The sequence below is a fragment of the Hyaena hyaena genome, unplaced genomic scaffold (genome assembly GCF_003009895.1).
Source record: "Hyaena hyaena isolate Hyena2069 unplaced genomic scaffold, ASM300989v1 scaffold_55, whole genome shotgun sequence".
In the NCBI taxonomy this organism is placed as follows: domain Eukaryota; kingdom Metazoa; phylum Chordata; class Mammalia; order Carnivora; family Hyaenidae; genus Hyaena; species Hyaena hyaena.
This window is the reverse complement of record NW_024080687.1, coordinates 4,311,983-4,380,347: the sequence shown is the minus strand read 5'-3', so window position 1 is coordinate 4,380,347 and position 68,365 is coordinate 4,311,983. Positions and strand designations below refer to the sequence as shown.

The 68,365-nt window shown below is 51.2% G+C and overlaps 4 protein-coding genes across 5 annotated transcripts in view; 3 read left to right on the top strand and 1 right to left on the bottom strand.

Moving 5' to 3' along the window:
• The window catches only part of PTK7 (protein tyrosine kinase 7 (inactive)), a 65,825-nt gene extending 59,997 nt beyond the window's left edge, over positions 1–5,828 (top strand). The window contains exons 18-20 of the mRNA XM_039231104.1: positions 2,949–3,100; positions 4,162–4,340; positions 4,832–5,828. Coding sequence (XP_039087035.1) covers positions 2,949–3,100; positions 4,162–4,340; positions 4,832–4,992 — 492 coding nt within the window. The 3' untranslated portion in view covers positions 4,993–5,828. The remainder of the gene's footprint in view (positions 1–2,948; positions 3,101–4,161; positions 4,341–4,831) is intronic.
• A 5,456-nt stretch (positions 5,829–11,284) lies between these two features.
• SRF (serum response factor) lies at positions 11,285–19,540 on the top strand. The gene is made up of 7 exons (XM_039231247.1): positions 11,285–12,184; positions 13,816–14,082; positions 15,888–16,149; positions 16,696–16,815; positions 17,831–18,022; positions 18,423–18,499; positions 18,713–19,540. The coding sequence occupies exons 1-7, from the start codon at positions 11,651–11,653 to the stop codon at positions 18,806–18,808; spliced, it is 1,548 nt and encodes a 515-aa protein (XP_039087178.1). The 5' UTR covers positions 11,285–11,650; the 3' UTR covers positions 18,809–19,540.
• Positions 19,541–23,684: 4,144 nt separating this feature from the next.
• Positions 23,685–60,645, top strand: CUL9 (cullin 9). Of its 2 annotated transcripts, none has more exons than XM_039231133.1 (40): positions 23,685–24,358; positions 24,923–25,077; positions 25,395–25,904; positions 26,623–26,758; positions 26,907–27,100; positions 27,391–27,796; positions 28,199–28,391; positions 31,218–31,425; positions 33,173–33,369; positions 33,745–33,962; positions 35,075–35,324; positions 35,412–35,517; positions 36,055–36,282; positions 36,556–36,646; positions 36,744–36,915; positions 39,031–39,136; positions 39,367–39,462; positions 39,713–39,888; positions 40,172–40,305; positions 40,665–40,844; positions 41,033–41,142; positions 41,239–41,421; positions 41,553–41,713; positions 41,923–42,151; positions 42,247–42,436; positions 49,736–49,881; positions 50,019–50,148; positions 50,292–50,491; positions 50,947–51,197; positions 52,199–52,544; positions 56,412–56,552; positions 56,706–56,870; positions 57,110–57,273; positions 58,031–58,124; positions 58,346–58,420; positions 58,575–58,685; positions 58,803–58,920; positions 59,335–59,468; positions 60,132–60,205; positions 60,291–60,645. In XM_039231133.1, the coding sequence occupies exons 1-40, from the start codon at positions 23,764–23,766 to the stop codon at positions 60,490–60,492; spliced, it is 7,575 nt and encodes a 2,524-aa protein (XP_039087064.1). In that variant the 5' UTR covers positions 23,685–23,763; the 3' UTR covers positions 60,493–60,645. The 2 variants fall into 2 exon arrangements, with proteins under 2 accessions (XP_039087064.1, XP_039087063.1); XM_039231132.1 differs by having other exon boundaries at positions 23,755–24,358; positions 35,078–35,324.
• Positions 60,646–61,097: 452 nt separating this feature from the next.
• DNPH1 (2'-deoxynucleoside 5'-phosphate N-hydrolase 1) lies at positions 61,098–63,621 on the bottom strand. Its single transcript, XM_039231235.1, has 4 exons — positions 63,409–63,621; positions 61,825–61,893; positions 61,532–61,642; positions 61,098–61,351 (listed from the first exon to the last, which is right to left on the bottom strand). Exons 1-4 carry the CDS (start codon positions 63,608–63,610, stop codon positions 61,215–61,217), a joined length of 519 nt encoding a protein of 172 aa, XP_039087166.1. The 5' UTR covers positions 63,611–63,621; the 3' UTR covers positions 61,098–61,214.
• Between the last annotated feature and the right edge of the window lie 4,744 nt (positions 63,622–68,365).

The following is a 68,365-nucleotide window of genomic DNA, read 5'->3' as shown; positions in this document are numbered from 1 at the left end:
GTTTTGATATTTCAGACTTAAAAGAGGGTAAGAATAGTTCAAGGAACTATTTGCAAACTATTTGCCAAGGTTCAGTTGTTTGCATTTCGCTCCATTTGCTTTATCAATCTCTTACTATAGGTACATGGGTATTACTTTTTTTTAGTTTTTTAATGTTTATTTATTTTTGAGAGAGAGAGACCGCGGGAGAGGGAAAAAGAGAGACACAGAATCCAAAGCAGGCTCCAGACCAAAGCTCCAGTGCTGACAGCTCAGAACCCAATGTGGGGCTCGAACCCACGAACCATGAGATCATGACCTGAGCCAAAGTCGGACGCTTAACCGACTGAGCCACCCAGGTGCCCCGTACATGGATATTACTTTTATATATTTTTTCCTGAATGATTTGAAATAAAGTAGTGGCAGACTTTTGACCTTTTGCAATGAGATATGTGTAAAACGGTATCACCGGGCCGTGATTTTTATTTCCTTGAGGAGATTGGTTACTAGCAGCATTCTCGTCTTCATTTCTCCATGATTGCATTACATGGTAGGTCACTCCTCCCTTATGAACCCTGAGAGTGAGCCTGTATGCCAAGAGAAACACACAGCTGGCCAGTAACTTGTTAAATAAGCGCCCTCAGGGACCTCTTTTTCATTCGTTTGCTTTGTTTTTATATACAAGGAAATACTACAGGTCACACGTGTCCCCAGTGGGTGCTCCCAGGGTTTGGATATAAGGTGACAGAGGTGAAGGCGCCATGGGTCTTTACAAGCACTCCCCTGGTGCTCTGCTTCTTCCTGCTTGGCATGGGCCACCCTCCCCCTGGTGGCAGTGTCCTGTGGATACACTTCTCTTCTTTCTAGACTGCCCTCTCACCGGGACCCTTCCCCTGCTGTGCCTGTTCTGTTCCACCAGCGCCCAGCTGTGTGTGGTGGTCAGGAGATGCTCCATAGTTGTCCAGTCCATCGATACATACTTTTAAAATGTTAATATAATTTCATCATAATTCCATTTAACATGTTAAATAATGTATACAATAATAATAGTAATAGCAATAGTAATACACATGACTTGACGTTTTATTTATTTTAAATTTCTTTTTAATGTTTATTTTTAAGAGAGAGAGAGAGAGAAAGTCAGCGGGGGAGGGGCAGAGAGAGAGGGAGTCACAGAATCCAAAGTAGACTGCAGGCTCTGAGCTGTCAGCACAGAGCCCGATGTGGGACTCGAACCCACCAACCGTGAAATCATGACCTGAGCTGAAGTCAGATGCTCAGCTGATTGAGCCACCCAGGCACCCCATGGCTCGACATTTTAAAAAGGAGATCAGTGAAAAATATCCCCAACTCTCTTACACTTTGGAAAATAGTTTGGCATTATTTTGTAGAGCTAGAGATACTCCTAATCCATGGTCTCAGTATTTTAAAGAAACTCATGAATGTATACCCATCAGAACAATTATAGCAGCACTGTTGCTTTTTCTTAAACTTAAAAAAAATTTTTTAATGTTTATTTTTGAGAGAGAGAGACGCAAAGTATGAGTGAGGGAGGAGAAGAGAGAGAGAGGGAGACACAGAATCTGAAGCAGACTCCAGGCTCTGAGCTGTCACCACAGAGCCAGATGCGGGGCTCAGTCTCAGGACCGTGAGATCATGACCTGGGCTGAAATCGAGAGGTGGATGCTTAACCCACTGAGCCCTCCAGGTGCCCCACAGCGCTGTTTTTAATAGCCAAAAACTGGAAAAAACCAAATACCCATTGGCAGTAGAATGAATGAAGTGTAGTGTATTTATGGCGAAAAAGGACTCAATACAGTGATCGCTGCAAACAAACAAAAAGGATGACTTTCACAATGTTGAGTGAAAGAATCAAGGCACAAAAGTGCTTCCAACTCTATCTGGTTCAGCGGGACTGAATTCCGTGGTTTAGGAATGTGTGTGTAAGTGGGGAAACTATAAAGAACAGCCAAGAAATTATTACTGTAAAAGTCAGGATAGGGGTTACCTCTTGAGAGGGAGAATATATGATTAGGAAGGAGCCCTTGGGGTTTCTGGGATGTGAGCATTGTTGGGATTTGTTTTTGTTTTTTTTACTTAGTGACAGCTACCTGGGCGTCAGCTTTATAATTCTTTGTGGAAGTATATGTATATTTTATGAAGTTTTCTTTTTTTTTTTTAATTTTTTTTTATGTTTTATTTATTTCTAGGGGAGAGAGAGAGAGAGCGTGAGCAGGGGAAGGTCAGAGAGAGAGGGAGTCACAGACTCTGAAACAGGCTCCAGGCTCTGAGCTGGCAGTCAGCACAGAGCCCGACGCGGGGCTCGAACCCACGAACCGCGAGATCATGACCTAAGCAAAAGTCGGACGCTTACCTGACTAAGCCACCCAGGCACCCCTATTTTATGAAGTTTTCTTATGTGCAGTTCACAATTAAGAATATTTAGATTTCCCTGCTTTTCTCCTCTCTACTCCCCAGCTCCTCTGCTGGGAGGCAGCCAGTCACATGTGTATGTACATTCACACCCATGCGCCAACCACACACACACACACACACACAGGTTGTTTTGTTTGTTTTAAACACAACTAGCAGAAAATATGTAATTTTGAAGTAAAAAAGGAACAGCCTATGAACGTATAAACTGTGATTAGTGTCCAGTTATGTTTCACTCAACAGGTGGTTAATACTCCCTGCCCCACGTGCCACTTAATCTAATACCTGCTCCTTGTCAGAAGGGTTCCAAGAGCTTAATTTCATTGAACTCGGTTCTTCTAACAGCCCAGTGAGATAGGTGCCGTGATTATCCCCATTTTATAGAGAGGGAAATTGAGGCTGTTGTGTCTTTGCTTTGGGGCTAACTAAATGTCGCGCTGATGGCGTTGAGACCTCACCATTGATGGGGTGTGTTGGGGATGGTCGCCTTGATCTCTAGTCCTGGGCTGTTTTGACAGGCCCCTTTCTCGCTGCAGGTGTCACTGTGCACCCAGGTGGCCCTGGGCATGGAGCACCTGTCCAACAATCGCTTCGTGCACAAGGACCTGGCTGCTCGGAACTGCCTGGTCAGCGCCCAGAGACAGGTGAAGGTGTCGGCCCTGGGGCTCAGCAAGGATGTGTACAACAGGTAGAAGGACACCGGTCGGGGTGGTGAGGGCCAGAGGGCACACAGGGCTTGGGGAGGCGGTGGGAAAGGGCTTAGTGTCTGCTTGGTCCAAAGCTGAAGGGCTTGGGAGGGGGCAGAGTTTCCCCATCCTTTCTCCAAAGGTGTCACAGGCTTCCTGGCCAGTGGGCCTCAGGTCCCTGACGCTTGTAAGTTTTCTCTCTATAAAACATTATGAACCTTTTTTATAGCTTTATAACAGTTTACATGTGATTTAACTATCCGTTTGGCTCCCTCTGTAACTTCCTGAATTCAGTAATTGCTATCTTGAAGCCTAAGACTTGGAGCGCAGCAGCCACGGCCAGAGATTGCTCTGGAATGCCTGCACTCACTCTACAGCCTCTCCAGGGAACTTCCCTGCGAGTCACCCTGGCTCTGAGTCACCACGGTTCCGCCTGGCTGTTCCTTTAGTTGTGATTGGTTTATCACTAGTAATGCTCTTTAACTTTTTTTTCCATGCAGTGTGTTCTCGTTTTTCACATTTTCTTTTAAACAGGAAATACATGATTGTTAGTTTTTATTTGTTATTTTTTTTTATTTGTTATTTTTTAAAAAATGTTTATATTAGAGAGAGCAAACATGAGTGGGGGAGGGGCAGAGAGAGGGAGGGAGAGACTGAATCAGAAGCAGGTTCCAGGCTCCAGACTGTCAGCACAGAGCCCGATGTGGGGCTCAGACTCATGAACCTTGAGATCATGATCTGACCCAAAGTCAGACGCTTAACCGACTGAGCGACCCAGGCACCCCGGTTGTTAGCTTTTAAAAATGTTAACATTCAGACAAATTTTAATTCTTAACAAAATTTTTACCCCACGCAGATGCCTCCAGATTTCATCCAGCGGAGCCTCATGCTTCGCATAATGTTAATCAATTTCTCTGAGGGCCTTGATGTAGAAAAGTTGGGCTCCAGCCAGGGTGTGAGACCCAGACCTGGGCTGAGGTTGGGATCCCAGGGCATGTTCACCACCCCATCCCGTGAGCCAGGGAGGCCCCAGCCCATCCCCGTGTGTGCTTCTCTCCCACAGTGAGTACTACCACTTCCGCCAGGCCTGGGTGCCACTGCGTTGGATGTCCCCTGAGGCCGTCCTGGAGGGCGATTTCTCCACCAAGTCTGATGTTTGGGCCTTTGGCGTGCTGATGTGGGAGGTGTTCACCCACGGAGAGATGCCCCATGGTGGGCAGGCAGATGATGAGGTGCTGGCAGGTAGGTAGTTGTGTTTCCAGGGGACGATTCCAGATGTTCTCCAGGGGGGAGAGCTTGCTCAGGGTCCTAGGGCTAAGCCTGCCTCACCTCTAGGGCTGGTGTTAGCAGGTATACAGATAGGGCCACTCCAGCTGAAATATTAATTAATACTTATGTACCAGTTGGTGAATAGCCCTTGACCCCAATACCCAGTCCAGCCACTCTGACACCTGCCCACTGACCCCACCTCCGTCCTCGTGCATTGGCTGCCTCCCCTGCAGCATGGAGCCTGCCTCTCCCAGCCGGAGAGACCTGGGGCCAGCGCCAGGGGAGTCATCACCTTTGATGGCTAGATACTTCCTGCCCACTCCTTGAGTCAGTGCCCACCCACCCCTGGCAAGGGCCCCTGACCCTGAGTTGCCCTCATGTGGCTGCTTCTGGGAACTGCAGGCCCCGCAGAGTTAGGTGGTTCGGTGTTTAGACTAACGCTCCACCCACCATCTTCCCTGCAGACTTGCAGGCTGGGAAGGCGAGACTCTCGCAACCCGAGGGCTGCCCTTCCAAGCTCTACCGGCTGATGCAACGTTGCTGGGCCCTCAGCCCCAAGGACCGGCCCTCCTTCAGTGAGATCGCCAACACCTTGGGAGACAACCCGGCAGACAGCAAGCCTTGAGGAAGGAGCCCAGGCAGGCTGTGCCTCAGGATGGTGTGGGCAGGGGAGGATCTCTTGAGGGGCACCCACAGCATGATGGGCAATCCTGTCCTCCTTGGCCTTAGGGGCCCTGCCCTGGGACCACAGGCACTATTAAGGTCTGGGCAGGGCCTGGGCTTTCCTCCTCTTCCTCATCCTCAGCCCTTGGGGAGGCTGATTGAGACCCAGTCTGAGTGACCAGGGTGTTGAGCTGGGCAGCGTTGTCTGCCACCCCTTCTCCCATCAGGGACAGTGTGGGTGCCTCAGGTAACCCAAGTTTCTGGCCTGGGTCTCCTCCCCTTACCCAGGTCCAGTTCTGCCAGTCACCCGCCAACCTGGCCCAGGGAGGGCTAAGCTGGAGATGAGCTGGGTCTGAGGGGAGTTCTTCAGTATACTTACCTTCCTGGGTGGCCCTGGTCCCCGGGGCCCATCTCGGGGTCTGCGCCAGGATTGTGGAGTATGCGCCAGTGAGTCCTCAGCCCATGGACTTGTGCACGCTGACCCAGACCCATGCCTCCCCCCCACCCTTCTCTCCTTTCCTCATCCTAAGTGCCTGGCAGATGAAGGAGTTTTCAGGAGCTTTTGACACTATATAACCCGCCCTTTTTGTATGCACCATGGGCGGCTTTTGTATGTACTTGCAGCGTGGGGTGGGGGGCATGGGAGGGAGGGGGGAGCCCTGGAGGAGATGGAGAGGATGGGCCACCCCTGCCTCACACCTTTATTGTTCTTGTTGTTGTTGTTCGTTCGTTTGTTTGTTTTTTGTTGTTGTTTTTTTTTAACACTCGCTGCTTTCAATAAAGAAGCCTTTTTTACAACCTGCTTCTGATGCTCATTCCCTGCCGTTGTCCATGGATGATGTCCCTTCTTCCCTCACTTACCAGAGCGGCCATGTGCCTTCATGAATTCTAGTGGGATTTGGACTGGAATAACCAGTAGACATGGGTCTTGGTGTCTGTTTCGCGGAGCAGTTGAGAATTTGGGCTCAAGGCCACCTCTTGCCTGTGTGACCCTGTGTTGCCCTCTGACTACCAACGACTTATTCTTTGCTGGCTGGCTTAATCCTCATGCCCAGGTGGGGAGAGTAGCAGGCAGGGTGGGGGGACAAGTTAGAACAGGATTGGAGAAGGAATTAATGACGGATTCAGATTAAGACTCTCGGAGGGAGATAGAGCAGGTAGAACACAGAGCTGGTGCTTGGTGTCTCATTGATGCCCTTGTTGAGGGCCCTCAACTGGTTTGATTCTTGCCCCTTTGTTATTTAGACCTAATGTCATCAGTTATTTTATTATTATTATTATTATTATTATTCCAATAGCTTCAGCCTGGTTCTCCATCCCAAAAAATGAGTCCGTAATTCATTTTTTTAATGATTTGTTTTTTAAGTTTATTTATTTTGAGCATGCGAGAGAACAAGCGGGAGGGGCAGAGAGAGAGAGAGAATGTGGGGCTCGAACTCACAAACTCTGAGATGATGACCTGAGCCGAAACCAAAGTGAGATGCTTAACCGACTGAGCCATCCAGGCGCCCCCATAACTCATTCTTAACTACGAAATAGCTCTGATTCCTTCTGTTTCTCACCAAACTTCTCAGTAACAAAAATAACAGCTAACATTTATTGAATACCTGCCTTATACCAAGGACTTTGCTAAACACTTAACATGCATCGTCTCTAATCTCTGCGGCTATAGTTGTTGTACTCTATTATTGTTCACATTTTTGAGATTAGGAAACTGAAGCTCCGGTAGTTTCCCAAAGGTTGCACAACTAGTAGGTGGGCCACTTACTTGCTGCTATACAGTGTGTTCTACCCCTCAGGTGCGTTGCGAGTGAAAAAGCCCAAGAACAGCTTTTTTAGAAGAGTGTTTTTTAAGTGTGGTTTGCAGCCAGCATTTTAAAAAAACGAAACCATATAAAGGATCAGAGTATATCATATATACCTTAAGAGTATTCTTTTACAAAACTTTGTAATATTTGATACATGTTTCTATATAGTGGATTATGTCATGTATATATTGGATTATGTCAACCTTTGGGGTGGTGATGCTATATAATAAGCCCCAAATCTCAGTTGCTTACAACAGCTTATTTTTCTCACTCACGGAGCTGCAGGTTGGTGAGGTTTGGCTGATCTTGGCTGGACTTAGCCAACTTGAGCTGGGCTTGGCTCTGGGCTGAAGGTCTGGTCTGGGTCTCCTCTGCTGGCCCTAGAGCAGCTGCCCTGCAGTGGCTGGAGCATAAGGGTCAAGCCAGATCACGCATGCACCTATAACCACGAGTCTGTCAATATTTTATCGGTCAAACCAAGTCACCTGGCAAACCCCAACATCAATCCCGGTAGGGGGTACCGCAAAGTCACATGGCAAACGATGTCGGATGTCTAAGTCCATCACAGGGTGTGAAGAATTGGGAACAGCGCTCTAACTCATCACAGGTTATGATTTAAAAATGATTTCTTATTGTGGGCTGAGCTCAGAAGAACTAAGAAGGTACTACTCTAGAAGGTCAGTCACAAACTCTCCATTCACTCCTCGTCTTCCTTGACCACTTGGCTGTGGCTACACTGCTGGCCACGTCTGACTCTTCAACTTTGGTGATGGTACTCCATCTCCACCTTCTCTGACCAGCCTTCTCCAGCTCTGGCTGAGGCTTCCTTCTCCTGCCTGCCCTGGAGCTAGCTGTTTGGATTCCGCCCTTGGCTTTGCTGTCTTCATGTGCTTATGCTCAGGAATCTTGTCTCACTTCACGTGGCTTTAATCAGCCCCTTGGTGCAGACAGTTCACAGAGCATTAACTCCAAGTCTAGGAGGCAAATGGTATAGACATGTAGAAAGCAAAAAACACACTTCTCTCTCTCCAACCCTGCTCTCCAGTGGTCAGCACCACTGGAGTGTGGCTTTCCAGACTTTTCCTGGATACACTGAGTCACAGCCTCTTTTCCATTTTATTCTCTCTAATGGTGCAGTCACAACTGAGATCTCTTTTGTTCTGCATGAAGAGCCCTTACACAAAGGTTAATTCCAAATGCAAACACCTTTAGAGTGGTAGTAACTTTTTTGGGGAGGGGAATATTAATTTTTTAAATGTTTATTTATTTAGAGAGAAAGAGCATGAGCAGTGGAGGAGCAGAGGGAAAGAATCCCAAACAGGCTCTGTGCTGACAGCAGTGATGTGGGGCTCAATCTTGTGATTTCGTGAGATCATGAGCTGAGCCGAAATCAAGAGACACATGAGGTGCCTGGGTGGGTCAGTGGGTTGAGCGTTCAACTTTGGCTCAGGTCATGATCTCACGGTCTGTGGGTTTGAACCCCGCATTGGGCTCTGTGCTGACAGCTCAGAGCCTGGAGCCTGCTTCAGATTCTGTGTCTCCTTCTCTGCCCTTCCACCACTCACTCTCTCTTTCTCTCTCAAAAGTAAACATTTAAAAAAATTGTTTAAGAGTCAGACGTTTAAGGGGCGCCTGGGTGGCTTAGTCGGTTAAGCATCCAACTTTTGCTTAGGTCATGATCTCGCGGTTTGTGGGTTCGAGCCCCGCATCGGGCTCTGTGCTGACTGCCAGCTCAGAGCCTGGAGCCTATTTCAGAGTCTGTGTCTCCCTCTCTCTGACCCTTCCCTGCTCACGCTGTCTCTCTCTCTCCTAGGGAAAAAAAAAGATGTTTAACCAGCCGAGCCACCTAGGCACCCCTATTTAAAAATAATAGTTTTTAAAAGCAATCCTTAATTTTTGTTCTGATATTTGGGTGATAAAAATCAGAAGAAAGAAAGACCAGCGTGGCAATGGCATGGTATGTGGGGCATCTGGTTGGAATTCTGATGCCCCTCTAGAGGTCCTTCATGGTCAGGGGTAGACATGAGCACCCATTTGCAGGGGGTTAGTGTGACATAGGCCTTATCAGAGAAGCACCAAATTCGCATTCCGGAGAGGCCAGGCGGGGCACTTATCTGAGCTCAGTGAGCTGTGTGGCATCTATAATGAACCTGACAGCAGAAGCCTCTGCTGTGGCCACCACTAGATTCAGCTTCCGACTATAGTGCTCTTGTGGGTGCATAGATCAGGAGTTGCTAAAAACTCAAATTGAGAGAATCCAGATTTTTATGTAAAATGAAGCCATCATAAGCAGGCGAAGGAGCCAGGGGCACTAATGCTGGTGTACAATGGCACAGGGATTGGGTGAAATGGGAGAGATCAATCTATTTGAAGGGAAGCTAGGGACTGTGTTCATTCCACACACCATACCCAGTGGATGTGGCAGGCGGTAGTTGTCCTCTGGAGTGCCACTGCTAACGGTTATCAACCCTGCATGTGTCTAAACGAGGAGTCTCAAACAGAAAAGTTCTTAGAAATCAGGCAAGAATGGTTCTATGACTGTACTGCTCAGATAAATCACAGTCCCACGCACCATTAATGGCCCCTAAAACTCTTCTGGAACCTATTTATGTATTTGACCTGTTCTTCCTCTTGAGCTAACACAATCCATATGTTAAACTACCTGTTATGTAGAATAAATTAGGGGGGAAAAACCTCTTTGAAACTATTGGGAAATGGGGAAGAGTAGAGCTCTTAATTCCTTCCTGTAGTTAGGGATTTGATGAGTGTACACACACACACACACACACACGGTCTCACAAGTCACTTGAACATACTTTGTTTCAATATTCTGTCTTTGAACTGTTGCAGTAAGAAATGCAATTGACATCGTCATCAGATACACACACATTGAGCCATATGAAATCGACAATATGCTACCCTCTTGACCTATAAAATGGCAACTTTACATGATTCAACCTAACAATAATGCAAACAAAATTTTCATGCAGAAATATTTGCCGTTGCTTTTTGTGGTACTCACTGATTGATTACTTTAAATGTTCATTGCAGCACACTAAATTCATTTCATTACCACTACCACCGATAGGTCAGAACCAACCACTTTATTTAATCTTCACAAAAATTTTTAAGGAAAGGAAACATCACTCTCCCATCCCCTTAAAGACAACCCGATGTTTATTCCAAGGATGAATCGATTACCCCAGTAGCTCCTATTAACTGACCACTTACTCTATGCTTTAGCCTTTATCTCATTTAATTTACATTAAGAACCTCAGCGGATGGGTACCAACAATGAGGAATATGATGGAGTTTGGAGAGGTCCAACCCTTATTTCCAGGCACAGGCTAGAAAGAGGCTGATTCCAGATTTGAATAATTTCTGTAACAGCAAAGCCCAAGATATTTCCACGGCCTTGGAGCTGAGACCCAGACCCAAACTCTGAACCTGGGCTTTGCAGCTCTACAGTTCTAACTTCCTACCTCTTCACGGGCTTGCCATAGAAGGGTAAGGGTGTGTACGTGTGTGTGTGTGTGTGTGTGTGTGTGTGCGCGCGCGCGCGCGCGCGCGCGCGGGCGGGCTGGCTTATTTGCTGAAACTTTCTGTCTGGCTCTACTTTTTCCCAGGCCTTTGCACCCTTTGTCCCAGGGTGGGCTTTATCCCCGGGACAGCCCCCTCCCCCAGCCCAGTCCGCAGCTGGAAGCCTTCACTGATCTCCATCTCGTCTCCCTGCCCCCTTCGGGGACAGGGAGGCCGACTGTCTCCCCCGGTCTTTTCCAGATGTATGTCTGCCAAAGATCCCTCCACTATAGAGGATGATGAATGAGGACCGGGGAGCCGGCCTGGTGGGAAAGTGTCGTCGCCTGGAAAAGAGAGGGAAAGGGAAAGGAAGTCGGGGGGAGGGGAAGAGTTGGAGTCGGGAGGCGGAGAAGCGACGAGTCTGGACGCCAGGGACCCAAGCCTCCTCGGCTGAGCCTCCCTAAGGAAGGCGTGGGGAAGTGCTCCAATCTCTGAACTCCCTTGGAATTTGGGCTGCATTATATCATTTACTGCAACACGCAGGGACTACCCCAGTGTTTGCTTCCAGCCGTTCCGATGCCAGGTTCCCAGCGCTGCTCCCATTTCTCCGCGGGAATGAGCTCGGGTCCACTCCCAGGCTTCCTCTCCACAGGCTCATTGCAATTCTCCCTCTACCGTTCTCTGGTCAGGGGGGCGGAGTCGTACCCCCTCTCCTGTTCCTTTAAGAGGCGTCGGCTCCTCCCCTTTCGGAGTCGCCGTCTGACGCGGGATGACAGCGGCGAGTTCGGTATGTCTATGCAAATAAGCGCTCTCTGTAGGCCAATGGGGAGCGGAGGTGCCGGAACCGCGGACCAATGCGGCGGGGGCGCAGGGGCTCACCATATAAGGAGCGGCCTCGCCATAAAAGGAAACATTGTATCTCTTTATATGGGGGGAAGGGTCGGGGGATCCCTCCGCCGCCAGCGCGTGGTCCCGGCCCCCTCCACCCGCCGTCTCGGCCGCGGCCAGCAGCCCCTGCACCCCGGAGGACGCTGACGGCCGCCGGGCGCGCCGCCCTAGCATACGGACAGGGGGCGCTCCGAGCGGCCTGGGGCAACCCGGGCCACAGGGGCAGGAAAGTGAGGGCCCAGGTCGGCCCGGGCGTGCAGGGGCCCCGGGTTCGCGGCGGCAGCGGCAGCGATAGAGGCTCTAGCAGCAGCGGGAGTGCCGGGTTGAGCCGGGAAGCCGATGGCGGCGGCGGCGGCGGCTCCGATTCCTCGCTGACTGACCGTCCGCCCTCCTGCATTGAGCGCCATGTTACCGAGCCAAGCTGGGGCCGCGGCGGCGCTGGGCCGGGGCTCGGCCCTGGGGGGCAGCCTGAACCGGACCCCGACGGGGCGGCCGGGAGGTGGCGGCGGCGGCGGCGGCGGCGGCGGCGGGACTCGCGGGGCTAACGGGGGCCGGGTTCCCGGGAACGGCGCGGGGCTCGGGCCGGGCCGCCTCGAGAGGGAGGCTGCAGCAGCAGCGACAACCACTCCGGCGCCCACCGCGGGGGCCCTCTACAGCGGCAGCGAGGGCGACTCGGAGTCGGGTGAGGAGGAGGAGCTGGGCGCGGAGCGGCGCGGCCTGAAGCGGAGCCTGAGCGAGATGGAGCTCGGCGTGGTGGTCGGTGGGCCCGAGGCGGCGGCGGCGGCCACCGGGGGCTATGGGCCGGTGAGCGGCGCGGTGAGCGGGGCCAAGCCGGGTAAGAAGACTCGGGGCCGCGTGAAGATCAAGATGGAGTTCATCGACAACAAACTGCGGCGCTACACGACCTTCAGCAAGAGGAAGACGGGCATCATGAAGAAGGTACCGGGCCGGGAGGCTGGCCGGCCACGGGGGACCGGGAGGGTGGGGACGCGCAGTGGGAGCCCGGGAGGAAGGCAGAGCCGAGGCGGAGGTGAGAGGCGGCGAGTCTGCAGGAGCTGTGTGGGAGGGGATGGCTGTTTCCCCGGGAGGGAGAGAGGGGAGGGGCCGCCAAGGAAATGTGGGGAGAGGGGAGATGCAGCGAACGTCCAGAGAAGAGGGGAAAGGCGCCGAGGTGGGAGTGACGGGCGCGAGAGAGGAACGCGGCCCTTGCGGAGTGAAGGGGTGAAGAGTGGTTGTGGGAAGCTTGGAGGCTGTTCGGAAGGTGGTTAATGAGACGCGGGGGTCACTAGATCCAGTGCCTTCTGGTGTCCGGGGGAGGGTGCTGGAAAAGCGGGCACCCGAAGGGAAGGTATGGAGGTGAAGAGGCTGAAGCTCTAACAACAATGAGCCAGCATGTGTGGGAGGAAGGTGGGCACCGCAAGAGTAGCGCGCTGGCTGGAAGGACTGACAGCTCTGATGACCGAATGGGACTTAAGAGCCCCAGGTAAGGGAGCAGGGCAGGTGAGCCGATGCTGCCTTGAGCAGCAGGGACTGAGTCGGACGAGGGCCATGTGTCGTCTTTTGCATCCACTGGAAACCGGCACACTCCCTGCAGGACAGCCTTCGGAACCATCTGCCTTTGGGACAAGTGGTATTTCCAGTCCTAGGGAGAATCTGTGCATGGAGTTTGGGGGAAGGCAGGGAGGTTTGCAGAGGTACCTAGAAATTCTTCCTCTTCCAGCCAGCAATCCAGGCAATAGGGATGAGGAGAAAGGGCCGTCCTGAGGTGTAGAAGATACGGAAAGGGATGGAAGCAGGTGAACCGGGAAATAAGCTAGAACCCTAGGGACTTTGGCTAGGGTTATTTCTGTCCCATATAGAAGCCAGAGCTGCTTCCAAGGTGGGTTGTGGAACTTTTGGGGGAGTAAGGATGCCATCTGTGGGGCCACCCTTGAAGGTTTCCTTCCTGGACTCATGGCAGGGTGGTAGCCGCTAATCTAGCCCCCATCTCCCATCACTCCAGACACTGTTGCATCAAGACAAAGAAAGAAGAAAGGGGGTAGCACAGTATTATAGGGCAGAAGGACAAATGGCAACAGGCTAGGGCCCGTGTGGCTTCTGGGAAGAAACATGGGACAGTTTAGAACTTACGTGGCCCCTTATCCCTAATGTCTTATGCAACTTACAGTGTGATAGCAACTTCAGTCCGGTTCCTGTTACAGTGAAGAGTGGGTGAGGGCCCTCTCTCCATGAGGCTCCTGGCACCAAGCTGTAGTCAGGAGCAGCTACCCTACCCCCCCACCCCCCTTGTCCCTTGAGGTTATATATTCTGTCACTAGGGGGCTGTGACTGTGCTCGAGGTATCTACAGGTCAGTGGCTGCATGGGTAGTTTTTCTGCTCTCCAGCTCACTTTCAGATATCTTGATAGGACTCTCCCCCGCCCTAGTCACTGGAGAAGAAGGTCACTGGGGTTGGGGAAGGGGGCAGGGGGTTGAGATCACTGTGTATTTCCTTTCTTCCCTACTTCCCAAGGAAGGTAGAGAGAAAAAGTTTGGCTGACCTACCCATCTCCTCCCCCTCCTACCCCCAGGCCTATGAGCTGTCCACGCTGACAGGGACACAGGTGCTGTTGCTGGTGGCCAGTGAAACAGGCCATGTGTATACCTTTGCCACCCGCAAACTGCAGCCAATGATCACCAGTGAGACTGGCAAGGCACTGATTCAGACCTGCCTCAACTCGCCAGACTCTCCACCCCGTTCAGACCCCACCACAGACCAGAGAATGAGTGCCACGGGCTTTGAAGAGACAGACCTCACCTACCAGGTGTCGGAGTCCGACAGCAGTGGGGAGACCAAGGTGTGTTTGGGTCGCCTATCTGAGGGGAAGTCAGGGGAGGGACTTCACCGGCAGAGAGGGGAGGGGGTCCCTCTCTCTCCCTCACTCAGGATAGGTGCCCACTGACGTGGAATGGAGCTGGGTTAGCGCCCCTCATCCTAGGGGACAGGTGTCCATCCTCGCCATCCCGACAGGAGGCCGGCCCCCTAGATAAGCGGGCGGCCTCCGTGCCCTTATAAGGCCGGCTCCGGCTCCAGGCCGGCCTCCCGCCTGCAGCCCGCCCGCCTGGCAGGGCCCTTGCATTCCTCCCGCCAGCTGTCTCCCTGCTGGGGGCGGGGGCGTAGCTTAGCCCTGCCCTCGCGGCAGGCTGAGTTGCCAAGGAGTAGGAAGGAAGCACTCTTGGGCTCCGGGGTCCTGGGAACCCAGCACTGTCGGCAGGCGGGCTCCTCGACTGGGCTGGAGATTACCTTACTAGCCAACCGCCTACCTCTTCAGGATGTCCGGGCCTGGGCACGTTTAGGGAGTGTATTCTCTGCTGCTAGGGATGCCGGCCCTAGTTACGCCTCCCCCTTCCTTTTCCCGGTAAGGAAAGGGGGGGCGGGGCTTCCTCCATTGCTCCTCTGGGGAGCTCCACCTTCCGGGCGGCCCTTCACTAACTGGCCAATCGGAGGAAGCGGCACTGTTTGCCTTAGCAACGCCTCCGCCAACCAGGGGCTTCAAGCTCGGCTGCCTAGCAAACATCCCGCATTGACCCACCCCCAGTATTTGAACCCCCTCAGTTCTCCGGGCTGGGTTCTCAGTTCCTGGCTTCCTCTTTCCCCTTCTAAGAACAAAAGGCTTTCCGAGGGGAGGGTCGGTGCTCCGGGATACCCCCTCTTACTGGCATATCATCTGTAATGGCAAACTCTTGAAGCAGTACGGCTCATTTATTCCCAGGGAATTTTGTTGGAGGAATAAATTCCTTTGGTAGTTTAATAGGGGCGCCTATTTAATAGGGGCTCCGTCGGTTGAGCATCCAACTCTTAATTTCGGCTCAGGTCACGATCTCATGGTTAGTGAGATAGAGCCCCGCCTCAGGCTTTGGGCTGACAACACTGAACCTGCTTGGGATTCTCTCTCTCCCTCTCTCTCTCTCTGTCTCTCTGCCCTTCCCCCATGTGCACGCACGCTCTCTGTCTCTCAAAACAAATAAATAAAAATAATAATAAATTATGTGTTTAAAAAATTCCATTGGTAGTTCAAGATCTCTCTGAAGCCCTAAGTTCCCTGAAAAACTCTTGTCCCTATCTCAGAAGCCTGGCAAATCAGAGCTGGAAAGATGTTTTTACAGGACACAGTAGCCCAGGCCTCTCATGTTTACAGAAGAGAACTGAGGCTCAGAAAGAGGAAGTGATTTCCCCAGGGTCACATAGATGATCACTGCCAGAGCTGGGAATAGACCCCTGTGTCCTGGTTCCCCAGCCGATGTGATTTACCACAGTTTATCGGGGCAGAGAATTCAGGGAATTATGATGATATCATCATCATCATCATCATCATCATCAGAGCAGCAAATACTTTCTGCTCTTTTCAGGTGTCAGGCACTTTATGTGTGTTAACCTATTAATCTTCACAACACCTATGGGGCAAGTCTTCTCCTTTTACAGACAGGAAACTGAAGCTCAGCAGCTCAGTAACTTGCCCGAGAGTCAGACAGCAGGTAAATGGCAGAGCTGGGGTTTGAACCCAGGCTCACCGGTTCCAGTCTGGGTTGTCACACCACACAAAGCTTCTGCAGGGGCAGGGTCTGGTGGAGGCTCACTGCTGCATCTTTACTCTGGGTGTAGGACACACCGAAACCCGCGTTCACAGTCACCAACCTGCCGGGTACCACCTCCACCATCCAAACAGCACCCAGCACCTCTACCACCATGCAAGTCAGCAGCGGCCCCTCCTTCCCCATCACGAACTATCTGGCACCGGTGTCTGCTAGCGTCAGCCCCAGCGCTGTCAGCAGTGCCAACGGGACTGTGCTGAAGAGTACAGGCAGTGGCCCCGTCTCCTCCGGGGGCCTCATGCAGCTGCCTACCAGCTTCACCCTCATGCCCGGTGAGTCAAGTCACAGGGGGCAAATTGAGCATGCTGAGAGTAGGCTTAGGGCTGGCACAGGAGAACCTCTTTCCCTGCTCAGAAGGAGGGTGGACAGGGGCCAGAGTCTGAGAGAAGCCTCTTCTGTCCCACTGGTAGGCATGCCCTTCCCCACTGGGACCCCTGTTATCCTTGTCAGTAAGTTTCAGCCATACTCTCTGGCCTTGTCTAGCTAGCCCATTGCCATAGGGACCCTAGGCATTCCACCACTTTCCTACCTTGAGTAGAAGATAGGTCATGTCCTTGATGGTTCAGTGCTAGCTCCTATGTCAGCCAAGGAGGCAGAGGCAAGGCCTGGAGTGGGAGGAGGAGGGAAGGGCACGGGCAGAGGGCGGAAACCCCTGGAGACAAGATTCAGGACACGAAGGGCCTCTTTAGCTCTCTGGAAAGATAGCTATGGGAGCTGGGGAGCAGTGTGCCAGACCCTGGCCTAGGGTTGTTTGTGGGTGCTTGGTGCAGGTGGTGGAAGGGTAGGACAGAGCATGAATAAGTCTCTGTGTCTCATAGGTGGGGCAGTGGCCCAGCAGGTCCCAGTGCAGGCCATTCAGGTGCACCAGGCCCCACAGCAAGCGTCTCCCTCTCGCGACAGCAGCACAGACCTCACGCAGACCTCCTCCAGCGGGACAGGTATAGCTCAAAACCCTCACCTCCCTGCCCTGCCTCCTTCATGAGGCCTGGCGGCAAGTGCCCAGCAATACCCCTCCTGTAACTAAGGTCAGAGAATGTCTTCATGTGGAGATGGAGGCATTTGGCTTAACCCTTATCCTAATTCTTATGGGAAAGTCCGGGGAGGATGGCTGGGTTTGGAATCCCACCCTGTGGTAGGGCTATGGATTCCAGGAAGAAATTAGGGACCATCGAAGCCACGCTTCTCTTCATTCAGATGAGAAGTTGGAGGCTCAGAAAGGAGAAGTTGGTTGCCCAAAGACACATGTTTGCTTAATTACCAGGAAAGATTTATAAAATAGTTGTTTCCTTGTGGGAGGGTGTCCTAGGTTTTGAGTAGCTATAATTCCCCTTGGTGTCTCTAGTCATTTTACAAATGAGACACTTTCAAAATAAAATTACCTTTACATTCTTGTTATCGACAATTTTGTTACACAAGGTGTGGTCTGTGGACAGAGGACTAGCATCGTCTGGGAACTTGATAGAAATGCATACTCTTAAGCTTCACCCCAAACCTACTGAATGAGAAGCTGCTTTTTAACAAGATCCCAGGCGACCTTATGCACGTTAATGTTTGACGTTTAAAAGTTTGTTAGCCACACGTTCATGAAGAGGGAGAAGTGAGAACAAATTAAAAAATGGGATAATGGAGCCCCCTGAAAAGGGAGTATGTGAGTTTCCTTAGAGTGGGTCAGTCATTGTAATCTTTGTTTTTCCCAGGGCCTTAGGGTCTTGGAACAAAGAATTCAGCAGATAGATAATGAATGGTACAGTGTCATAGGATACAATTAAAGGTTGGTGCTCTTGTGTTCAAGAAAAAAATATGGCTTTTCTTCGTTGAAGAAAGAGAGCCGAGGAATGAGTCTTGTCTAGCTTCTGACCTGGGAAATGGCACGAGGGCTCTGGAGTCCCTGAGTTCTTGGGAGTGGGATGGGGGCCAGTGCCAACCTCGCTGATGTGTGTCTGTGTTTGCCAGTGACATTGCCCGCCACCATCATGACGTCATCTGTGCCCACAACTGTGGGCGGCCACATGATGTACCCTAGTCCCCACGCGGTGATGTATGCACCCACCTCGGGCTTGGCTGATGGCAGCCTCACCGTGCTCAATGCCTTCTCCCAGGCGCCATCTACCATGCAGGTGTCCCACAGCCAGGTCCAGGAGCAAGGTGAGTTGTGGGGTGGGCTGAGGAAAGGAGGACCATTTCCTCCCTTACATACCCCCATACTCAAATGGCCCCCCACATATACATCTAGATGCACACATTCACAAATACAAACTAGGATGCCCACACATATACCTACACACACACACACACACACACACACACACACACACACGGGTGCTGGCATACATATTTTGACACCGATGGCTGTTCACTAGGCTACCTATCCACACTTGAAAACTCACACAGACACACACACATGGACATGGACATGTGGACCCTCACCTTTGGCCACTTACCTCAGACGTACAGGGTCACTGGTGCCTTTATCATCACTTCTCCGATATCTGGAAGTTTCACTCGAGCCGGCAACTTGAATCTCTTTTGTGGTTTCCCATCACAGGCGGTGTCCCCCAGGTGTTCCTGACAGCGCCGTCTGGGACAGTGCAGATCCCCGTTTCTGCAGTTCAGCTTCACCAGGTAGGTGGGGAGGGGCACCTTTCACCCCATGCCAGCCGGCCAGCCATGTCTTGATCTTGACTTTGGGGATGCAGTTTACCTATTGGTCAAAGCCAAGGTCAGGAGACCTGTTCTCCTGGTCAGGCCTGTGGCGGGCAGGCAGGCAAGCAGTGGGACCTTCACCTGGCTGGTCAGTCCCTGTCCCCTCTTCCTCACATATCCTTTTCCCTCCAGATGGCTGTCATAGGGCAGCAGGCTGGGAGCAGCAGCAACCTCACCGAGTTACAGGTGGTGAACCTGGACGCCGCCCACAACACCAAGAGTGACTGATCCGCCCTGCCACCCTGGACAGATGGCCCAAGGGATGGCACCACTTATTTATTGTTGCCTTTTCACGTTTTCTTTACACACACGTTGACGGGCCGCAGAGGGGAGGCAGGGAGGAGGAGTGGGCAGCCGCGGGACTGAGCCCTCTCACTCCAGCCAAAGAAATGGGCCAGCCTGCCCTCCACCCCGTCCTCCCTCACCCTCCCCTCCTAGCTCCACCTCCCGTTTTCTGTTGATGGTGGGGCTGTCCTCCCTCCTCAGACTCCCCTTGCCAGCTTGGCTCCATGTTTGCCATGAGTATTAGCTTATCCAATGGGACCGTGCCCCACCTTCCCACACACAGGCCTCTGTGGGACTAGGCACCGAGTTCCCCCTGAGGAAGCGGTTGGGGTCCTCTCCCGGCCTTGCTGACCCCATGTCAGCCCTGTGTCTGTCACAGGCTGGGCAAAAAGAGCCCTACCCCTGCCCCTCAGGGAGCCACCTGGGGAGATGGGGGCTTCCTCCCTCACGCCGCCGCCCCGTTGTCTCTGCAGCTCCCGAGAACTGGGCCTGTGCACAGAGCAGGTTCCTGGGGCCACCTGCCCTGCCCTGCCTTGCCAATCCCCTTGGGACTCCAGGGACTCCTGGGTTGGAGGGAACCACCAGTGTTCCCTCTCACCCTGTCTTCCCCCCTCCCCCCCCCCCAGCTGCTTTACTTAAAGTTGATTTTGAACTTTTTATTTGAGGAGACGAAGTGAAAACAAATCTATAAATATATATTTTTAAAATATTTAAACTTTTTTTTATGGCGTTTTTCTCGTCCCCCTCCCTCCCCAAGCTCCCCTTCCCTGGAGAGCCCTGGGGCTCCCCGGAACTGGCTGGGCCTCTGGGGACAGAGCCACCCCATGAGCTCGAGGCCCGCCAGTGTGTAGGGGAGATTCTGGGATTGCCCGGTCCTGGGTTGTTTCCAGGAGAAAACCGGGGGAGGGGCCCTCAGGCCATGCCCCAACGGGGTGGGGAGGGTGACCCACAGCCCTGGGTCTCTTTTTGCCCTTTAGGGCTGTTGCAAGGGAGAGGGAAGAGGGAGACCAAATGTGGGGGCGGGGGTGGGAGGGTGTCAGATAGAGGCAACTGACTTCATTTGTGCCACACACATGGGCATTGCAGCCTTGTGCTCCCCCAGGCCTGCAGCTGCCTGGGGCCCAAGTTGCAGTGAGCAGGGTGGGGTCTGGGAGGGGGTGAGAAGCAGGAATGGGGATCAGAAGAAACGGGAGCAGCTCTTGGGCTGAGTATAGAGATAGGGGAGCCAGAAATGGGCAGCTCTCCCAGGGAGTGAGCAGCTACTGTAACTTTTTTAAATTAAGACAAAAAGCCTTGAAGAAAATGACTTTATTTTTCTAAGTGTAACCTCAGTATTTATGTAATTTGTACAGGGGCCGTGCCCTACCCCACTCTGCCCCCTACGGGGTAGACCTTGAGGATGGGCCAGCATAAGGGGAGGGTCTTTTACCCTGTGTCAGAGCCTACCTTCGCCCCCTATATCCAGAAAGGGAGCTTTTTCAGAACAGGGCAGCAGTTGGGGTGGAGTTTTATTAACCCCTGTGACTGCCTTCAGGAAGAACAATCCTGCTTCTGTGATTAGGTGAAGGGGTGGGGGAAGTGTTTGTGCACAGCCTAGTTATCAAGGGGATGATTTGCCGACGTGTTTGAGAACCCCCGTAACCTCTAACCCCCACTGCTGTCTTGCCCCGGTTTGGGGTACCAAGACGGAAGTCACCATTCTGGGCTTTCTCCTGGAGATAGCTGGGGCTTATGGGTGGCTTACAAGGCTGGGGCATGGCAAATCAGGGGCCAGAGAGTGGGGGAGTTTGGGACTCAGGTCTGTAACTGCCCAGCCCCCTTTCTCTGCTCTTGTTTCACTCCACGATCACTCACTCACTCCCCACTCCCCTACCCAGGGAAGGAGACTGATGAATTCCTCCTCTTCTTCCCACAAAAGACAGACCCAGTGAGTGAATCAGGCAAAGTGCTTATAATGTGTGTTGTGTGAGCGTGGCCTTGGGAGAACATGTGTGAGTCAGGGATGAGGTGGCATTTATATGTGCAGCAACCCTTGGTGTTTCCCTTCCTTGGTGGCTCTGGAGTGTGTGTGTGTGTATGTGTGTGTGCATGTGTGTGCGCGTCTGCAAGCGTGTGTGCCTGTGTGTGTGTGTGTGTGAATGTAGAGTGTGTATGTAAGTGATTTCTACTTCCCCTGGGATGCTGACCCAGGAATAGTGGACATGGTCACAGTCCTATGTACAGAGCTTTCTTTTGTATTAAAAAAAAGATACTCTTTCAATAAATGTATCATTTTTGTGCACAGACAGTGGGGTCTTTGCCTCCGTTTCTCCGTATAGGGAGGGAGGGAAGTACGAACACGAATAAACCCTAAATAAACGTGGCTCTGAGTTGCAAGCCCAGCTCCTTGATGAGCACAAGGACAAAGCTAATGGGTGCTTTGGGCTGTTTAAGTCTGTGGCTTAATATAAGGAACATTTCAGGGAGCTGGAGCCTTTATCTTTGTACGTGGTTTTGTTAGGTGTTTAGGCCAACACACAGATGGGCAATTTTAATTAATAGGTAAAGTGACTCAACCAATCCAAAGCCCTGCTTAAGCGGTTTGGGTTTGGGAAACTCATGGCCACGTGACCTCGTGAGAGCGCAAAGGACAGCTCCAGGGCTGAGAGTGTAGGTTCCCGGTGGATGGAGAAGGCCGACCCACTCTAAGCCAGGGGTGCTTCCGAGGTGATAGGGAGAAGGAGCTGCGTAATCCTGCGGAGATGAGCAACGTGATAGCGAGCGCGGGCTCTGACTGCAGCGCTCCCCCCGCGCAGCGGCGCGGCCACTACGCATGCTCCGCTCACGCGCCCTTCCGCCACGCTCGACTGTGGGCCGCGGAGGGACCCGTAGAAGCCGGGCCGCGCCCGCCTCCGCCGTGTGACCCGGAAGGGAGCTGCTGAAGAGGCGGGGCCAGGACGACGGGACCGGCCGCTGGCTCCCAGCGAGGGCCGAGCCGGGCGGTGGGAGGTGAGAGGAGGGTCCTGCGGCGACCCAGTTCCTGCCGCGTCCCCTTCCCGCTCCCAGACGCTGTCTCCGTGGGGTTGACGACGGGAGCCAGGTCTTGCTGTCTGAGATTCTCTCGGTCCTGGGTCCTGTCAGCCTCCTCGGACCCCGCTCCCCATCCATCCTCACCCCGCCCCCCAAGGCCGTTCTGCTGCCCTAGTAGCCTGCTCTGCAACCCCATGGTCTGCAAGCTTGGGCCTGACCTTGCCACATGCGTCTGCCTGCTGTCTCATCCCCAGGTCCAGACCTCACCTCTACACCTCAGTTTACTGCCCCTGTTCTAGGCCCGTAAGAGTTCCGCCTCTACTCCCCATTTTACCCGTCAGTTGTTTTACTTCACCGATGAGCACATCAGTTGTCCATCGCCACGTCACCGATTACCTCCCAGTCTTGTCCCCCGACCCCCATCCCCGCCATGCTCCCTGAGCCCCTGCCCCCATTGAGGTCCGCATCCCATGTTTCCCCTCCTCTTCATGCCTTTCTTCTATCATCTTCTATCCCCTTTCCCCCCATTCCTACTCTCACCACTCCCCATTGCCCCCATTCTGCTGCTTCACACACATACCTTTTCCTGATCACCAGCTTAGCCCTCTTCCTACTCCCGTTTATCATCTTCTGGCTTAATGACTAAATTTATCTGAGGACTGCCCCTCCCTTCTCCAGCTAAGAATATTAGATTGTGTTTACTGCGCTCTCATTGTGTGCTAGCAACTGTTCTAGGTGCTTTACATACATGATCTTATTTAGTTTTTACCACAACTTCATGAGGTGGGTATGAATACCATTACCATGTTGCAGGGGAGGGAACGGAGGTTCAGGGTGAAGGAACTTGTCCAAAAGTACTCAAAGAGTAAGTGAAAGAGCTAGAATTCAGTCTTTTTTTTTTTTTTTATGTTTTATTTATTTCTAGGAGAGAGAGACAGCATGACCAGGGGAGGGTCAGAGAGAGAGGGAGTCACAGACTCTGAAACGGGCTCCAGGCTCTGAGCTGGCAGTCAGCACAGAGCCCGACGCGGGGCTCGAACCCACGAACCGCGAGATCGTGACCTAAGCGAAAGTCAGACGCTCAACCGACTAAGCCACCCGGGCACCCCGAAAGAGCTAGAATTCAGAGTCACTCTTAATCTGACTCTCATCTGTGCTCTACTGCCTCTCTTAACATCATCATCATCTCCTGACCTCATTTCCTACCCTTCAACTCCATGATCACCACCTCCATGTATATGTGCCCTCACCATACGTACAGCTTAAGTGCCGAGTGGGTCCTGGTCTTTTTTCCTATAATTCAATCTGGCCCTCTCCTGCTCGCAGTACTCTGATACACTTTCCCAACGAGTCGTCTGGATGTGGGTGCCCACTGCCCAACCCCCTTTTGTCTCTGTTTTCTCTATCTGCCATGGCCCACTCCTTTATATCCACAGTCCAGCTTTACGCTCTCATTGTTACTCCCTCTCCTGCCCCTCCTGCACCCTGTCTACATTTGTTCTGGCCCCACTGTCTCCCGTGCTGCTGTCCTGCTTGCTCACCCATGTTATCTGTCCAAGTCTTGATCTGTAGCCCTCAGCCATACTGCTCTTCTGCCCAGACTGTGCTGCTTTGCTGTCATTCTTTGTTACCCTTTACTTATCCTCTCTTGTAACCTCTTCCATCTCTTAAACCCCTTCGTTTCATCCCTTTGTTGTTTCCACTGTATCCTCCTTGCTTATAAATCCCAGAGTGTGTTCAAGTTATATATTCCATCCTTATCCTTGGCTTTTTCTATTTGGACTGTAACTTCCACCGTGTACCCCATCTATGTCTCAAGGTTCCACCCCCTCCTTTTCCCTTGCCCTCATTACCTTTATCTTTCTCCTTCTGTGTCCCAGGAGGTCAGGATGGTGGGGGAACGGCGCACTGGGGACGTCATGGTGCCCTTGGGGCCCCGGCTGCAGGCATATCCTGAAGAGCTTATTCGACAGCGGCCTGGGCATGATGGGCATCCTGAATACCTCATCCGATGGAGTGTTCTGAAGTGTGGGGAAGTGGGCAGAGTGAGTGTGGAAGAGGGCAAGACAGAGCACATCCTCATGTGGCTGTCCACCCCCGAAGTCTACGCCAACTGCCCCATGCTGTTAGGTGAGCGGGCGTTATCTAAGGGACCGCAGCACGAGCCAGCTGGGGGTTCAGGAAGCTTTTCCCGAGATCCAGGAGGTCTGGACGACACAGCAATGGGAGAGATGGAGGCTGACGTGCGGGCGCTGGTGCGCAGGGCTGCCAGGCAGCTGGCAGAAGGTGGGACCTCGAGCCTCACAGCCGCTGTGCTCCACACCATCCATGTGCTCAGCGCCTATGCCAGCATTGGGCCCCTCACTGGGGTCTTCAGGGAGACGGGAGCCCTGGACCTGCTTATGCACATGTTATGCAACCCTGAGCCTCAGATCCGTCGGAGTGCGGGCAAGATGCTGCAGGCTCTGGCGGCCCACGATGCTGGTAAGAGACAGCCTGGGGAAGAAGGAAAGTACTGGAGAAATTGGGGCCAGAAGGAGTCAGAACAGGAAGAGGAGGGATTTCCCAACTCTGTAAGAACGCCTAATGTTTTCTGAATACCAATTCAATGCAAAAAAAAAAAAAAAAGTACAAATTAATAAACTATTACAGGTATATAAGTAGGAAAAAATAGTAGTACCTGGTTTGCCTGTCCATTCTCAGGGCAGTGGCAGAGACGGGAATGGGGTAGGTTTATGTTTTCAAGTGGTGGGTTGAGATTTATTTGTTGGTTGTGAAATCAGTTCAGTGGGTTACAACCAACATTTTTTTAAATGTAAAATTAAACTAGTAGGTAGCACTTGGCAAGGTAAATTTTGTAGTATCAAATACATGTTTCAGTTGTATATATGAATGTTTGTATCAGGTTACCATGTAAAATGTATACCTTACTGGGAGAGCCTGAGTCACAAAGAAGTCTGAAATCCTCTGGGATAGGGGATAGGTAGTTTAGGAAAGGCAGGGCAAGTATTGGGGATTGAGAAGATACAGACTGGGTATGGATTACAGGGAGTCGGGCTCACGTCCTTCTGTCACTGAGCCAGCAAGATGGCATCGAGCAGCACATGGATTTTGACAGCCGCTATACTTTGCTGGAGCTGTTTGCAGAGACCACATCCTCTGAGGAACACTGCATGGCCTTTGAGGGCATTCATCTGCCTCAGGTACTCTGGCAGCTATGGGGGAAATGCCGTGTACGAGGCCTAGGACGTCACTTCTGAAAATGTGGTTCAGGATTATACGTCCGCCCCAGAGCCACCTGGGGAGCTTGTTAAAATGAAGGTTCAAACTTGCCCCCCCACCCCCACTCAGAATTTCTGAGATTAGAAGCCAGGAATCTGTTTTAAGACACTCCTTGTGTGTTATATAAATCACAGGGGATAAGGCGTTTAAAGTTTTCTCTAGAGGATGATATTGTGGGGAAAGGAGAGGGGCTGAAGCTGGGAAAAGATGCGTCTACACCACAGACTGTGTCCTACAGATCCCAGGAAAGCTGCTCTTCTCCCTGGTGAAACGTTACCTATGTGTCACCTCCCTGCTGGATCAGCTGAATAACAGTCCAGAGCCAGGGGCTGGAGACCGAGGCTCCCTGTCCCCAGGGGAGTTCGGCCAGGAGGAGAGCCGGGGGCAGCGGGAGCTGGAGTTCAGTATGGCTGTGGGCAGCCTCATCTCAGAGCTGGTGCGCAGCATGGGCTGGGCCCGCAACCTCAGCGAACAGAGCACGTCATCCCCGCGGCCAGCCCGGTCCATCTTTCAGCCCTACGTTTCAGGCCCTAGTCTTTTGCTCCCCACCATGGTTGCCACCCTCAGAAAGCAAGAGCGGGCCTTCCGTCAGCGCTCTGAATTCTCAAGCCGCTGTGGCTATGGTGAGTACGTGCGAGAGACGCTGCAGGCCGGGATGCGAGTGCGCATGCTGGATGACTACGAGGAGGTCAGCGCTGGGGACGAGGGCGAGTTCCGGCAGAGCAACGACGGCGTGCCCCCCGTGCAGGTGAGCGAGCGTGCGTGTGGGACGCTGTTGGGAATCTAGCTGGACAGGTATAGGTAGGGCTTTCCGGGAGCGGGCTCTCTGGCAGGCCGCCTGTGGAGAAAACCCCCAAGGGGATTAGAATGATTTAAGGGAGTCACAGGGCACCTGGGTGGCTCAGTTGGTTACGCTTCCGACTTCGGCTCAGGTCATGATCTCACAGTTCGTGGGTTCGAGCCCCGCGTCAGGCTCTGAGCTGGCGGCACAGCGCCAGCTCAGAGCCTGGAGCCTGTCTCAGGTTCTTTGTCTCCCTCTCTCTCTGCCCCTTCCTTACATGCTGTCTGCCTCTGTCAAAAACAAATAAACATTTAAAAAAAATTTTTTTAAAAAGGGAGTCAGCAATTGAGAGGGGGCTGGGAACATGTGGAGGGCTGAGAAAATCTAGTGGGAGTGGGTGGTGGGCTGTGAGGCCAAGCAGAGACTCACAGCCAGGAAACACAGCTGATATATGGAGACACCCTCTAACCTCCAGCCATGGAGTTGGCTGGGAGGGCGTGTCAGAGCAGAGGCCATCTGCGTAAGGAGGAGATGAGAGGCAGGGCCACCCTTTGGAGAGTGGAGGCTTTCCCAAGCTTAGCCAGGTGTGCCTCTGAGGACCATGTGCCCGGCCTTACCCTCCCAAGCCTGCACCGCCCAGAGCACAGAGGCCTGTTCTTCCTTCTTCCTGCCTCCCTCACACCAGGTCTTCTGGCAGTCAACGGGCCGCACGTACTGGGTGCACTGGCACATGCTGGAGATCCTGGGCCCGGAGGAAGCTGCTGAGGATGTGGCTTCAGGAGCTGTGGAGAAGGGGGCAGGGGCTACTCTGCTGGACACAGGTGAGACTTGGAGGCCACATGGACAGCATGTCTCTGAGCAGAAGAGTAGGACTGGGACAGGGCCGCTCCTGACCGGGAGCTGCCCCAGAGATTCAGAAATGCACTCTGTTCCTGCTGGATGATGGCACCCCTGTGCCTGTATCCTCAGCACTTCCCTCCTGGGACTGGAAACCCGTGGATGGGCTCTACGCTTTGCCGTACCTCCAGCCCGAGCCTCAGAAGAACGAGCGGTTGGGATACCTGACTCAGGCCGAGTGGTGGGAGCTGCTCTTCTTCATCAAGAAGCTGGACGTATGTGAGCAGCAGCCGATTTTCCAGAATCTTCGGGAGAACCTGGATGAGGTATCTTAGGCCTGAGATATTTGGGTTTGTAGTGGCTTTGGAGGTGGGATTCTCTAAGGGAGTTCTAGATAAGGGAGTGTTTAGAGGGGGAGGCTGGAGCTAGAGATGAGAGAGTAGGAGGGGGCCTGCTGGGGAAGGAGACAAATCCTGTGAGGTCTGGTATGTAAAACTTCTAACCCTATCAGTTAGAAGGTGCAAGTCATGGTGGGAGGCGGCCACCGTCTCTATTACTGTCCCCAGGACCTTTGCACCTGCTTTTCCCTAAAATGCATACCTCCTTCTGTTGACAGACTCTGGGCGAAAAGGCCTTGGGAGAAATCTCCGTGCCCGTAGAGATGGCTGAGGGTCTGCTGCTGGTACTCAGTAATCGGTTTGAGGGCAGTACCCTCAGTGACCTGCTCAACTCCCAAATCTACACCAAGTATGCGCTGCTGCCCGATGAACTGAGCATCTCATCGTCTTCACGAAGTCACTCGTGTTCTCCAGATCCAGAAGAGGAGTCCAAGTTGGAGGCCAACTTCTCAGAAGAAGAGGCTGAGTCTCCCAAAGCAACAGCTGAGCCCCCAAAGGCCGATGCAGACCCTGCCAAGGGAAAACCTGAGCCCCCCATGGCACAGAGTGATTCACAGCTGTTTAACCAACTTCTGGTGACTGAGGGGATGGTTCTGCCCCCCGAGATGAAGGAGGCAGCCAGTGGTGAGTCAGGTGCTGGGAAGGGAGGGCGAGGAAGTTGGAACAAGTCCTGGGCAGTCCCCACAGAAGTAGTTAGGGTAGAGGAAAGCTGTGGAGGAAGATTGCCGTTGCATGGGAAAATGCTTTGAAAGCATGCCTCCATCTTCCTTCCTTTGACCTTGAGTGTATGTAACCAATCGCTGCTCCCCATCTTCAGTATCCCTGGAGAAGGAGGGTCTGTTTTCCGGGATGTTTCGTCTTCTACTTTTGGCCATTAAATCCCTCGTGCAGAATTGGAAAAGTTCAGGATGCAAGCTACAGTAATGAATAATGTCAGTAGGATAACTGGGTTTGACCTTTCAACACTTCCAACTTGGAGCATCCTCAATTTTTTTTAAGCTGCTACCTTTCCCTCACCAATTTCAGAAATGGCTAGAGGCTTGCGGGGTCCTGGTCCCCGCAGCTCCCTGGATCAGCATGTGGCAGCGGTCGCGGCCACCGTGCAGATATCCAGCTTGGACACAAACCTGCAGCTCTCAGGCCTCTATGCCCTCTCTCAGGCTGTGGAGGAGGTCACTGAGCGGGACCACCCTCTGGTCCGTCCTGACCGATCTCTGAGGTTAGAATGGTGGGGAGGGGAGGGATTTTGGTTTAAGCTGCCTTTGGGGGAGGATGGTGGGAGAGAGAGGAGGAGCTATATCAGGAATTTGAAAGGCTGGGGCTGAAAGGAGGGTCAGCCTGAGGGAGTAGCTGGGCAGAAAGATGCGATATTATAATGGAATATCGATAGATTCTTGGAGCACTTACTCTGTGCCAGGCTCTATGCTTAAAGTCTTACACTCATTAAACCCTTCTCTCTCTTCCTGAGAAAGAGCTGATACTATGCTTACGGCACTGTATGGGTGAGGAGCATTTAAGAGTTTGCACAGAGTTTGATAGGTAGCACAGCCAGGATTCAAACGTAGGTCCTGTTGGCCCTAGAGATTGAGTTCTTTTCTTTTCTTTATTTTCAAAGGTATTTTTAAAACCACTTCTTAATTATACAAATAATACACAAGTACATTCTCATTGTAAAAGACCTGAAAGATGTAACAGAACATAGAAGGAAAAGACTAAGTCCCCTTTCACCACTGTTGCCAGTCTGCTGTGGATTCTTCAGATCTTCCATAGATTTACATTTGTTAGTGTGTTTGGAAAGAGAACATCTTCTGAGTTTGTGTGTAAATATATGTCATCATACTACACGTTTCTATGACTTTCCCTGCACACTCCTGCACAGTGTGTCTAAGAAGGCTCTACATGACAGTCCACATAGAGCTGCCTCATTATTTTCTCTAATGGGCAGGATTCTCCATGTGGTTATATCCAAGTTCAGTGTTCTGATGGGTTCTTTTTCCTCACATCCGCCAACACTAGATACTGTCATTTTTTAAATATATCAGATTGGCAGAATTTTAAGCGATTGGGGTCTTTGTTTTCATTTCTTAATTCTAGTGAAATGAAGCATTTTGCCCACATTCACTGTGTTTCTTCTGTAAATAATCTGTTCTTATCCTTGGCCCATTTTCTCACTGGGTCTTAATTTTTTTCTGACTGATTTGTAGGCACTCTGGGTATTAATTGGTTATTTATGTTTTACATATTTTGCTTGTTATTTTTCAAAATCATGTTAACTGTCTTCTGAATATAAAATAGTATATGCCCACTATAAAAAAAATTAGAAGATTATGAAGATAAAAAAATCCCTTTGCAGAGAGAGTCACTGTTAACATTTTGGTAAACATACTTACTTATATTCCTATATCCGTTCATATATCTTACCCATGTTGTATTAGCTTGTTTACAATAAGCCCTGGCTACACAAGGAGATTTATATTTAAAGCATATTTGATCATGTTATAGTCATCATAAAGCTCATGAGAAAAGACAAATAAAGACAGAACTTTCCCATTCCACCTCCACAATATGCATCTCTGTCCCTGTGGGGAAAAATAAACCCAGTTGTTTTTTTTTTTCCTTCTTGTGACAGTGTGATTTAGGAACTCTGGAGCACTTCTTCCTTTCCTTCAAATTAGCATTTCCACAGGACTCTCTCTCTAGCTCACATTGCTTATCTCTTAACCCTGTGGACAGTGTCTTTCACTGTGCTGAAAGTTTTAGAGTTTTATGTGAGAATTAATTAATCTTTAAGTAGGCTCTGCGTCCAACGCGGGGCTCAAACTCATGACCCTGTGATCAGGAGTCACCTATTCTACTGACTAAGCCAGTCAGGTGCCCCTGTGTTAGGATATTTTAATTGTTTAATTTTTTAAATGTTTATTTTTCTGAGAGACAGAGACAGAGCACAAGTGGGGGAGGGGCAGAGAGGGAGGGAGACACAGAATCCAAAGCAGGGCCCCGGCTCTGAGCTGTCAGCACAGACCCTGATGCAGGGCTTGAACTCACAAACTGCGAGATCATGACCTGTGGTAAAGTCAGACTTTTAATTGACTGAGCCACCCAGGCGCCCCTAGAATACTTTTAAACTTTTTAATGGCTTCTAGGTTTTGAGTGGGTCTATTTCAGGATTATAAAAAATATTTTTCTGTATTTTCTTAAGGTAGCTATGGTTTTGTTTTTTTACATTTACTCTAAAATCTGTTTGCAGTTCATTTATTCTGACAGAGTGAGGCAGAACCCCAGCCGTAGTTGTTTCAGGTGTCTCCACCTCACGTGTCATCTGGTCCTTGCTGTTCTCACTGGCTAGGATGCCACCCTTATCTAGCGATCTGTATCTGTCTTGCATCATTTCCAGAGTTTTAATTTTTATAAGTTTATCTTTTGATAACTAGCCGACAAATCTACCATTATTTCTTTCTAAACGTTTCTTGACTATTCTCATCCTATTTTCTCATCCTATGCCCGAACCTACCTGTCATGTATGTAGTAAAAAACCTTTCAGGCATTGTGATTAGAATTACATTGAATTCATAGATTTATTTGAAAAGGTAAACCAAGGCCGCCTGGGTGGCTCAGTCTGTTAAGCATCCAACTCTTGATTCTGGTTCCAGCCATGCTCTCACGGTTATGAGACTGAGCCCTCCTTGGGGCTCCATACTGGACATGGAGCCCACTTAGGATTCTCTCTTCCTCTCCCCTGTCCATCTCCTGCTTGTGTTTGATGCACTCGTGTATGCACATGTGTTTCCTCTCTATTTCTCTCTCAACAACAACAACAACAAAAAGAGAAGGTGAGCCAGAGTTTATAACCATTTTCCTCTGCCGCCTCCTTCATGAGGTGAGGAGCCAGAGGCAGTTAGCCTGCAGAGGAGAGGGGATGAAGAGTGGAACTAAGGCAAGAGCAGATTGGATGATGGTGCGGGTGATGGATCTTGGTGGAGAGGGTTGGGCAGGGAGGCAGGCGTGACTTTTGGGATGGGGAACTCCAATGTCTCTTCTGTCTAAGAGAGAAGCTAGTAAAGACGCTGGTGGAGCTGCTGACCAACCAGGTGGGAGAGAAGATGGTGGTGGTGCTGGCCCTGCGCCTCCTCTACCTGCTCATGACCAAGCATGAGTGGCGGCCCCTCTTTGCCAGGGAGGGTGGCATCTACGCTGTGCTGGTTTGCATGCAAGAATATAAGACTTCCGTCCTGGTGCAGCAGGCGGGGCTGGCGGTGAGTGGACTGGGCCTGGGGGGAGAGAGTGATGGGCAAGAGGGGCAGGCGGGGGGACTGCTGATCTTGAAGAGGTACAGGGGTGATTTAGACCAGGGAGGGGACCTCAGGATGGAAAGATGCAGGTGGGTTGACAGTTCTAGTGGGACAGTCTTTGCAATTGAATGTGTGTTGGAAGAAAGGGAGAAGGATGTTTTTAAGAACGACCCCTGGGTTTAAAATGGAGCAGCAGAGGGGATGAGGAGGTCATTCACGAAGTGGGGGGGGGGGGGGGGAGGAGGAAGAGGTATGCAAAGAAAGTCAGGAATTGAGTTTTTAGGCTTGTTCAGTTTCCCATGTCTTTTTAGGTATCAGTTAGGTATCTGGTTAGTGACTAATTTTCTGCTTGTAACAAAATAATTTTTTACCCTTTGATCTGAGTGGTACCCTGACACAGAAACTACCCCCTCACCAGATGTGGGTGCCTTGCCACCTGGACCCAGAGGAAGGGGAGGGCCTTCATCCCGGGGAGCTTATAGAAGAACTGGTTTCCTGACTACTCCAGACACAAGTGCTGGCTAGTACGAGGTGTGGACAGGGTGGGCTCTGTATAGCCTGGAGTCCCTGAGGGGAACAGGTCCCCTGAAGGCAGGCTGTCCCAGGGCGAGGTTGGGAGGCTCTTTCCTGCATGGGGCCAGCTAGGTGCCACCCTGAAGAGCAGCCAGGCATTCATCATCTAGACTGTGTTTGCTCAGAGAATTCCCCAACGCTTGGAGGTAGCATGACCAAAATACAGCATTTGCCCCTAAATTCAAACTCTTGCCCTTTAGCATGATCTTATTTATAACTTCAGGTTTGTAGAATTCAGCTAATGGGGGAAGGTGGGGTGACCAAAGAGAGAAAGCCTCATTACAACGTAGCATAATGGGAGCGTGCAGGATTCAGGCCTTATAAGGGAGGATGGCCTAAGAATTAGTTCTAATCCTCTCCATCCCTGGAGGGTTTCTTCTCAAGCGTTCACCCTTTCACTGGGAACGATAGGTATAGCGTTCATCTTAATTTCATTTTCTTTATAGTACCAGCGGGAACATTCATATATTCCAAATATTCTTCCCTAGAATTCCAACCACTCTTCCTGTGAGACAACCCAAGTAGTCTTGTCGAGGAGGGCTGGCTACTGGCTTTGGAGGCCAAGGGACATAGTTTTGGGAGTGCTGGGCTGGGGAGTGGTGATCGAAGCGATGGGAGCAGATGGAGTTGCTGGGGGAGGGAGTGCAGAGTGAGAAGGAGGCAGGAACTTCCGTGTTTAAGGATTTGGCAGAGGGATTCCAGGGAGGCAGGACAACAGGCATATATGAAGTTCTGGCACTCAAGAGAAGGGGGGCTTTACAAAGGGAGGGGTGGTCCAGTGAGATGGAAGACGATGTCAAGGTAAAGCCTTCGAAGACAACTAGATGCTAGGAAAGGGCCCCATCCTGAGAAGAAGCTACGGGAGGGGGCAGTGAGCCTTGGCGCTGGCAGAGAGAAGTTGCTGGCTGCTTTTATCATTGAGCCTCATTATTTTCTTTGCTTTCTTTTCTTGTCTTTCTTTGTGTTTTAATCATTTGATATCCCATCACCACCTCTTCCATTTCCATCTCCTACTCAACCTCTTTGCCAACAGCTCAGCTGCCCAAAGTTTGGGGTTGCGAATGAGGGCCTGGCTCTCCTCTTTCTCTGAGTGGCGGCTCTGCCCATCACTAATTCTTCTTCCGTGTCCCCCTTGCAGGCACTGAAGATGCTGGCCATTGCCAGCTCCTCGGAGATCCCCACTTTTGTCACTGGCCGAGATTCTGTCCATCCTTTGTTTGATGCCCAGATGACCAGAGAGATCTTCGCCAGCATTGACTCAGCCACTCGCCCAGGCTCTGAGAGCCTCCTCCTTACTGTCCCTGCAGCTGTGATCCTGATGCTGAACACAGAGGGGTCAGGGCACCCCCCTCCAAATTCCCACTAAGCCCCAAGCCCTGCTGCTCCTCTGCCTACATCTCATGTGCTTCACAGAAATTCCCTTCATGTTACCTCTGGAGGAAACGTTGGTGGCCCTCTCTGCCTGTTATTGGTAGAGAGGCCAAGTGGTAGGGGGTAGGGAGATCCTCAGAGAGGGTAGGAGCACCCTGGCCTTCCTTCCTGGGGTTGGGAGGAGTGGCCTGAGGCCAGGGAGCCAGATGCCCTGGCCTCACAGGCGCCCTTGGAGCCGTCTCCTCCCCAGCCATAGGCCTCTTCCCCTCTGTGCTTGCTTCCTGCTTCCGTTGTGTTCACTCTTTCAATTTCTTCCCGGGGTTACCTCCCTCCTCCCAGGTGTTCCTCCGCAGTGAGAAACGGCCTGCTCCTGCTCAACCTGCTTCTGTGCAACCACCACACGCTGGGGGACCAGCTTATCACCCAAGAGCTGAGAGACACCTTGTTCAGGCACTCCGGGATAGCACCAGGGACAGAACCCATGCCCACCACACGCAACATCCTCATGATGCTTCTCAATCGCTACTCAGAGCCGCCGGACAGTCCTGAGCACCCAGGTACCATTGCGGTTGTGGACGGGGTGGTTCTGCTGAGGAGTCGGGCAATGCCGGCCTGTGCCAGGAGGGCTAGGGCTTATGTACTATATGATGAACCTTCAGGAAATGAGTAAGGGTTTTGGCACTCAAGTTAGGTCTTAAGTAAAACTTCCTGACCAAGAGGAGAAGGATACTCTAGAATAGAGTTACCTAGAGTAAAGCCACCATGTGCGGCCCCTGGCTGGCTCAGCCAGTAGAGCATATGACTCTTAATCCCTGGGTTGTAAGTTCCAGCTCTACGTTGGGTGTAGAAATTACTTAAAAATAAAATCTTGGGGCACCTGGGTGGCTGAGTCAGTTAGACGTCGGACTTCAGCTCAGATCATCATGTCACGGTTCGTGGGTTGGAGCCCCGTGTCAGGCTCTGCGCTGACAGCTCAGAGCCTGGAGCCTGCTTTGGATTCTGTGTCTCCCTCTCTCTCTCTGCTCCTCCCCCGCTGTGGTCTGTCTCTCTCTGTCTCTCAAAAATGAAGAAACATTAAAAAAATTTTTTAAAATCTTTAGGGGCACCTGGGTGGCTTAGTCGGTTAGGCATCCAACTCTTGATTTCAACTCAGGTCATGATCTCATGGTTCGTGAACTGAAGCCCCATATGAGGCTCTGTGCTCACAGTACAGAGCCTGCTTGGGATTCTCTCCTCTCTCTGCCCCTCCCATTTGTGCGTGCTCTCTCTTTTCCTCTCTCTCTGTCTCTCTCTCTTAAAATAAATAAAAGCGTTAAAAAATTTTAAAAAATCTTTAAAGCCACTATGCTAGGTAGTAGAGGGATGTAATTATAATAGCTCATGTTTATTGGCTTATGTAACCACAAAGCTACCATTTAATGATGAAAGGTAATTGTATGACTATATGAGATTAAAAATCTGTGTGTTTAACAGGACAGTGTTTGCCAAACTAAACTTTTTTCCAGATGCAGCTAGTTATATATTTGGGGCCAGAGAAGAAAATCCCCCACAGTTTGGTACAAATAAGAGGAAAATTTGGGGGTGATTTTCTGGACCTGTCAGTTCATGGTTTGAGCAACTCGCATGACCCCTCCTCATAGTCATGTTTTTCCTCCCACGTGTCTGACAGCAGCACTGGAAACCCCTGGCGCCCAGGGCCAGGATGGGTCCCCTGAGCATCTGATCCGGTCGCTGGCAGGGGGCCCGTCTGCAGAACTCCTCCTGGGCTTGGAGCGGGTGCTGTGCCGAGAGGGCGGCCCAGGGGGCGCTGTGAAGCCCCTCCTCAAGCGCCTCCAGCAGGAGACTCAGCCCTTCCTCCTGTTGCTGCGGACTCTGGATGCCCCGGGGCCCAACAAAACTCTGCTGCTGACGGCACTGAGGTAAGGGGCCTGTTGGGGCGCCCTTGCATTGGAGGTGAGGGGAGGTGGCGGACTACAGGGACTTTGCTTGTTTCATCCCATCACCAGGGTCATGACCAGGCTGCTGGATCACCCTGAAGCGATGGTCCTCCCCTGGCACGAGGTCTTGGAGCCCTGCCTCAACTGTCTGAGTGGCCCTAGCAGTGACTCTGAGGTACCAGAGCCCCGATAAAGGCAGGGGAGGGAAAGGCAGCCTCTGGGGCACCCGCTACCTTTGTGAGGCCATGGAGGGCAAAGCACAACCTTTCTGGAGGAGCCTGAACACTGAGGGGGTGGGTAGGAAGGAATGTCCTCTAAGAATCTTAGAACTGGGGCCTTTGAAGAATAAAGCTAGATTTTAGATTCTGGGTTTAGGAGAAGCCCACATTCACCAATCCAAGCATTCCTTGCTCTTCACCCTCCCGGGTCTGTGGGTTGCGAACCAAGGCTCAGGCACTGAGGTGGGCTCTTGAAAGAGCTTCGCCTTGGCAGGAAGGAGCATCGGAAGCTGTGCCCAGACTGCTCCCAGCACCTCTGGAGTCCCTGCGCCCCCACTGTTCTGTCCCAACCTTTTGCGGCACTCTCCTTTCCCTGGGCTTGCAGGCTTCTCTAGAGTCTCAGCCACCACATGCCCTTTTCGACACCCACCGCCCATCCCTTGTGTGGCCTGCCCTTTGTTTCCCACACGTTAATCTCCGTGGCTCCGGGCCAGATTGTTCAGGAGCTGCTCTGCTTCCTGCATCGCCTGGCCTCCATGCACAAGGACTACGCGGTGGTTCTCTGCTGCCTGGGAGCCAAAGAGGCCCTCTCCAAAGTCCTGGACAAGCACTCGGCTCAGTTGCTGCTGGCCTGTGAGCTTCGGGACCTGGTGACCGAGTGTGAAAAACACGCCCAGCTCTATAGTAACCTCACCTCCAGCATCCTAGCTGGCTGCATTCAGGTGAGGAGGCTCATGGGTGCAGAGCTGAGGGAGGACACAAGTGACAAGCAGGGGAAGGGGATTTGGCCTGTGTCCCTGTTTGGTAACCCTGCTCGGCGCAAATGGTAGTAAATCCGGGGCGCTTGTTTCCCAGCTTTTACCCGTTCTGCCAAAATTTGTAAAGAAAGAGTTCGAGCGTTTTGTTGCTCGTTGACTTGTTCTCCATACCTGTTTCTGTGTGTTCTTGTTCTTCCCTCCTCCCCACGCCCCTTCTCTCTGATGTTCCGGCTGCAGATGGTGCTGGGCCAGATCGAAGACCACAGGCGAACCCACCGACCCATCAACATCCCTTTCTTCGACGTGTTCCTCCGGCATCTCTGCCAGGGTCTGTGCCCCAGCCTTTCTCCGCCTTCCACCCCAGTATTTGTTCTCTCTGTCCCTTTACTTTTTTCTCTCTCAACTAACTTCCCACTTGCCCCCAGGCTCCAGCGTGGAAGTGAAGGAGGACAAGTGCTGGGAGAAGGTGGAGGTGTCCTCCAACCCGCACCGGGCCAGCAAGCTGACGGACCGGAACCCCAAGACCTACTGGGAGTCCAATGGCAGCACCGGCTCCCACTACATCACCTTGCACATGCACCGTGGTGTTCTTGTTAGGTGTGAACATGCCCACGTGCACCAATGGGTACACACACACGCATGCGAGAATATTCTGATACACCCCAGCATACATTCTCAAAGCATCCACCTACACACAATCCTGTCTGTAACCCCTGTGTGTGAGGGACACACTCAAACCCGTTTGTGCAGTGACCAGATAGACAACACTGATCTGCATTCCTTGTGCAGTGTAGACCTCCTCACTCCCTGAGCCTGGTGACGTGTTCCGCCTATAGGTACAGATGTGACTGCCCTGTGCATAGTGTTGAGGGAGATTGACAACTTCCTTATTCACTCTTCCCGTGGGTGCTTGTTTAATGTATACTCTGGGCCAGGCACTGGGCCGGGGTCTGGGGTTATTAGGACAGCAAGATGTGGTACCCGTCTTCAGGGAACTTGCGGTCTTCTTGGGGAGCTGGGCTGGAGAATCAGTAAGAGTAAGAAAAACCAACATGTGCCCTGGACCCTGAGGCCAAGTGAGAGGTGGGAGAAGGCTTCTAGAAGGTGGGGTAAATGATCAGAGCTTCAAAGTAGAAATCAGCTGTATAAAGAGAGGGAAGTGGGGAGTCTGGGCAGAGGGACAGCATTTGTGCAAAATGTTAGTAAGAAACGCAACGGTGTTTTGGGGGGAAGCTTAAGTAACTGTGTTTGGCTGGAATGAAGGGTGTGTGTCGTGACTAGTAGGAGACAGCCATAAAACTAGGCAGAGCCAGACCAGAGAGAGTTTTGTGAGCTAAGAAGTTTGAGCTTTATCCTGAAGGATTTTAAGAAGAGAAGAAACAAAACAAGTTGTTTTTTTTTTGTTTTTTTTTTAGAAGAGTCACTCTTGGCAATCATGGGAGTTTGGGTTGGAGGCCAGGAAAGAACTAGAAGGTTTATGCAGTGGTCTAGTTGAGAAATGAATGTCTTCAGTTAGGCACAGGGAGTGGGAATAGTGAGGGGCGGCCGACTGGGAGATCTCAAGGGGCCGAGTCTCTAGGACATGCCATTGACATGAGGGAAGCCATGACAGGGAGGAGTCATGGTGACAGAGTGCTCTGGTAGATGGCGGTTTTCTTTCCCAAGAGGGCTGATGGAAGAGGAGCAGGCTTCTGTGGACGGGTCATGGTTCCATTTGGGCATGTTGACTTAGAGGTGCCTATGGGGTGTGACATGGAGACCATGTGTGTTGGGACATGGAGACAATGTGTGTTGGGTACATGGTATGAAAGCTGAGAGGAGCGGTCTAGTGTAGACATGTGTATTTGGAGTAATTAGGGTATTCGGTTTTTGCCTGAAACTGTGGTTTTAAATAAAGTCATTTTGAAGGAAAAAGTCCTTTTGGGGAAAGATAAGAGGAGAGCAGAGGGTCTGGGGAACATTGATGTTTGAGGCAGCAGAGGGACAGGAGTCTGAGGAGGAAGTGGTAGGTTGGAGTCATTTTGAACAAAGACCAGGGCCCCTGTTCTTTTTTTTTAAATAGTTTATTGTCAAGTTGGTTTCCATATAACACCCAGTGCTCATCCCCACAAGTGCCCTCCTCCATGCCCATCTCCCCCCTCCCCCCACCCCCATCAGCCCTCAGTTTGTTCTCTGCATTCAAGAATCTCTCATGGTTTGCCTCCCTCCCTCTCCCCCACTATATTCCCCTTCTTCTCCCCCATGGTCCTCTGTTAAGTTCCTCCTAATCCTCCTATACATGCAAACATATGTTATTTGTCCTTCTCTGCCTGACTTATTTCGCTCAGCATAACACCCTCGAGTTCTATCCATGTTGCTACAAGTGTCCAGATTTCGTTCTTTCTCATTGCCATGTAGTATTCCATCATACAGATAAACCACATCTTCTTGATCCATTCGTCCGTTGATGGACACTTAGGCTCTTTCCATGTTTTGGCTATTGTCGAGAGTGCTGCTATGAACATTGGGGTCCATGTGCCCCTATGCATCAGCATCCCTGTATCCCTTGGGTAAATTCCTAGCAGTGCTATTGCTGGGTCATAGGGGAGTTCTAGTGTTAATTTTTTGAGGAACCTCCGCACTGTTTACAGAGGGGCTGCACCAGTTTACATTCCCACCAACAGTGTAGGAGGGTGACCAGGGCCCCTGTTCTAACTGATTGTTTTCTCCCAGGCAGCTGACGTTGCTCGTGGCCAGTGAGGACTCAAGTTACATGCCAGCCAGAGTGGTGGTGTTTGGGGGTGACAGTACCAGCTGCATCAGCACAGAGCTCAACACGGTGGGGACCCTGGAGCCCTCCCCCACCTTGACCTTACTCCATATTCCTTCCCCCAGGCAGGCATTGCCTCATAAGCAGTGAGAGCAGAGTTCGGAAAGCAGATTCATGCGGGTTTGCGGGCTCAGGGCAGAAGTAAAGGCCACGCGCCATCACCAGACTTGGCTGCTGTCAGCAGTCCTTTGGACCCCACTTCCAGAGGTGACAGTTCTCTCTCCTCCCTGCCCCATCAGGTGAACGTGATGCCCTCTGCCAGCAGGGTGATCCTCCTGGAGAACCTGAACCGCTTCTGGCCCATCATTCAGATCCGCATAAAGCGCTGCCAGCAGGTAGGGTGAGGGACGAAGCTGGGCTGGGAGTCACGGGATAGTATGCATGGGGTAGTGTGTTCCCCAGCACTGGGGGGCCAGGCTCAGGCCACGCACCTGCTTGGGGATGGCCCAGAAGCCTGTTGAGTTCCAGAGATGCAAGAATGTCTCAGGTACCTCAGAGGGAACTCAGGGCATGAGGCCTGGCTTTTTTTGGTAACGCTTGGTGGCTGGGTGGCTTAGGTGACAGATAGGTGTGTGCATGTTACAGGGTGGCATCGACACCCGGGTTCGAGGCGTGGAGGTGCTGGGCCCTAAGCCCACTTTCTGGCCGCTATTCCGGGAGCAGCTGTGTCGCCGTACCCGTCTCTTCTACACCATCCGGGCGCAAGCCTGGAGCCAGGACATAGCGGAGGACCGCAGGCGCCTCCTCCAGCTCTGTCCCAGGTGGGTGGGTCAGGCAGTGGCCGGGGCTGAGGGGAGCGGGGAGACGAGCAGGGAGCAGGAGGAGACTGCTAAGAAGTAGGTGGTAGGAGACTCCCGCAGAAGTCTGAAAGGTAAGGCAGCAGCCGGGACAGGAGGGGAGGGTGAGCACAGGTGGGAAGCACTTGCTGATGGCCTTGAGCTGGTTAGGGGACCGAGCATGGTGAGACTGGGAGCTGACTGCACTTGAGTGGAGGCCTCCGAGAGCCGTGCCATAAATACCTGACCACACACGCCTTGTTCCCAGACTGAACAGGGTTTTGCGCCACGAGCAGAATTTTGCTGATCGCTTCCTCCCTGACGATGAGGCCGCCCAAGCCCTGGGCAAGACCTGCTGGGAGGCCCTGGTCAGCCCCCTGGTGCAGAACATCACCTCCCCCGGTAACCATGCCGACCCCTGGCCCCACTAACCAGTTCCTCGTAACTGTTCCCAGGGATCACCTGAGTTAATGCTCTTGGTTATCTTAGTCCCTGTCTTTCTCCCTGAAGGCCTGTCACCTCAGTGCTCCTCTCCTTCCTGCCCCAGGGACTTCTGGGTATTTGAATCTTCTCCTCCACCCCACCCCCAACCTGTTAGCATACCCCTAGACTCTCACTGAAGTAAGCCTTGGTGAGGGGAGGGCTCGACCTGGCTGCCCTCCCCCCAAGGCCTTTTGTATAACTGGACCTTTTCTCCCCTCCTTCCCATCTTCTTTCCTCTCCTATTTCCCATCGCCTGTTTCTGACCTGTCTTCTTTTAGATGCGGAAGGTGTGAGCTCCCTGGGCTGGCTGCTGGACCAGTACTTAGAGCAAAGGGAGAGCTCTCAGAACCCCCTGAGTCGAGCAGCATCCTTTGCCTCTCGAGTTCGTCGCCTTTGTCACTTGCTGGTGCACGTAGAGCCTCCGCCTGGGCCTTCTCCGGAGCCATCCACTCGGCCTCGTAAGTCCCAGCCATGGCCTGTTGAGCTGAGAATCTGGCCGGTGGTGATACCTGGCTCCTTCCCCCTCCTTGGATCCTACTCTTCCTGACTGCTCTGTGTGCGCCTTTCCAGGGGTCAGTACCCCAGATCCCCTAGATTCACTCAGAGTCCGAGAAGGAACCCCCTCCTCTGCCCTCTGTCTCCACAGTCAGCAAGAACAGTAAGGGCCGGGATCGGAGCCCCACGCCTTCACCAGTTCTTCCAAGCAGCAGTCTGAAGAACATAACCCAGTGCTGGCTGAGCGTGGTGCAGGAGCAGGTGAGTGGAAGGGAGCTGCAGGGGGAGGCGGGGCGGGGCTGCTCAGCTATTGCATATGGGACCGCACCTTTTATGGTGTTTCTCGTCTCTTCTCAGGTCAGCAGGTTCCTGGCTGCAGCCTGGAGGGGCCCTGACTTTGTGCCTCGATACTGTAAACTCTATGAGCACTTGCAGAGAGCAGGTTCGGAGCTCTTTGGGCCTCGGGCGGCCTTCACGCTGGCTCTGCGCAGTGGCTTCTCCGGCGCGTTGCTACAGCAGTCCTTCCTCACCGCTGCTCACGTGAGTACCTCTGGCCTCCCGGGCACCGCTGCGAGCTGGCCTCTTTCTCTGCCTCTCACCTCCTCACACTGCCCATTCTCCTACTCCACTCCGTCTTCACGGTTGGCCCGTGCCCTTTCCATTGCCCCCAGATAAGTGAGCAGTTTGCCAGGCACATCGACCAGCAGATCCAGGGTGGCCTGGTTGGTGGAGCCCCTGGAGTGGAAATGCTGGGGCGGCTTCAGCGGCACCTGGAACCCATCATGGTCCTTTCTGGCCTGGAGCTGGCTACCACTTTTGAGCACTTCTACCAGTGAGTGCAGGTCGGAGAGGTAGGGGAGGGGAGACCTAGAGTCTAGAGAGGGTGAAGATTTGAGGCTTGGAGAGAAGATGCTGGAGGAGGGACTAAAATAGAGAGAGGGATGGCCGTGACACTGGTGGAAAGGGAGCGGGGAGAAAAAGGGGAGGCAGGGTGGAGGGCCCACACTGAGGCTCGGCCTGGCCCGTGTATGACCCCTGCAGGCACTACATGGCAGACCGTCTCCTGAGCTTGGGCTCGAGCTGGCTGGAGGGGGCTGTGCTGGAGCAGATAGGCCTCTGCTTCCCCAACCGCCTCCCCCAGCAGATGCTGCGGAGCCTGAGCACGTCCGAGGAGCTGCAGCGCCAATTCCACCTCTTCCAGCTCCGGCGGCTCGACAAGCTGCTCTTGGAGCAGGAGAATGAGGAGGAGCAGGGCCTGGAAGAAGAAGAGGTAGGAGCAAGGGAAATGAGAGGGAGAATTAGGAGAGCAAAAGGCTAGACCAAAGAAGGGAACCCAAGAGCCCTTGAAATCCTTCTGTCTCTCAGGAGGAAGCAGAGGAAGAGGAGGCTGAGAAAGAACTATTTATTGAAGATTCAAGTCCAACAGTTTCCATACTGGTCCTGTCACCACGCTGCTGGCCGGTCTCCCCACTCTGCTACCTGTACCATCCCAGAAAGTGCCTTCCCACTGAATTCTGTGATGCCCTTGACCGCTTCTCCAATTTCTACAGCCAGAGTGAGGAGATAGGGACAGGCAATTGGAGATTGGGGTGAGATTTGGGGTGGCAAGAGAGGAGGAGGAGAGAGCTGCGGACAGAAATTTGTAGATATGAAGAAAAATGGTCTCTAGGGACAGGTGGGCCTAGAGAAAGGTGAAAAAGCGGGTTAGATCTTTAGTAGTATCTCTCATTCTCTCATCGTTGCTCTCACTTTTGTATGAATTTGTTCTGTTTTTCTAACTTCAAGTTGCATGCTTACTCAATTTTTAGTCTTTTCAGGCTTATTTCCAAGTGAAAACACTTAAGGCTATTCATTTCCCTCTCAATATTGCTTTAGCCGCATTCTGTAAGTGTTTTGGTTTCTGGATTTTTTTAGATTTGTTTTTATTGCGGTATACTCAGTTTTTAGTACAGTACACAAATCTTAACTATGACTGATGAATTGTATATACCTATACGCTCCCATGACCACCCCCCAGAGCATTTCCTGCACCTGGGAAAACTTCTTCATGTATTTCCCTTTGTAGTTAGTATCCTCCTCCAAGTGAAACCTTCTGCCTCCTATCACCATAGATGTTTGTCTGTATTTGAACATCATATAAGTGGAATAATAGGGTATGTATTCTGCTGTGTCCAGTTTCTTTCAGTCAGCCTTGTATCTGTGAGAGCTATCCAGGCTTTCAGTTGTTATCATTTACTTTTTTCTTTGTGTTACTGGTTCATTTCCATTGTATGAATATATTTACCCTTTCTGCTGTTGATGGACATTTAGGATGTTGCCTGAGTTTTTATTATGTAGTATGTTAGTATTTAGTATGTTTTAGTTCTAAGAATTTTCTAATTTCCATTATTATTTCTACTTCAGTCTATTTGTTTTTTTTTTAATTAAAAAAAATTTTTTTAATGTTTTATTTATTTCTGAGAGGGGTGGGGGGAGAGACAGCGTGAGCAGGGGAGGTTCAGAGAGAGGAGACACAGTATCTGAAACAAGCTCCAGGCTCTGAGCTGTCAGCACAGAGCCTGACGCGAGGCTCGAACCCATGAACCACGAGATCATGACCTGAGCCGAAGTCGGATGCTTAACCGACTGAGCCACCCAGGCGCCCCATCTATTCTTTTTAAAAGCATATTTTCAAATTCTCAAACCAGTTTTTCTTTGCTTAGTTGTCTTTTTGTTTTAGACTTTGACCCTCATTCCATTGTGGCTGAAGAACCTGATTTCTTGATTCAGAGTCTTTGCAATCTGTTGAGACTTCCTTTATGGCCTAGTAGATGATCACATTTTCTAAATAGTCCATGTGTAATTAAGAAGAATGTGTATTCTTCAGCTGCTGGCTATAGGCTTATTCTTATTCCATTAAGTTGACTTTTTTAATTACATTGTTCAAATCTTACTTACAAACCTTACTCATTTTTGTCTGCTTGATCTATTACTGAGAGAGGTATATTAAGATCTATCATGATAGTGAATTTTTAAACTTCTCATCAGGTCAGTTTTGCTATCTATCTATCTATCTATCTATCTATCTATCTATCTATCTATCTATCTATTTTTAAGTTGGCTTCACGCCAGCATGGAGCCCCACATGGGGCATGAACTCATGACCCTGAGATCAAGACCTGAGCTGAGGTCAAGAGTCAGATGCTTAACCAACTGAGCCACCCAGGCACCCCACTTTATATATTTTTTTACTATGCTATTAGATAAAAGTTTTAAATTATTTGACGGTGCCATCCAGTAGAAGTTTCTGCATTGATGGAAAAGTTCTTTTCTGCACTGTTTGGTATGATGGCCATTTGTGGCCATTGAAATGTAACTAGTACAACTAAAGAATTGAATGTTTAATTTTATTTACCTTAGCCAGCTTAAATAGCCACATGTGGCTACCATAATGGACTATGCAGGTTTAGAATCTTCATAGTTAATTAAGCTTTTTTTTAAAGCTTACTTACTTATTTTGAGAGAGAGAGAGAGAGAGAGAGAGAGCAGGGGAAGGGCAGAGAGAGAGGGAGAGAGACATCCCTAGCAGATTCCTTGCTATCAGCGGGGAGCCCGATGCGGGACTCAGTCCCATGAACCATGAGATCATGACCTGAGCCAAAATCAAAAGTTGGATGCTTAACCACCTGAGCCACCCAGGTGCCCCTCAACTTTATTATTATGAAATGACCTCCTTTCTTTCTAGTAAAGCTTTTTCTCTCAAAGGTTATTTTTATCTGGTATTAATAATATACTAGTTTTCTTTGGTTAGTGGTTTTCCAGAATATCTCTTTCTATCCTTTTACTTTTTAAAGAGGGATTGATAATTCTTTTAGGTTTCTTTTACTGTGGTGAAATATGAATAGTATTAAATTTGCCATTTTAACGATTTTTAAAGATTTTGTTTATTATTTTTTAAAAGTTTTTAGTGTTTTTTATTTATTTTTGAGAGACAATGCGCAAGCAGGAGAGGGGCAGAGGGAGACACAGAATCAGAAGCAGGCTTCAGGCTCTGAGCTGTAAGCACAGAGCCCGATGTGGGGCCTGAACCCACAAACCATGGGATCATGACCTAAGCCAAATTCAGACGCTTAACTGACTGAGCCACCCAGGCGCCCCAAGATTTTATGTTTTAAGTAATCCCTACACCCAACGTAGGACTCAAACTCCCAACCCTAAGATCAAGAGTCATGTGTTCCACCGACTAAGCCAGCCAGGTGCCCGCTCCATTTTAATCATTTTAGGTGGACAATTCAGTTATCCTCTTACTTAAAATTTTTAAATTGGAAATAACTTCAAATTTACAGAAAATAATACAAAGAACACTCATATACTCTTTATCCAAGTTCACCTTTTGTTAACATTTTCCCCCATTTGCTTTTATCATTTGCTCTTTGTGTATATATACATTTGTAAGATGTGTATTTGTATGTACACACACACACACACACACACACACACACACCCTTTTTTTCCCCCAAACCACTGTGAGTAAATTGCATATATGCTGGCCCTTTGCCTCTAAATACTTTGATATATATTTCCTAAGAATCATAGTGTTCTCTTATATAATAATCATTCATTTATCAGTTTCAAAAATTTAACATTGGTGTAATACTTTAATCTACTTTCCACATTCCAATTTTGTCAGTCGACTCTATAATGTCTTTTATTTTCTAGTCCAAGACAACATCCAGTCTAGGATCGTCTATTATGTTTCGTTGTGGTATCTCTAGTCTCCTTAATTTGGAACAATTCCTTAGCCTTTCATGACATTGACGCCTTTGGAGAATATGGTCATTTAAAATTTTCTAGGGGCATCTGGGTGGCTGAGTTGTTTAAATGTCAATCTTTTGATTTTGGCTCAGGTCATGATCTCACGGTTTGTGAGATGGAGCCCTATGTCAGGCTCTGCACTGATAGCGTGGAGCCTACTTGGGATTCTCTCTCTTCCACCCCTGCTCACACACTCTGTCTCTCTCTCTCTTTCTCAAAATAAATAAATAAATATTTTTAAAATAAAATTAAAATTTTCTAAACTTTCATTTTAAGTTTGTATATTTCCTCATAATTAGATTCAGGTTATGCATTCCAGGCCAGAATCCTAAGTAAGTGATAGTATGTTCTTCTCCACATGTTTCATTTGGAAGCATACTTGTTTCCATTTGCTTCTTTTTTGTGATGTGAATTTTGACAATCTGGTCAAGAGGTTGTTTGATTTCTCACTGCATAGTTAGTATTTTTTCCCTTGTGACTAGTAATAAGCAGTCTGTTGGGGAGATACAAACCATGTTTGTATTCTGCTCTTATCAGAATTTTCCCCAGTATCATTCACTTTTAACTTTGCCATGCTCTTATTTTAGGCATGTGTCTTACAAATACCTAGAATTTGTTTTTTATTTAACCTAACAATCTCTCCTTTTGAGTTGTCAATTTTATTAGCCTCTAACTTTATAGTGATTATGAGTAATGATATATTTGGCTTTTATTGCTAACCTCTTACATTTCATTTTACTCTTCTTATAATTTGAAATTTTAGGTATTTCATATATAGAAAAGAATAGACATATATACAGTTAAAAGGTGAATAGTAAATTGAACACCTTTGCAGATGTGTTTCTACCCTGGGCTTTTGTGCATTTTTCCCCTCTTCTTTTGTATTATTTTTTAAATTCCTTTCTTGTGTCTACCAGTTTTGGAAGTCCCACATTCTATTTCTATAGTTGATTTACCCTTATGTTTTTCTTAAAAATTAAAAAAAATTTTTTTAAATGTTTTATTTATTTCTGAGAGAGAGAAAGAGACAGCATGAGCAGGGGAGGGTCAGAGAGGGAGGGAGACACAGAATCTGAAACAGGCTCCAGCTCTGAGCTAGCTGTCAGCATAGAGCCCGATGCGAGGCTCGAACCCACGAACCATGAGATCATGGCCTGAGCCAAAGTCAAACACTTATCCGACTGATCCACCCAGGTGCCCCAATTACCCTTATGTTTTTAACCTGTATGTTTGACTTGTGCCTGCGCAATAAGAGGACCAGAGAAAATCTAACTCCAGCTCTCACTCCCATTCTACTCGTTACTATTGTTTGATATCTTAGAATTATCTTTTTTTACTTCCCAAAAGTCATTATTATTATTATCATTATTCAGTTGGTGTTTAGATTTGTTATCATACTGGTTGTTTCCATCACTCATCCTTTTGCGGCTTGATCCTTCTGAGTTCAGTCTCCTCCCTAAACTACATCCTTTAGAAGTCTCTTCATTGAGGGAGTATTAATAGAAAACTCTTATCAGTTTCTTTTTTTTTTTTTTTTTTTTAAATGTTTTATTTATTTCTAGGAGAGAGAGAGAGAGACAGCGTGAGCAGGGGAGGGTCAGAGAGAGAGGGAGTCACAGACTGAAACAGGCTCCAGGCTCTGAGCTGGCAGTCAGCACAGAGCCCGACGCGGGGCTCGAACCCACGAACCGCGAGATCATGACCCGAGCGAAAGTCGGACGCTTAACCAACTACGCCACCCGGGCGCCCCTCTTATCAGTTTCTATTTGAGAATGGTTTACCTTCACCCTAATGAAAAAATTTTTTTATTATAATAAACTTTAAAAAAAATTTTTTTAATGTTTTTTATTTATTTGTGAGAGAGAGAGAGACAGTCTGAGCAGGGGAGGGTCAGAGAGTGAGGGAGATACAGAATTTGAAGCAGGCTCCAGGCTCTGAGCTGAGCTGTCAGCACAGATCCTGATGCGGGGTTTGAACCCACAAACCATGAGATCATGACCTGAGCCGAAGTCGGACACTTAACCAGACTGAGCCACCCAGGCGCCCCGTTATAATAAATTTCAGACATACACAGAAGTGGGCAGAACAGACTCCAATGTACCAACATGGGTCAATTCCTGGCCAATCCCATTTTTTCTGTACTCCCACTCACTTTCCCCAGCTCTCAAATTTAAAAGATAAGGATTCTCTCCTTTTTTAAAGTTACCAATTAAATATTTTTTCAAAGTTTATTCAGAGAGAGAGAACAAGTGGGGGAGGGGCAGAGAGAGACCAAAAGAAATCCTAAGCTGGCTCTGGCAACACAGAGCCCAACATGGGGCTCAAACCTACAAGCCGAGCAGTAAGATCACGACCTGAGCCAAAATTAAAGAGTCAGAGATGCTCCATCAACTGAGCCACCCAGGCATCCCAGAGACTCTCTTTTTAAAAGCAAAGGCAGGGGTGCCTAGGTGGCTCAGTCGGTTCAGTGTCCGACTTCGGCTCAGGTCATGATCTCATGGTTTGTGGGTTTGAGCCTCGCATCGGGCTCTGTGTTGACAGCTAGCTTAGAGCCTGGAGCCTGTCTTCAGATTCTGTATCTCCCTCTCTCTCTGACCCTCCCCTGCTCACACTGTCTCTCTCTCTCTCTCTCTCTCTCTCTCTCTCAAAAATAAAAAAAAATTAAAAATAAACATTAAAAAAATCCTTTAAAAGCAAAGGCACTACAATGATCAAACATTGAGAAATTAATAACAATCCTTAATATCAAACAGTGAAGTGTTCATATTCCTCCCATTTTCTCAAGTTTTCAAAATTAGTTTTTTCTTTACTGAGAACCCAAAGAAAGCCCATTTATTGAGAATGGCCCTTTGACCCTTGCATTTGATTGAGTTCTATCTTCCGTCTCCATTAATCTACCAGTTCTGCTTTCCTTTTTTGCCCCCTTGTAATTGTGGAGGGAACTGCATTATTTCCCACATAGAGTTGTCTCCAAGCCATATTTCGCTGACCATATCCGCATGGTGTCCTCTAGCATGTTCCTCTATCTCTTTCATTTCCTGAAAACAGTTACTTAGATGTAGAAGTTTATTCTGACTTGGGTCTGATTTCTTGGGCTAGAACTCTTGGTAGGTGGTATTGTGTGCTTCTACCAGGAGGTGTGTTCCATCTGCCTGTCTGTGTGATGTGAACACAGATCCGTGATTTGAGTGTTGCAAGTGTGGTCTGTACTTTCTACATAGTCTCCTGTCAGCTTTCCACTAGGCAGTCATTCATTCCCACTGCCCAGCTCTGTCACTTCATTAAGGGTTACAAGCTAGCGCCATTCTAGTCTTGCCATTCCTTCTTCTTAGCTGAGCTGGAATGTTTTCTCTATAAAGAGAAACTTCCTCTCAGTGACTTTTTGGTTACCCTGAAGTCCAGTTTATACAGGAAAGGCTTGATTCTCTCCTCCTCTCTCCTTATTTTTAACCGGTTTTCAAAATAATGTTCTCTAGTATCCTCCAAAGATAAACAATGAGGTCTTTAAAAAAAAAAAAAAAAAAAGATGTCATTATGAACTCGTGGGTTTTAAGATATCTCACGTGTCTCTGTGAAGCACAGGTATTATTTTTTTGATGTTCTAATTGTCCCGTCTTTGGCCAGAGAGCACCTTATGGACTGGTTCCTTTTGATATTCTCTGCCTTTGGCAGCATCCTTGCTTTCTAGTACCAACGAATGTCCAGGCTCGTCTTGCCTGAGCTGTGACACAGGAGGAGGAAGGGATGCAGCCTAGTGGGTCTTTAAAACTGTCAGCAACTTGAGGACAAACCTCAGGTCTCTTCTTTCTGGTGTTTCTTCTATGGAGCCTGCCTGGCGTAGGGCGAGGCACAGGGTACCAGATACGTGTAGCTTGCAGGAGGGTGGGGGCAGACCCAGGGGAGGCGGAGCTCTGGAAGCTTGGCAAGTCACTTCTGTGGGGCCCTCTTCCCCACACAGATTGGCAAGTACAAAGCTTGACTCATGGTACACCCTTGCCTCAGCCTCTAACCCCCTTGTTTCCCCTGCTCTTTATCTCTCCTCTTCTCGGCACTTTCCCAGGTCAGAATCATCCAGTCCTGGACATGGGACCGCATCGGCGACTGCAGTGGACATGGCTGGGCCGGGCTGAGCTGCGGTTTGGGGACCAGACCCTGCACGTGTCCACTGTGCAGATGTGGCTGCTGTTGCATTTCAATCAGACGGAGGTGCCTCAGCTCCTTAGCCTCTCTCTGTCTTCTCTTCTCCTGTCTGTCACTCTTCTCCTCCTTAACTCTGTTCCTTCTTCCATCCTTCCCCCACCCCTGGTTCTCTACTCCTGACTGGCTCTGTTTCTCCTCCCCAGGAGGTGTCTGTAGAGACCTTGCTGAAGAATTCTGACCTCACCCCAGAGCTACTGCTCCAGGCTCTTCTGCCCCTCACCGCTGAGAATGGCCCTTTGACCCTGAATGAGGGTCAGGACTTTCCACACAGGGGTAGGTCACTGGAGGTTGGCCTGTGCCTCTGCTCCCGTAGGGTGGGGCTTTCATGGCGGTCGTGTGGTAGGGACTGAGAATGGGGCTGCCCCCCCTCACCTCTCCCTTCCCCTCCTCGGGTGCTGACTGGGAATGAGTTCCAGGTGTGCTGCGGCTTCGGGCGCCTGAGCCCCAGCGCTGTGGGGAAGCCCTGTGGCTGATACCTCCCCAGACATACCTGAATGTAGAGAAGGATGAGGGCCGAACTCTGGAACAGAAGAGGAACCTCTTGAGCTGTCTTATTGTCCGTATTCTCAAAGCCCATGGGGAAAAGGGCCTCCATATTGATCAGCTGGTTTGTCTGGTAGGTGGGGGGACTGTGAAGTTAGGGGAGGGAGGGAGTCACATGCAGGGTTGGGGCTTGGAGCCAGGGATCATCACAAGGGAAGGCAAACTCGGTCAGTATGAGACCTTGTAGGGTGACATTTCCATCCGGGCTTTCTGTTCCTGACAGGGCAGTTTGGTAGACAGCAGGTAGAAACAAGACCCAAGAGTCTGCCATGCTCTAGGCCCTATTCTAAGAGTTTGCACGATTAGGTCATTTAATCTGCACAGCAGTTTAATGGGGGTGGTGATGGTGGCGGTGTTACTATTATTCTTTACTCTTATTCTCGTTTGACGGGTAAGAGAGATGGGGCATGAGAGTTAGTAACGTATCCATAGTCACACAGCTAGTAAGTGAAAGCGCAGAGCACTGAACCCAGGCAGGTGGCGTCCCTGGGTAAACGTGGCCTGCCTGTTCCCTCTCTTCCCATCCAGGTGCTGGAGGCCTGGCAGAAGGGGCCAAATCCCCCTGCGAGCCTGGGCCGCTCTGTTGTAGGGGGCGTGGCGTGTACCAGTACAGACGTCCTTTCTTGCATTCTGCACCTCGTGGGCCAGGGCTACGTGGAACGGCGTGATGACCGGCCCCAGGTCCTGCTGTGCGCCACCCCAGAGCCTACGGGGCCTTGCCGGGGTCAGGCAGAGGTCCCCTTCTGCAGCAGCCGGACCACCAAGACCTCCAAGCCTAGGTAGCTGTCCCCAGCCCCATTCCCCCTCCTGCAAGGGCTCCAAGCCAGCAGGGAGGTCTCAGCTCCCAGGGACCGATGGCACTGCAGTGACACAGGAGTTTTAGTGCCAATGCCAGGCTCTTTTGTGGAAAAGCACTTCATTTCTGTCTTTGTATAACCCTTTTTCCCTGCCTCTGTCATTTCTCCTGCTTTGCAAGTCCTCATTCTGCCTGCCAGCACTGTCACCCCCTTCTTTGCCTTCCTAATCAGGGGCCCTGCTGTCCCCATTCTCCTAGAGTCAGCCCTTGGGCAAGGGACCCAGACACATAAGCTCCTGTCATACTGAGCAAAAATACGATATACAACTGTGCATTGAGTGCTCATGACGCACTCTGCTCAATGTAACCTACAAAGTCTAGTTTTCAAGAAGCCTGTTCTACAGAGGAATTTGCCATAGGATACCCCTAATTAGTGGACACCCCTAAACCTTGTCACGTCACCTCCAGCTCACTGGAAGTCGTTATGGCACAACTTTTATGCCTGCTGCCTGCACTGTGTGTGAAGTGAGTTCTTTCAAGGAATCTTTCTCACTTGCATGCACGTCACCTGGGCATCTGAGTAAAATGCAGGTCCTGACTCAGTAGAGCTCCCCTGCCAGTCACTAGTGCCGCCGAGCATACTTTGAGTGGTAAGGCTGCAGACTCCAGTTTCTCACCAGACCTGTTGCTGGTGTTTTAGGTGGGGCTTATGGTGGGATTATCCCATCCACTGTGGGTCAGTTAGCATCCTGGTGCCTGCCCACCAGATTCCTGGAGTGTTAGAAATCAACATGACAGCCAGCCCTGCTCGGCACTTGCTTCTGTGGAAAGCAGCTCTGACAGTTGGCTTGGGCGGCTACCCTTAGGCTGGTTAGGCAGGTGCAAGCAGGCGTGCACAAGTGGGGGGCTGGGGGCCGTGGTGGGGTTCATTTAGTAGATGAGCAGAGCAGGGATATTGATCGCTGAATCTCCTCTTTCCTCAAGCCCAGAAGCTGTGGCTGCCCTGGCATCCCTGCAGCTGCCTGCTGGCCGCACCATGAGCCCCCAGGAAGTAGAAGGCTTGATGGAGCAGACTGTGCGGCAGGTGCAAGAGACACTAAACCTAGAGCCAGATGTGGCTCAGCACCTTTTGGCTCATTGCCACTGGGGTGCCGAGCAGCTGCTGCAGAGCTACAGTGATAACCCTGAGCCACTGATGCTGGCGGCTGGGCTGTGTGTGCCCCAGGCGCAGGCAGCCCCCGCACGCCCCGACCATTGCCCTGTGTGTGTCAGCCCCCTGGAGCCCGACGATGACTTGCCCTGTCTCTGCTGCATGCACTACTGCTGTAAGGTGAGGCCCTGCCTGCCCTTCCCCTGCCCCTGGCTCTCCAGCCTGACCCAATTCCTCGTGAACACTGGGCTTCGAGCCCAGCACTGCCATTTCCTAACCTGGGCAGGGTCGGACAGGGCCCTTCGTTCCTCTGAAACTGGTTTTGTCATCTGAAAGTGGCACTACCCTGCCAGCCATAACACTCTGAAGAGTCGTGGTTGTTGGGATTCACTGAGATCTATCAGTGGCTCTAAAACTTTGCTGGTGTCAAAATTTTAATAGGTGAATATGCTGATAATACGCTAAAGTATGCCAGTGGCATATTGTAATCACTGGGCGCTTTTAACAAATCCTCATGCTCACACTGTTAAATCGGAATCTCAGGAGGTGAAACCCAGGCATGGAGTTTTAAAAACTCAGGGGACTCCAGTGTTCAGCCAGGTTTGAGGACAATAAATAGATAGATAGATAGATAGATAGATAGATAGATAGATAGGTGGGTAGGTAGGTAGGTTGGTTGGTAGCACACACGTATATGTAAAATATACATCCAGGCACTTCATAAATGAGAAGTGTTATTACATTGGTGATGACTATAAGTTTATGTTTCCTTTATCATCATTCAAGTCCCTTTACCTCAGAACATCATTACTTAGCATATATTCTCATTTAACAGGAAAATGAAAAGAAATGATGTAAACCAGAGAGTAGCACAGAAATCAAGGGAATTATGGGAAGCTAGGCCTTGCTATTGTATAGCTGAGCCCAGCAGGCTGTGGATGGGGCAGCGACTTGTCTGCAGTGGCGGGGGAGAGGGGCCGAGGCGCAGGGGACCAGAGCACTGAGTGTCCCATGTTCCCTGCCTCACAGCTCTTAGAACTGACGCCAAGCCCAAACACATCAACTTAGCAGGATGAGCGCGCTTGTTGCCAGGAATCTAGCTGCCTCTCCCAACAGCGTCTCCCTGGTGGTGGGTGATCTGGGACGTGCACTGGCATGTATGTGTACGTGCACTTTTTCTCCTTCCCTTTTGCTCCGCTTCAAGTTACTCTTCTCACATGGTTGCCTGTGCTCCCTTTTCCCTGGTTCTTAATGATTTCCTTCTCACTTTCACTTTTTCATTCAACTAATACTTGTCACGAACTCACTGTGTGCACAGCACCGGGTGCTGTATGAGGAGGTGGAGAAATCCAAGCAAGAAATGACCCAAGAGCTAATAATATCAGCAGCTAATATTTGTGGGGGACGCATTCTGGGCCGTTCTGCTGCTATATATGCATTTTCTTGCTTAATTCCCATGAGAGTTGCATGAGGTAGGTATTTTTACTGTACCCATTTTGCTGGCGACAGACGGAGGGGCCTGGAGGAGAGGTCACCTGCCCAAGGTCAGGATTTGGACTTTGGTAGTCTTGCTTCAGGGCCCTCCCTCATGCTCTTATGACAAGTGAGGGGAAGGAAATACAATCATACAGTCACGTCATGGGAAGTGACTGAGGTGAGGAGTCTGGGGGAGAGTACCTGTCAGGGACTTTAGATTGGGGAGGCCAGGGAAGGCCATCCTTGAAGAGGTGACTGTCTAAGGGAAGAATGTAGCAGACAGAGGGGACAACAATTGCAAAGAAGCTGAGCCTGGTGGCTAAAGCACAGTGACGTGGTGGGACCATGGAAGGAAAGATTTGGGAGGGAGATGGGCCCAGTTGGGTTGGGATTGGCAGACAGTGTGCTTGACTTTATGGAAAGCCACAGTGGGGTTAAGCAGGGGAGTAATGGAATCTGATTTACATTTTTGCAAAGATCACTGCATGTCAAAGAAAGACTGGGGCAGATCAAGTGTAGAAGCAAGGACACCCATTGGGACACTGTTGTACAAAGAGGCAGGAAGTGGTGGGTGTCTGGCCCAGCGTTAGCAGTGAAGAGAGAAGGGGACGGACTGGGGCACATCAGGAGGCAGAACTGACAGGGCTTGGTGGAGCCGATGTGGGGGCTTAGGGTAGAGGAATCAAGGGTGCTTCCTGAGTTTTTGACCTGAGCATCTGGGTGGATGAGATGTGTCATGAGATCTACTGAATTGAGCAAGATGCGGGGGCTGGGTGTGGAGGGCAGGCTTTTGAGGAGAAATTCAGTCTATTCTGATCATGTGAAGTTTGGGCTTCTTGTTGGACACCTGTGTGGGATTGGACAGGGGAATTTTTTTTTTTTTAATGCTTTATTTCTAGGAGAGAGAGAGAGAGAGACAGCGTGAGCAGGGGAGGGTCAGAGAGAGAGGGAGTCACAGACTGAAACAGGCTCCAGGCTCTGAGCTGGCAGTCAGCACAGAGCCCGACGCGGGGCCCGAACCCGCGAACCGCGAGATCGTGACCTAAGCGAAAGTCAGACACTTAACCGACTAAGCCACCCAGGCGCCCGTGGACAGGGGAATTTTGAATTAAGTAGAGAGGCTGGCCGGCATCCGGCAGAGGGAGAGAGAAGCAGGCCCAGAGTGCTGAGCTGTACAGATCCCGCCGTACAGCTGGAGCGACAGGGAGACAGAAAATCAGGACAATTGGAGATGTCCCAGCCAAGGAGGAACCTCTGTATGTATAAGTCACAGCTGAGTGGCCCAGTGAAATGCAAGAGAACTCAGAGAAGGGAAGGCCTGGGTTTGGAGCTGTTGTGTGAGCCTTGAGTGACAGGTGGGGTTGGGAGGCATGGGAGGGGAGTGCAGGCTGGACGGAGACTGCATTCCTGGTGGGCTGGGCAGGGGGGACAACAGAAGCTAGAGCAAACTGACAGCAGAGGGGCTCTGTAGGGGAGTGGGATGGGCTCCAAACCCAGCTGCCAGCCTTTGTTGCATGTCGCCATTAGGGGCCTTGTTGCGCACGTGTACCTGCAAATGTGCAGCCTGAATTTGGAGCATTTTTCTGCTTTCTCTCAAAAAATGCAGGAAATCTGCATTCAACTTCCTAACTTATCTGGGTTTGTTTCACTATAACAAGGGTTTGGTTTTATTTAGTAATCTTTCTTTGAGTAAAACTAGTCCAGTAAGGTGCTTTCCGTTTATGCTAGAGCTTTGGTACCCCCGATACACGGATGCACACACACTCCCGGGGGCTGGATGCATCATCTCCGAAAGCCCTGCAGTCGGCTGTGTGACGGAAGGGAGTCATTAATGGGAATACTTTAGGATGCTCAGGCTGCTGATCACGCATAAACCAAGTGGATTGCATGGGGGAGGGATCTGGATAAGACCATCTATGGGGACAGGCCCCTGCAGTAGTTTAGGGGTGAGGGGATAAGGGCCTGGTTTAGGGTGGCGCAGTGACGTGGGAGCTAGCAGAGAATCCAAGGGATGTGAGGGTTCCGACACCGGTGACCAGGACTGGGGGTGGTGCAGTGGGTGAGGCTGTTTTGTGGAGGAAAGGCCGAGTCTGGGGAGATGGAGATGGGAGCACTGAGGAGCTAGGGGAGCAGATGGAGTTGGGAGGAGAGGCTACAGCAGCATTTGCAGTGTCCAAGGGCGGCCACCCAGGGGGGACTAGGCCCTCTACCATCCCAGGCCTCCTCCTTCTCTGGCCTTCTTGCTCTCTCCAGATCTTTCTCAGAACTTGAATCATCTCCTTTGTCTTGATTCTCTTATCCATTCCCTCCATGTGTCCATCCCAACAATAATGAAAATGAGGCCACTACCCTGGCCTGCATGTCCTCAAAGGCAACTGTGATCTGGGCCAATCCCAGGAAAACGCATAGAAGCCAGAAAGATTAGGGTCAGCCTTGAGGTTGCTCCAGAAGCAGGCTTGTCTCTGGCCTTCCATAGTCAGGAGGGGGTACTAGGTTCATTATCAGGCCAGGACACTGTCCTCCTGTGCTGGTCCCCTACTGTCCCTAAGCAGCCTCTCCCTTTCCCTCCAGTCTTGCTGGAATGAGTATCTGACAACTCGGATTGAGCAGAACCTTGTACTGAACTGCACCTGCCCCATTGCCGACTGCCCTGCACAGCCCACCGGAGCCTTCATTCGGGCCATCGTCTCCTCCCCGGACATCATCTCCAAGGTAGTCCCTCCTCCACAGAGGCTGCAGTGTGCAGCCAGAGGTGCAGGCCCCAGGAGTGGGCCCACATGCAGGGTGTGTGTTTGGGGGGGGGGTCTGGAGGTGTGGCATCCTAGAGAGCCATGCCCTTACCTAGTGGCACCTGTGTCCCCACAGTACGAGAAGGCCCTCCTGCGTGGCTATGTGGAGAGCTGCTCCAACCTGACGTGGTGCACCAACCCCCAGGGCTGTGACCGCATCCTGTGCCGCCAGGGCCTGGGCTGTGGGACCACCTGCTCTAAGTGTGGCTGGGCCTCCTGCTTCAACTGTAGCTTCCCCGAGGTGGGTGCCTGCCCAGCCCTGCCCCTGAGCAAGGCCTATAGCTCTCCCCTGCCAGCACCCCTCTCTGCCACACACACGCACACACACACACACAGGGTCTGTGCCTCGTCCTCACACTCCGCTACCTGGTTGAGCTCTGTCCCTCCTCCTGTAGTCCTCTACTTGTGCCCTCCCTCCCTCACCCTCTCGCAGTGCCACCCTTGGTCAGAGCTCAGCCGTGTCCTCCCCTCCTGCCCTAGGCACACTATCCTGCCAGCTGTGGCCACATGTCCCAGTGGGTCGACGATGGCGGCTACTATGATGGCATGAGCGTGGAGGCTCAGAGCAAGCACCTGGCCAAGCTCATCTCCAAGCGCTGTCCCAGCTGCCAGGCTCCCATTGAGAAGAACGAGGGGTGTCTGCAGTAAGAGGGGGTACTGTGGGCATTGGCGGGGTCAGAGGGCATGGGAGGAGGTGGGAGCCTGGTGGCAGGGAGGGGCCATGGGGCTGACCTGAGAGCTGAGCAAAGGAGGTCCCCTCCAGTGACTCCAGCATCTTTTTTTTTTTTTTTTTTTTTTTTTTTTAATTTATTTTGAGACAGCGCACACAGGAAAGGGGCAAAGAGCGAGAGAAAGAGAGAATCCCAAGCTGGGAGCGGGGGTCTGGTCAGTGCAGAGCCAGATGCATGAACCATGAGATCATGACCTGAGCTGAAATCAAGAGTTGGGCGCTTATCCGACTGAGCCCCCCAGGCACCCCCAGTGACTCCTGCATCTTAATGCTCCTTCCCCTGCTTTTGTTTTTTTAATTTTCTTTAATGTTTATTCATTTTTGAGAGAGTGTGCACGCGCAAGGAGGGGAGGGCAGAGGGGAACAGAGGCTCCAAAGCGGGCTCTGCACTGACAGCAGAGAACTGATGCTGAGGGATTGGAACTCACAAACCAAGAGATCATGACCTGGGCCCAAGTCAGAAGCCCAATGGACTGAGCCCCCAGGCACCCCTCCCCAGCTTTGAAGTCTGCCAGAAGCAAGGGTGTGTTCGCTAGGGATTGGTCAGGTTAAGGAGACTGAGCGCATGGGGGGGGGGGGGGCAGGGGCCTGTCCTGTGGGGCATCCAGGCCCTTAGTGTCCCTGGGGCGGCCCCAGCCAGCGGCCCTTTGACCAGCCAGCTTCCTCCATAGCATGACCTGTGCCAAATGCAACCATGGATTTTGCTGGCGCTGCCTCAAGTCGTGGAAGCCAAATCACAAAGACTACTACAACTGCTCTGCCATGGTAGGGCCGGGGCCGGGGGGAGGCCCGAGGGCCGTCAGGATGGGGTGCCGCTGCGGGGCCCTGGCCGTCCCCAGCAGCTGAGCGGCTGTCGGGAGAGGCTCCTCGGAAGACAGAAGCCACCCGAGCCTACAGGTGCTGGGGGTTCTGTGCTAGTACCTAGCGTGTTAACCCCATCCTGCCCAGCAGAGCACCCCAGAGCCCTCTCCACCTGCCCTTACCAGGTCAGCAAAGCAGCTCGCCAGGAGAAGCGGTTCCAGGACTATAACGAGAGGTGTACTTTCCATCACCAGGCCCGGGTGAGCAGGGAGGAAACGGCTGTGTCGGTGAGACGGTCAGAGGGCTGGGGTGGACGGCCAGGCAGGGGCCAGAGATCCGAGTCGGGTGGGCGCCGTCCCAACTGGCTGGGGGAAGGCTGCCCGCAGCAGCGCCGACCCGCCTTCCCCTGCACAGGAGTTCGCCGTGAGCCTGCGGAACCGCGTGTCTGCCATCCACGAGGTGCCCCCGCCCAAATCTTTCACCTTCCTCAGTGACGCCTGCCGGGGTCTGGAGCAGGCTCGCAAGGTGGTGGTGGTGTGGGCTGCGGGGGGGCTGGGGGCCGGGCTGCTTTCCTCTAGCCTGCCTGGACGGAGGGAGGGAGGCGGCAGGGAGCAAGGAAAGGGCTGACCCGGGCTCCCGCAGGTGCTGGCCTACGCGTGCGTGTACAGCTTCTACAGCCAGGACACAGAGCACATGGACGTGGTGGAGCAGCAGACCGAGAACCTGGAGCTGCACACCAACGCGCTGCAGATCCTCCTGGGTGAGGCCTGGCCCCCTGCTTGCTCACTGCCATCTCCCGCCCACCTCCCCGCTCTGAGCGGCCCGTCCAGGCAAACAGTGGGTGAAACCGCACCCCCCTCCCAGCTCCCCACTGCGCTCTGTCCTCTTCCTCCACCTACTTCTTCACAGCCCTACAGATGCACATCTATGGCCTTTTAAAATTCAGGTATGAAGGGAGGCGGTACATGCTACCAGGTGCCTAAGGGCTTCACGCAACCGGCTTGATTACCATCTGTCCCCTCCACTAGAGTGTAGCCCCCACCCCGAGAATGGGTGTCTAGGCTGTGCCTCGTAGGTGTTGGTAGAACTTGGTAGATGTTCAGTAGGTGTTTGAAGGAAGGAATGGAAGGAGCGAAAGAAGGGAGGGAGCCCCTGTGCCCTGCCCCCTCTGCAGAGGAGACGCTGCTGCGATGCCGAGACCTGGCCTCGTCCCTGCGCCTCCTGCGGGCGGACTGCCTCAGCACGGGCCTGGAGCTGCTGCGGAGGATCCAGGAGAGGCTGCTGGCTATCCTGCAGCATTCCACCCAGGTGGGCGGCGCAGCCCCTGCCCTGGGGGCATCCGAAAGGGAAGGCAGGGAGGGTGAAACGGATGTTTGGGCGCCTGCCCAGCTCCTAGGTCAGCCTGCTGGGTGCGGTTGGACCCTGCCTGCTCAGCCGCCTGGCGAGTGCTGTAGGAGTCAGCCCCCATCGAGGGTATTTGCCCAGATGCTTATCAGAATCACTTGGGGAGCTTTATCATACTTCCCAGATGTGGACTCAGTATCCCAGGAGTGGGGGCCAGGGGATTGGGATCCACTGACTCAGGGGTCTCTGAGGCTCTTCCCAGCTCTAATACACTGATGTTGCATCTAAACTGAGTCCTGCCCGCAGGGAGCTTACAGACGGGTAAGTAACTTGGGCAGACAAGACACGAACATGCACTGCTAGCTCCTGAGGCATAGGGGCAGTGTGCCTCACCGTCACCGTCGCAGCCTGTGTCCCTGGAGACTGCCTGAGTTACATTTCACAAAGGCATTGGTTTGTGGAGTCCTGGGGTGAGGGAGGGAGAGGGGGTGGGAGCATTCCTGCCCGGAGCCTGGCACCTAGAGTAGAGGGAGTGGGCCCTCAGAGAATGTTCCTTGAAGGAATGGTGGGCAGAGGCCCAATGTCCTCTACTCTCCCACTTGCCACATCTCTCTGTCTCCTTGCCAGGACTTCCGGGTGGGTCTGCAGAGCCCGTCATCAGAGACTCGAGAGGCGAAAGGATCCAACGTGCCTGGCAGTCAGTGAGTAGGGTGGGCGGAGCCATGGCAGGGGAGCAGGGGAAGCCAGGCTTCGTGTGGGGCTGAGTGTGGCTCTCTCCCTCGCTAGGCCCCAGAGCTCCTCGGGGCTGGGGGTGGATGAGGAGGAGGAGGAAGAGGAAGATGATGAGGATGATATGCCCGAGTGGCAGCAGGACGAGTTTGATGAGGAGCTGGACAATGATAGCTTCTCCTATGATGAGGAGTCTGAGAACCTGGACCGAGACACTTTCTTCTTCGGTGACGAGGATGATGATGATGCCTACGACTGAGGGCCAGGACGCAGGAACACCTGGAGCCACCTCTCAGTCACGGGGGCCGAGGGGGTGAAGTCACCCCTTCCCGCCATTGTTGAGGGAAGCGATTCCCAGTGTCTGCAGTACCTTCTGTTTACTGAATAAACTTTTTCACATACTTCTCTGGAAGTAGGCTAACACAGCTGCATCCCCAAAGGCTAGTGTCAGCTCCCTGCTCCCTCTACACACCCCCCTCCTCATCGTTCACTTTTTTTTTTTGGACCTCCAGACTCCTGTGTTCTCAGAGAAGGTCCAAAGCAGACCCACTGGACCTAAACTGACAAAGGGAGATGGAGGTCCACATGGTCCAGGGCCGGGTGAAGGCCTGCCCGCTTGCCCCAGACCCAGCCTGGCATCAGAGACAGAGAAACAGCCATCTGCTCTGCCTCCCCCCCCCCCACCCCCCGCCCAGCCTTCCCATACTCTTCAGTGTTCCAGGCAGGAGCCTGAAGGCATTAGCTAGTACCCTCTCTTGGGGATTGACAGAAAATTTAATGTTCTCTACATTTTGAAGTGAAATGGAGCAGGAAAAAGGTATTACTGAGGACTGACCCCGCCCCACCACTCACACAGACATAAAGTTAGAAGTTTAAACATACCTTTTAATTTGGAACTGGGGCTAGGAGGCAGGAAGGGCATGAGGGCAGAGTCTGGGATTAGAAGAACGTAACAACGCAGGGCTGAGTCAAGCGGCTGGGTCAGGGCTGACAGCTGCCTGCTAGAGGAGGGTCAGCCTCAAAGTATCCATCCAGTATGGCCTCCACCTGTCCCTCTTCATAGTCTAACACCTGGAACCTCGAGCCGTCTGCCGCTCCCCGGATCATGGCTGAAAGCACTGGGAAGGGTGGAGGAAGGTAAAGGTGGCTCCCATCCATACTCCCCCCTCTCCGCTCCCCTCCCTGTCCCATTTTGTGGCTAGTCACTGTACCCAGAGCCCCTCAGGGAAGGACCTGAGGGCTGGGTTCGCAGAAAGCTGGGGTGAGAGGAGGGGCCATCTGAGGCTTGAAGTGCTCACCTCGGCCAGACTGTGGACGGAACAGGCACAGGATTCGCTTATTGAGGGCCATGGCCCGGCCCAGCTCGTAGCCTACCCCCAACGACGGCTGGGTCACTTCTGCCACCACCACTGGGAAGAAAGAAGAGACTAAGCCTCGATACCTGGGGCTTGTAAGGGAGAAATGACAACAGTCTGGGTGTGGTGAGAAGGGAACTCTGGGGAGTGTCCCTTCTAGGTGTGGATGGATGGCAGGCATGTCCAGGGGATCTAACAGCCCAGAGGAGTTTGCGGGTAGGAGGGGGACTGCTCACCATCTGCCTGCTGCAGCCAGGCCAGGTCCCGGTCGTGGATGAGACTGTCACCTCCAGCAGCCTCTTCCCCTGTGGATGACGAGAAGCTGGTCAAGGCCAAGCGCCTGCCTGGTCCTCAGGACTCAGTACCTTTCCTCTGCCCTTGCCACCCCCATATTCACTCTGCCACATGCTAGGTGACTAAGAACCCACCCAACACTAAGGTTCCATGAAAAGGAATGGAATAGCCATAAAATAGCTTCAATCCCATGCAAGGAGGGATGTGTGATTAGGGCCAGATGAGTGAGTGACACAGGTGAGATTAAGGGAAGGACTATCCCTCAGTGTGGGACAGGGATCGGAGCTGGAGAGGAGGCATAGCCTTCTCGGGCACAGGGTGGAAATGGGCAGTAGCAGGACACTGCCTGTGCAAAGAAAGGATGAACAACTAGGGAGCCTGGGTGGCTCTCGAGCTTTGGTGGGTGCCAGAATCCTCTGAGAGCGCGATAGGAGGTCAGGCTGCTTCAGGAGCTCTCCAGATGACTGAACCGCACCAAACTTTGAGCACCAGTGCTGTAACACAACCCATGGCCAGTAGGAGGTGGTGGAAAGGAAAGTAGGAGAGGGCTCTGATGTGACCAGGACCTCATTTCCAGCTTCCTTAAATGTTACCTCCGGAATCAGAGCAGAATCATGGGAGAGCTTGTTAAAAATGCATCCTAAGCCTTCATCCCAGGCTGTGCTATGTGACTCTGCACTTAAAACAAGTTCCTTCAGACTTCATTTGAGCACACGGAAGTTCCGGAACCAGTAGGTGGGCGTGGACGCGACAAGCGGCGAAACCAACGAACCTTAAGCTTCAGGGTCCCGCACTTGCACAAGCCCTTCCCAACGCCCTAGCAAGTTTGTGTGGTTTCGCCTTTTTAAAAGAGGTCTCCCAGAATTGCATTAGATCCCACAAAGGCTGGATCCGCTCCTCGGTCGGGAGAGTGGAAAACAAAGGTTTTTCTGAGCAGAAAGTGCAAGACTTTTGACGCGATTTTCAAACCAGAAAACTCGCCGAAATTCCAGACCAAACCTGATCAAAGCAATGTTTTAGAAAGATCCAGCAGCCAGGAAGTCACAGCCTGATGAGAGTGCGTGAGAGAGAAGGTGGTGGCAGAAACGGGTCCGTCGGGCCCAAGAAAGGGCGGGTCCCTTGACCGCAAAGGAGGAAAGCAGGGGGATAAGCTGCTCTTAGGTAGGGGAGCAGATGCCAGCGGGTAAGCTGGGAAATGAAACAGCCCCATGCACTCCCATTCTGCTCCTCTCTGCTCAGTCTCTAGAAAGAGGTGAAGAAAGCTCTCTAGGAAAGAAACAAGGTCAAGATAACAAATGAATGCGGAGACTGGGCTCCCATCCGCAAGTTCACTGGGACCCCACGCGGTCCGAACCTCGGCTTCCCTTTCCCGCTGGGCAGAAGGGCGGGTTCCAGGAGGTGGGGGCGCGCGGCCCGTGGCCCGATGGCCGCCGCCGAGCGGAGTGCAATCTCCGTAGCGAGGCGGCACCGGCCCGCTCCCCCGCCGCCCGCGCCCCGCCGCCCCGCGCCCCACCGCCCCGTCTCACCGCGCGCGCTCAGCTCCGGAGCCGCCACGTGCTCCGTGAGCACAGTCCCGAAGCGCCGCAGCCGCGACACGATCCGACCGTACAGCGCCGAGTCGTCGCGTCCGCCGCGGATGCTCCCGCAGAAGTACAGGGCCCGGCTCCCCGACTGGCTCGGCTGGCCCGGCTCCCCGCGTTCCCGCGCTCCGGCCTCCGCTGCCGCCATCCCCGCCGCCGCCGCCGCCGCCTCTCCCTTTTCCGCGCCAGGGGGCGCCCGCTCGCAGCCACGTAACCCGGCCGGCCCTCCCTGGCTCGCGGGAGGCCCCTCCAGCGACTGGCGGCGAGCTGGGAGCGCGGCATTAGCATCCAGACGCTGACGACAGCACGGGGGGAAGTGGGAAAACCCACCGCCTCCCCAACTTCGTCACTGCAGCTTGCTCCCCTCCTGCCCCGCCCCCCCCCCCCCCCCCCCCCCCCCCCCCCCCGTAGTCCTGTTGGCCATGGCCTTACCCATTTCGGACGCAAGTGCATCATCCTCTGGTGGTTCTTACCTCTCTAACCCCATCGCCTACTACTCTCGCTCGCTTTTCTGCAGCCACGCTGGCTTTCCTGGCTGTTCTCCAAGCATGCTGGCCACGCCCTTGCCTCAGAGCCTTTGCATTTGCTGTTCCCTGGAGCTCTTCTCCCAGGTAGCTCCCAGGAGGGCTCCCTCAGCTCTTCCAAGCCTGTTCACGGGTCACCTTCCCTGACCACCCCTATTCAACATGGCAGGCTCCTATTTCCAGAACTCCCCACCACCCTTCCCTGCCTTCCCTTTTCTCCTCAAACTCACGAACTGTGTCATCATGATCTGAGCCGAAATCGAATTGGATGCTTAATGACTGAGCGACCCAGGCGCCCTTGTACATCTTTCTGAACCAGTACAGTAGAATGTAAGTCCCCAGGAGGGCAGGAACTTTTACAGTTTTCTTTACTGCTATATCCCTGGGTTCTGGAACTGTACTTGGCACATAGGAACGATTTATCAAATATTTGTTAATGAATGAGTGGATGCAAATGAGAAGTTACATTTGCAGCACTCCATCATCTGTTCAGCCCTACAGTAGGCTGGTGGAAGCAGAAACTCCAGGGAGACAGGCAAACACACCACTGTTCACTGGTGATAACAATGATTTCCCCCTCATTTTACTATGAAAATAACACAAATATAGGACAAAAAGATCAAATGGAGCAAGAGAGGACCTGCTGAAAAGTGAGTCCTGAGACCCCAATCCCGTTCCCCGAGAAAAAAGCGCTGTCGTGCTTCCTTCTGAATTCTTCCTGAATGGTAACTATAAAACACCTAAGCATGGGGTTACAGAGCTGGCATAAAAATAATTTTTAAAAATGCAAAGACACAAGGGTGCCTGGCTGGCAGTTGGAAGCACATGTGACTCTTGACCTTGGGGTTGTGAGTTCAAGCCCCACGTTGGGTGTAGAGATTACGTAAACAAACAAACAAACAAACAATGCCAGGGCGCCTTGAGTGGCTCCGTGCTTTGCATCCAACTCTTGATGTTGGCTTAGGTCATGATCTCGCGGTTGATGAGATTCTCTTTTGGGATTCTCTCCCTTTCTCTCTGTGTCTCCCCTGCTTGTGTGCATGCTCATGCGCTCTCCTTCTCAAAATAAGTGAATAAATACTTTTTTTTTTTTTTAATGCAGACACAAAGAGAAAGCAAAGAGATTTTAGTATATCTCTTTCCTCCATGGGCACAGCCATAGATACATGGACCATGGGGCAAACACGTATGTGGAGCGTGCATTAGTGCCCCGGGCTCTCTCTCATACACACTCACATGCACCTTTAGGAAAGAAGCTTCGTGTGCCAACTGTCTGCTGCTAGCTCAGAGCCAGCTTTGGCTCTTGCACGCATGCACATGCTCTCTCTCTTTTCCTTTTCTCTTTCTCTAAAAAATAAGCATTAGAAGAAGAAGAAGAAGAAGAAGAAGAAGAAGAAGAAGAAGCAGCAGCAGCAGCAGCAGCAGCAGCAGCAGCAGCAGTAGCAGCAGCAGCTGCTGCTTCATGTGCCAGATAACTTGATGGGCAACCTCCTCTACCCTCCTGATCTTTGCTCACACTTTCCCACGGGAGAGGAACCTACATACACATGCACACACAGAGCATCATGTTTCTGCTTCTGTGTCTTAAGGAAAATAAACCAGCCTCTCTCTCCTTAGGGCTCACACCTGTGACGTGGCTGGCATCCCCCGTTCTGCCTCAGGCTGAAGGAGAAGGAATAGAGGACTGTTTCGTCTGTTGCTCCAAATGGTAAAACAAAGCCCTGAAATTGGTTCTATATCCACTGTCAGATGGGTGAAGATGCAGACCAGCCGTGGCTTGCCACTCAGATCCTCCAGCTCAGTGCAGGGAGGCCTGGGGTGGAGGGAGGGGGCACTAAGTGGTGGGATGGGGGTGCCGAGGGAGGTGGGCAGTCTGGTGAGCAGCCCGATGGAGGACAGTATCTTACCACATGACAGGAGGCCAGCATCGAGTCCAAGTTGAGGTACTTGCTAGCTCTGTGACCTTGAGCAGGTCCCTTAAGCCCTCTGAGCCTCAGTTTCCTCATCTCTAAGTAAGAAATGTTATGCTGCCTTTACTTACGTATTTTCAATATGGCGCAGTTCCCCTTGAGTATGTGAGAGCACTTTACAAAACACGGATGCTCTACAAGTGCAAGTCATTGTTCAGTTCAACAAAATTGTTTCCATTACAGACGATGTCAAACTTAAATCCTAGTAGAAAGAAGAGTGGAAGAGTACATAGTACGTAATTCCATTAAATGATCTGCTTGGTGTCCCTCTAAATATGACTTTTCTGGACATTTCATTTAAATGGACTAATTTAATAATTTTCACAAAATATTACTAAATTGTGCATTGTGTAAATTATATATTTATGTAATTATAAATTATATATTTGTGTAAATATATATTGTGTAAATTATATATATATAATTATATAAATTATATAATTGTGTAGATTATACTTCATAAAGCTCTCTTTCAAAAAGCAAAACTAGGGCTGCTTGGGTGGCTCAGTTGGTTAAGCATCTGACTCTTGATTTAGTCTCAGATCATGATCCCAGGGTCATGGGATCGAGCCCTACATTGGGCTCCATGTTGAGCACGGAGCCTGCTCAAGATTCTCTCCCTCCCCTCCAACACCACTCACGCTCTCTCTCTAAGAAAATAAATAAAACTAAGGATGCCTGGGTGACTCAGTCAGTTGAGCGTGTGACTTCAGCTTAGGTCATGATCTTGCGGTCCATGAGTTTGAGCCCCGTGTCCGGCTCTGTGCTGACAGCTCAGAGCCTGGAGCCTGCTTCAGCTTCTGTGTCTCTCTCTCTCTCTCTCTGCCCCTCCCATACTTGTGCTCTGTGTCTCTCTGTCTCAAAAATAAACGTTAAAATTTTTTTTAAAAATAAAATAAGTAAGTAAAACTTAAAAAAAAATAGGGGCACCTGGGTGACTCAGTCGGTTAATTGTCTGACTTTGGCTCAGGTCATGATCTTGAGGTTCAGGGTTCCAGCCCCACATCGGGCTCACTGCTATCAGCACAGAGCCTGCTTGGAATCCTATCTCCTCTCTCTGCCCCTTCCCAGCTCATGCTTTCTCTCTGTCTCAAAGATAAATTAAACATTAAAAAAATGCTAATAAATAAATAAATAAAAACCGAAACTAAAGTATGGGAAATAGGAAATACTATATATTAGACTCAACAACGATCCATTTGTGGACAATCTGGTTTCATCTATATGCCCATGTCCAATTTCCTTGCTCTACTGTTTTGCTGCATGTTCAAGATCCCATTATTTTGTTTGTAAATATCTTAATATGTGCTTCTAAAAGATACTCTTTTTAAAAAAATATATAACCAAAATATCACTATCACAGCTAAAATATTTAATAAGATCTTTTAATGTCATCAAATATTCTATCACTGTTCAAATCTCCAATTGTCTTAAAAATGTTATAAATGTTTGTTTACAGTTTGTGTAAAAGTCCACATGTTGTGATTGGTTGATATTTCTTGTAAGACAATTTTAACCAATATGTTATCCCTCCATATTGTAGCCTCTCAGGCCCCTCCTATGTCCTGCAGTTTCCTACAGCCTGGACTTTACTGATTGTATCCCTGTGGTGTCATTTAAAGTGTTCCTCTGGGGGCGCCTGGGTGGCTTAGTCGGTTAAGCGTCCGACTTTCACTTAGGTCATGATCTTGCGGTTTGTGGGTTTGGGCCCCGCGTCGGGCTCTGTGCTGACTGCCAGCTCGGAGCCTGGAACCTATTTCAGAGTTTGTGTGTCCCTCTCTCTCTGACCCTCCCCTACTCACGCTGTCTCTCTCTCTCTCCTAGAAATAAATAAAAATATTAAAAAAAAAAAAAGAGAGAGAGAGAGAAAAATAAAGTGTTCCTCTGTCCTATAAATTGGAATTGGGTGTGGAGGCCTGATCAGATTCAGATTCAATTTTGGGCAAGACTATTTCACAGATGTACTCCCATCGTGGGGCACAGAGTATCTGGATGTCCCTCTTTTTTGATGTTAGCAACCATTGATGCTCAATGCCCTGATTCATCTTTTCATTCATTCATTCATTCATTCATTCATTCATTTGTGGGACATACCGATAAAAATATTTTATTATAAAATAAAATCCACCTGCAGCAAACCATCTTAAAGCAAGTTAATTATTATAAAACAAACACTCCTGTAACCACCGTTCACTTCAAGAAATAGATCTTTCGCCACCCAGAAGTTTCCATGTGTCCCATCCCAGTGACAGCCTCTTTATTCCCTCCAAAAGTAGCCATTGCCCTTACTTTTATAGTAAGGACCAAAAAAAAAGGGCATACGTAAACTTCCCTATGTTTCTTTACGGTTTTATCACCCAAACGTGCATCCCTCGTCCTGTGGTTTAAATGAACTCATTTTTTATGTTT

Bases quoted from the DNA above. Each gene is read 5' to 3' on its own strand.
- SRF (XM_039231247.1), top strand. From the start codon at position 11,651: ATGTTACCGAGCCAAGCTGGGGCCGCGGCGGCGCTGGGCCGGGGCTCG. The intron at 12,185-13,815 runs GTACCGGGCCGG...TCCTACCCCCAG, and splicing joins AGACGGGCATCATGAAGAAG to GCCTATGAGCTGTCCACGCT. The intron at 16,150-16,695 runs GTGAGTCAAGTC...TGTGTCTCATAG, and splicing joins CAGCTTCACCCTCATGCCCG to GTGGGGCAGTGGCCCAGCAG.
- CUL9 (XM_039231133.1), top strand. From the start codon at position 23,764: ATGGTGGGGGAACGGCGCACTGGGGACGTCATGGTGCCCTTGGGGCCC. The intron at 35,518-36,054 runs GTACCAGAGCCC...GCTCCGGGCCAG, and splicing joins GCCCTAGCAGTGACTCTGAG to ATTGTTCAGGAGCTGCTCTG. The intron at 41,143-41,238 runs GTGAGTGGAAGG...GTCTCTTCTCAG, and splicing joins TGAGCGTGGTGCAGGAGCAG to GTCAGCAGGTTCCTGGCTGC.
- DNPH1 (XM_039231235.1), bottom strand. From the start codon at position 63,610: ATGGCGGCAGCGGAGGCCGGAGCGCGGGAACGCGGGGAGCCGGGCCAG. The intron at 61,643-61,824 runs GTGAGCAGTCCC...CTTTCTTCCCAG, and splicing joins CTGGCTGCAGCAGGCAGATG to TGGTGGTGGCAGAAGTGACC. The intron at 61,352-61,531 runs GTGAGCACTTCA...CACCCTTCCCAG, and splicing joins CCGTCCACAGTCTGGCCGAG to TGCTTTCAGCCATGATCCGG.